At 52.1% G+C, this 69868-nt stretch overlaps 2 protein-coding genes across 9 annotated transcripts in view; one reads left to right on the forward strand and one right to left on the reverse strand.

The window, feature by feature from the left end:
• Positions 1–2070: 2070 nt before the first annotated feature.
• CIC (capicua transcriptional repressor) lies at positions 2071–38468 on the reverse strand. Of its 6 annotated transcripts, none has more exons than XM_044434858.1 (21): positions 38390–38468; positions 32059–34683; positions 19471–19620; positions 19056–19272; positions 17978–18107; positions 17614–17796; positions 16835–16994; positions 16566–16756; positions 15563–15782; positions 13173–13270; positions 11518–12781; positions 10368–10585; positions 8755–8924; positions 8444–8637; positions 8054–8335; positions 7159–7622; positions 6434–6705; positions 5332–5486; positions 4346–4477; positions 3835–3966; positions 2071–3342 (listed from the first exon to the last, which is right to left on the reverse strand). In XM_044434858.1, the coding sequence occupies exons 2-21, from the start codon at positions 34649–34651 to the stop codon at positions 2993–2995; spliced, it is 7575 nt and encodes a 2524-aa protein (XP_044290793.1). In that variant the 5' UTR covers positions 34652–34683; positions 38390–38468; the 3' UTR covers positions 2071–2992. The 6 variants fall into 6 exon arrangements, with proteins under 6 accessions (XP_044290793.1, XP_044290792.1, XP_044290789.1 ...); XM_044434857.1 differs by having other exon boundaries at positions 5332–5483; positions 13173–13273; XM_044434854.1 differs by having other exon boundaries at positions 13173–13273.
• A 5778-nt stretch (positions 38469–44246) lies between these two features.
• Positions 44247–69868, forward strand: part of ERF (ETS2 repressor factor) — a 32336-nt gene continuing 6714 nt past the window's right edge. Inside the window, exons 1-3 of one of the 3 annotated variants that reach the window (XM_044435100.1) lie at positions 44247–44371; positions 44910–45050; positions 49292–49374. In XM_044435100.1, the coding sequence (XP_044291035.1) occupies positions 49314–49374 (61 nt within the window). In that variant the 5' untranslated portion in view covers positions 44247–44371; positions 44910–45050; positions 49292–49313. Of the gene's footprint in view, positions 44372–44730; positions 45051–49291; positions 49375–61561; positions 61649–69868 lie in introns of those variants that run through there. The other 2 variants (XM_044435098.1, XM_044435101.1) reach the window with 2 other exon arrangements.

Genomic DNA, 69868 nt, shown 5'->3' on the forward strand with positions numbered 1-69868 from the left:
CTTTTGCACCCAGTAGTTAAATCATTCTGAAATTGATGGGCCAAAGGGTTTTTCTCCAAACTAACTGGTGGAGTTTGTAGAAGAATGATGTTACATGCTGTCAAGTCATCTCCAGTTTATGACGACCCCCAGACAGTCCTGTCCTTCATAGCTCTGCTCAGCTCTTCTAAACTCAGGCTGTGGCTTCCTTTATGGAACTGATCCATCCCATAGTTGGCCTCCCTCCTCTTCTGCATTCAGCATTCCCTAGCATGGTGTCTTTTCCAGTGAGTTTTGCCATCTCATTATGTATCCAAAGTAAAACAGTCTCAGTTGTTATTTTTGCTTCCAGGGCAAGTTCTGGCTTGATTTGATCTAGAAGAACCCACTTGTTCATCTTTCTGTTCATCCAGAGTATTTGCAAAACACTCCACTAACATGTTTTAAATTCATCAATTTTCTACCTGTCAAGTTTTCTTCACTGTCCAGCTTCTACACCCATGCGTTGTGATTGGGAATACAATAATGAAGATGATCTTGGCCTTGGTCCTCAGACTTCCGTGCACATAAGGAACTTCCCAGTTGCTTCATTGCTGCCTTTCCAAGCTTCAGTCTTTGAATTTCTCGGTTGCAGTTGCTGTTTGCATTGATGACTGAGCCAAGCATGCAACGTCTTTCACAATTTGTTTCTTCAGTGTCAACATTAAAGTTGTACAATTCTTCAAACGTGATTGTTCTCTTGGTGTTCAGCTGCCATTCTGCTTTTGCACTTCCTTCTTTCATCAGGAATCGTTTCCATTCATTATTGCTTTCTGCCAGTAATACAGTATTATCTGCATAGCTTAAATTATGAATGTATCTCCTACCAGTTTTCTCTCTTCCTTCCTGTTACCTAATCCAGCTTTTCCTTGTGGGCACAGAATGAACATATAGGTAGATCTCACATCCCTGTTTGATGCTTTTGCTGACAGGAAAGCATTCTGTTTCTCCATATTCTGTCCGAACAGACGCTGCTCCACAATACACCTTACACATCAGGACAATCATTTCAGAACCATCCATAGCTTCTCATAATCCAAAGTTTTTGCTGTAATCTGTAGAGCATGGACTGAACTTTCTCTGAAATTCTTTGCTGTACTGTAGGAGCCAATTTATATTTTGCAATATGATCTTAAATGCCTCTTCCTTTTTGGAATCCAGCTTGAACATTGGGACATCTTTTGCTCCAAACGGGGTCACCTCCTTTGTTGTAACACCTGGGAAATCGGTGCAATGGTTCTGCAGTTGCTGCGTTGTTTTGCATCTCCTTTGTTATCACAACTGGAACAGATTCTTGTTTCCATGAAGCAATCCAAAATGAATCAGGAGAATGTATGCACAGTTGTGATAATGGGACAAGTCAGAAGTTACAGCCGCCTCCTCCCACAAGACTTAACATTTGTTCCTCATACAGAAGAGCTTGTTCTTTATCATCATGGAGAAAAATATGAAAACACATTCTATCTCTTAAATGCTTATAAACCCAAACAGATTTTAAAGGTGCTTCTATGCTTAAGAATGTACTTCTGTACTGCACAACCTATCCTGCCCTACTATGAAACATTCATAGCCTCAGCATTTTTTCTGCCATGAATGCCATCCGTCTGACCATGAAACAAACAAAAAAACCTCTTTAAGGGAGGGAGGGTTGAATAGGGATTGCAACCTTAAATATACTTAAATCAGGTGCATGAAAGTGCCATTTAAAACACAGTTCTAGGTAAATGCATCCGTATTTTGAAATCTGCAGAAATTTGGATAAAAGCATATACTTGATGGTACCCCAGCAAGTCACAGGGAGGAGCAGGGCAGGGCTCAAATACCAGGCCTTTGCCCACAGGAACTCCTTGCCTTTTGAGACTTCGGCAGACATTTCAAGCATCCCTGCTCACCCCTGAGGGTCAGAAAAGTGCTTTTTCAGAACAGCCATGTAACAATATCAGAGCAAGCTGGATTCACAGCAGCAAACTAGACAGCGCAGTATCTGGCAGACGGATGTTCCTGCCAGAGGATATGGCCTCCATACGAGCAACTTAAACTGCACAAGCAAGCTGATTGTTAAAGAGCTTTAATAGTATGCGAGGTGGGGCCACCCCAATACAGAAGGGGTTACACATGGTCAACATGTGGCTGCGGCCACCAGGGCACTCACACTTGGGGGGGTGGAGTGGAGCCCCCATCCACCAGCACCGGTCTCTTGCGCTTTACCCCATCGGTGCTGGGCCAGCCACCCAACCCCAAGACCCCCTCTCCTCTCCAGCGCACGAGGCCTCTTCCCCCCAGAATGCCCCCTTCCCCGCTCATTGTCAAAGCAGAACCCTGACCTGTCAGCGGAACGGACGTGGTCGCCGAGGCTCCGCCGAGCCCAGCGGCAACCTGGACACGCCGCCTTCCTCCTCCTCCAGTGACTGAGCGACCGAAGCGACGGCCGGCCGGCCGGGCCGGAAGGCAAGGCAAGGCAAGGCAAGGCAAGGCCGTCAACCACCTTCCGCCCCGCCCACCACAGCAGCGGGTGGTAGAGACTCTCCTCTCTGCCCCAGTTACTGACACAGAAGCAATGAGTATGTGGGATGTCAAAATATTTAACATTATTAAAAGGGGAGGGGTTGAAATTAGAAGCGGTCACTTTACAGGTGTGTGTTTCTGGTGGCCCTCGGCACCCCCTCCCCAGCAAGGGCAACGCCTGTGTCCTGGAATGGTTATTTCAGCACCACCACGGAGTTCTTGGGAGGAGGGGGGTGCAGAGGAGCCCCCCAGCCCTGCCCTTTCGGGTTAGGATGGCTGGACAGGAGTGGAAGGAGGGCGCACGGGACGAGTCCACGGCACGGGCAGCCGGCTCCCCTTTCAGTCGCAGTGGCAGAGGAAGAGGTGAGGCTGGCAGGGGAAGGGCACGGGTGGGCGGCGCAGGTGGGGGCCCAAGCTCCAGGAGCCCCCGTCCCAAGGCTATCTGTCTCGCTCAGCTGTTCACAGCCATTCATCTGCTGCTGGTGCTGCCGCTGCCCCCGCCTCCCGGAGACAGTTGCTGGTTACAGTCCCAACCAGCCGCTGTTGTCGACGGTGTGCTGGCGGCGGGGGCGGCGCTGGCGGCGGGGGCGTCCGCTCCTTGTGCTGAGTCCTGCGGCGGGAGGGCCACCTCCAACGGCTGTCCCTCCGGGGTGCTGCCTGGGCCGGCGGGGCCTCCGGGCTCCGGGGTGCTTGGGGCCTGCTCTGTCGGGGTAGCTGCTTGCATGATCTTCTGCCTCACTTCCCGGATCTTGAGCTGCAGACAGACCTTGGTCGGGAAGATATCGGAGTAGCGGGCTTGAAAAGCTGCAGTGGCTTGGGCTGCAAAAGCGGGGAAAAGATGCCCGTCAGGATCACGGCAAATGCCGGAGGGAGCAGGGGGAGAGCCAAGAGCTGCTCGCCCGGGCAACCCTTCTTTGCACACGGATGCCGCTGCCTGTTCATGGGACAGAGGCCCTCCTTTCCTGAGGCAACCACCCAGAAACACGCAGGGCCCGGTGCGTTTCTCTCTGCTGTTTCCACAGCAGCCTCACACACCCTGGCCAAGCCAAAGAGTCACAGGAAAGAAGTGTGCAAACACAGGCAGGCCCCACTTCCTGTTGCAGAGCGGAAGCTGCCATTTGGCAACAGGTCACCGCAAGGGGCAATTCTGGGAAGCCTGTGATTTGCGGGAACCAGGAGGGCTATTCTCTGGAACCCAGAAGCAGGACACTGCACTGGGACTGCGGCCCCTGGCCTACGGGCCGGCATGGAGTGCTGGCGTCTCTCCGCAGCTGCATCGACGAGCCCGCCAGAGCTCAAGCTCCTCCCTACCTGAAGGGAAGAAGCCGTGATCCTGGAAGAGCTGCATGACCAGAGCCCTCCTCTGGTCCAAGGTACGCCGGAGCGACGAATAGGGTACCTTCTCGTATTCCAGCTCACCAAGTACATCATCTGAGTCTGTGCCTGCAGGGAGACGGGGCTGTTAGCATCCGGAGCCCGTTCGCACCCTGTGGGGCTGGGCTGGGGAAGACTGCAGCATCTTGGGTCCTTCCGCAGCATCCAGTTTTGCCCCTGCCACACCCCACCGTTGAGGCAAGCAGAGGCTGTGAGCGCCCTCAGTCCTGGATTCGCTGTGTGTCTGGAGAGCCACGTGGTGCCGTCCCCTGGCAACCACCTTTGCTTGTGGCTGGGCGAGACACAGAAGCAGCAGCCACGGATGAGAGAGATAAACGGAGCCGGGGAGCTGCAGAAGGCCCACCAGGTGCGCCTGAAGTAGAGAAGGGCAAGCTTTCTGCACTATCCTTGTCCTCCCGCTCCCGCCCTTTGCCCACCCCTCACCTACCTGTTTTGTCAAAGGTAAAGATGTCTCCTTCACACTTGGCACTCTTGGGAGTGTTGGGCTCTGAACTGCAGCTGGAGCGCCGCCGCATCTTCCTCTTGGGGGAGATGGGGTCCTCGGTGGACGAGTCCAGGTCTGCAAAGAAGCCCCAGCCCATGTCGCTTAGCCAGAGAAAGGCACCCGACAGACAAGCCCAGGTACAACTTTGCTAACTCGCCACCCAAGCAGCTTTGTGCATTAAGGGGCTGGAAACAAAGCACACATTTATGCTTCATTTGCACATTTCCAGACGTGTGAGAGGGGAGAGAGCTAACGAGACGCCTTCACAAACCCCCTTACATATCCCTGTGCTCCTGAGCTGCCATAAACATGCAAAAGCTGTCTTGCTACCCTGGCTTTTGAACCTTCAAGCGGAGAATTGTGCTTCACTTCTGTAAAGACACAATAATATCATCTCTGCTTACGTATAGTTCTGATCAACAGGACTCCTTGTAAAGTTCACAGCAGTTCTATCAAATCATGAATATTTTTCACGCTTTCACTTAAATCTGCTAAAAGTGTTGTTTAAAAGGTGATAATTCTATTTTAATAACTTTTAACTTCAGCTTATAGGTTTTAATCTGCAGTCAGGGTGGATCTGGATTTTATTTGTATTATGTTTTATGTTATTTTATGTAAGCTGTCCTGAGGCTATGCGATAGGACGGCATACAAATACCATCTATCCATCCATCCATCCATCCATCCATAATTCTGAGGAAATCCCAGAGTATTTGAGGCAGGTCACCCTCTTCAGTTCCGTGGCCCCCTCTCTAGCCATGCTGGAGAATCTCCACAGTGTAAACTACCTTTCACCCAGCTCCCCCCTCTTCCTGCCCCGCGACCCCACGTCCTAGCTTGTCCTCGCAGCAGGGGCCGAACGCCGTTCATCTTCCACACACAGCGACTGCCACCCCGGACCAGCTTCCTCCTCGCCCACCCAACCCTTACCGGTGGAGTTCTTGCGCTTCTTACGGTAGCTGCCCAGAATGGCACGGGGCGAAGTGGCGAGTGACTGCAAGGTGGGCGATGGCAGGACTTCCTCGGGCTTGAATTCGGGCAGCTCGGCAAAGCGCTCCTCAAAGTCCACCTCTGACAGAACCCTGCTGGGGAGCGAAGGGTACGGGTCACGCGGTGCAGCCAAGCGCCCCCTCCCTGGAGCAGACCCACCCTGCCCCTTTCCTAGCGCTTCGCGCCTCAAGACGGCAGTGTGCCCGGTCCACCTGCCGTCCGTGTCCGTTGCTCCAGGTCACCTTGAGGGGTCTAGGTACGCACAGTGGCTTCGCTTGTGCCGTCCGCCCCTTCATGCATGCGACTCGGCCCATCCCGAGCGCACGATGCCACATGGAACGGGCAAGACGTGCGAGTGGCCATGGCGCTTTCACTGCCATAAAGCAAGCAGGGCTTCCTGGCCCAGAGAGAAGCAGACACGAGCTCCCATGCCTATTACAGAGACGCATATTTTGCCAGGCACTGAGCGTTAGCTGGGCGCTATCAGCCTTAACATTCAGCCCAAGCAAACACCCCTTCGGTCCCTCCAGCAAAGCGGATGTGATTCCTGTCTAAGCTGGATTCATCCAGGACTACGGCTTTCACATCTTCCAGTGCAGGGGACACTTTGCACACTTAAATGCTTGTTCAGGAGCCTCTTCGTGGGGCAGTGAATTCTGGGAAGTGTGGCAGGACGCACGCCACTCATGCAGAGCACCGTCTAAGCAGGGGTGTTTTGGCTCACAACCCCCATAATTCCTGGCCATGCTGACTGAGGCTATCACGAGCATGAATCCAAAGCCCCAAGAGGGAATCAGGCTTCCTCTCTGTTCTAGGGCTCACCAACTAGAAGGCAACCACCCCGGCCATCGGACGAGAAGATGGGCGGCGACAGGCAAGGTGTCTTTTGAGGATGCCTGCCCAGCCCTGTCTATCATCTCCTTGAGGAATCGCCTACTGCATTTCCCCCGAATGCAGCCGGCAAGCCACAAGACCTGAGAGGCCTTGACAACACCACGCCCCCCCCCCCCGCCCCCAGTTCATTACCTCCCAACTCACTCACTTGTCAACGGAGTCAAAGGTTTTCTTCAGAGGCGGAGGCCGAACCTTCACCTTCTTCCCTGGAGTGCCCTCCTTCGGCTCGAGCCCTTCGGAGGTTGAGGCCGAGGCTGAGGCGAGCACGGGCGCTCCGCTTCTGCAGCCCTCGCTGGAGTTTGTAGGGCCGGGGCTGAGCGAGGAGGAGGAGGAGGACGGGCATGTGGATGGTGCTGCAGCTTCAGAGCGGCTCTCGGGGCAGGCTGTCCTCCAGTCAGGCGAAGTTGGGAATTTCAGGGCCTGAAGTGAGCAGGAGGGAAGGGAGAGGACATGCCAGTGAACAGCTGGAAGAGGCGTGGAGAAGGGCGGTGGTGGGTGCAGAAATACTTTGCCAAGACTCGGGTGGGAACTACAATGGCAAAGCCTCTTTGTTCTTTACAAGGCAGGATGACGGCTGGGAGGAGTCTGAAGCCTCCAGGCAGTTTTTACTCAAATAAAACCCAACCCCCGTAACTTTCGTGAGCTCACACCTGGCTATCTAAAGCCGGAACAGTCTTCCAAAACCCCAGAAAGATGCTCAGGCCACAACCTTGGAAAACCTCCAGAGAGAGGATTCCGGGGATGATGGGCCACCAAGACTGCCTGTGTGCTTTCCATAGAGGTGGTTCATGGTCCACCTCAAAGCATGGTATGGAAACAACAACGAAGGCTGGTGGGAACGGGAGGTGCAGCAGGGGCTGAGGGCCTTCTCACCGTCTCGGGCCCCTTACTGCCCAGCGGAGGGGCAGGCTGGGGGTCACGGATGGCCCTCTCTTCGCTGGGACCCGCCGCTGTTTCCCGCTGACTCCAGACTTCTGTGGACGCTGCCTCAGTCACCTGCGGCTGCTGGGGTGACGGGGGTGACATCGGCTCCCAAGAATCCCTCTTCAACTCCTGGGCTTTAGCTGGACTCTGTTCGGTGCCCCGACACGCAGGGGAGGACGGTGGCTCTTGGGGCCCCGTCTCCCGTGAAGCCCGCTCCAGGGTTTCAGCCTCCCGGAGGTATCGTGCGCCCCCTGATTCCTGCTGCTGGCCCACTGGGGGACGAACGGAGCCCGGGGAGGGGGCTGACTCGTAAGAGCCAACAGGGATGCTGGCAACGGTAGCCTTGACTTTCTGAGGGGGCTTGAGTGGTGGACGCTGAGGTCGGGCCGTTGCTGAAGGAATCGCCTGTGTGGCTGAAAGGAACAGGGTGGAGGGACAGAGGTGGTTACAGACAATCGTGGCCAGTAACAGTTTCCCGGTTCACCCACCTCCTGCTCCTGATGCCCTTCCTCAGCTGGGCAGCATCGATTCTGGGATTACATAAAAGAGCAAAGCGCCCACATAGTTCAGGACCAAGTGCCGCTTTTTGAGAGCACAACCATTTTATCATGTTTGCTGGAAAACGCACGGGCTGCTTCTGCTGAAATGTTCAGGGCCAGCACAGGCTCAGCAACCTCACAGCAGTTTTCCTGCGTCAGTGGCAAAAGTGACACGATTCTCTTCGTGCCAGTCCAGCGTCATCGGCTGGCCTGCCTGCCTGCCTGCCTGCCTGGACACCCTCCTCTGCTCCCCCTCCACTGCAATGGCTCCCCCCCCGCCCCGCTGCCCTCTGCCCACTCCATACCTGTGGAAATCAACCCCTGGCTGGAGCCCCCAGGGCTCTGAGTGCTGCCGCCACCAGCGCTCCCCTTAGGCAGGATGGCGGCAGGAGAGGAGACCGCCACCGTGCCCGTGGCGGCCACCGTGTAGACCACACTGTGGCCGGCTGTCTGTGCGGGGCTGGTCCCTGTGGGGCTGGGGTAGATGGCCGTGATGACCTGTCCTTGCCCAGCACAGGCGGCCGGGAGCTGGGGGCTCTGGAGAGGAGACACCCCCACTTGCCCGGGAGCCAGCAGAGGGTTCTGACCTGAGGAAGCAGAACAGGAAGGGGCCTCAGGCACCTCAAGGCAAGAGCACGTCCAGCCGGCTGGGCACCGGGCCGGCCGCCCCCGCCCAGCCGCGCCCCCAGCCTTACCCGAGAGCAGCGGCTGCACGATGGCCTGCCCGTTTGGCCCGATGGCTGTAAATCCCAGTGCCATGGGGGCAGGACCCACGGGGGACTGGACGTAGGTGGTGGCAGAGGTGGCTGGGGGGCCGCTGGGCTGCGAGTGGGTGGCCGAGCTGCCCAGGGAAAGCGGGTGCCCGGCTGCCGACTGCACATAGGTGATCCTGGAGGAGGAGAGAGGGTGCGGGTGAAGAGGGTGCACGGCGGCTGCTGGGGAGGCTGGAGAATCCCGCCTGCGCCCGCGGGAGCTGGCGCTGCAAAGGGGCACAGCACGTCCGTACCTGGTAGAAGAGGAGGGCAGGAAGACTTTCGGGGTTTGGCTAGGGGAGCCCACGACCGCTGTGGCTACCGTGCCCTGGAGAGCTGCCGGGCTCAAGGGGGGGACCAGAGTGGCACTGCTTTGTGAAGATGGCTGGGGCTGGACCACCGGCACCGGCGTGAGCTGGATGATCTGGAAGAGCAGGGACACGCAAGAGGAGGGGTCAGGCGCCAAGCCCCAGCCTCGAGGGCGGATGCGCACACACCCACACACACACACACACAGGCCTGAGAAGAGCGGCTCCCGCTGCAGAAAATGAACGCTGCCAAACACAATTCAAAATATATGCCATTCCTATTTAACTGGATGTACTCTCAGCTCCATGTTTGCTACAGCAGAAAGCCTAACCCGCTGTTTAGGTACTAACTGCAACAGAGGGTGGGGGAGTAAGAAGAGTTGCTGTTTTAGTGGGGGGAGGCCAGTGCAAACCTGCCCGTGGCTGAGATGAACACGCACCTGTGCAACCAAAAGCATCCGTCTCACTGTCTAGTCTTCATTACTCTTGGCAGATTCTGCCTTCATTATTAATACTTTTCTCCCTTCCCCAGGTATAAAACATGGAGTCACGTGTACGTAAGTAGCAGGGGGTGCAGCTCTCTCCCTCCTGCCTCAGATGGGCTGCACTCAAACATTTCTGGCCTTAACTGAGATACTTCTGCTTTGGTGCAGCAATTCTGTGGGATCAAACCCCACTAAACAGGGTGGGTTGGATCCAGACAAAGTCACACTTAGGAGAAAAACCAACTCAATCGATGGGACAAACCGTCCATGGCCAACCTATTGGTTTCCAAGGGTCTTAAGACCAGATCCAACCTAGGGAGCCTTTCGAATAAACATGCTTAGGACTGATCTGTGAGCTTGACAAATATGCTAGATAAGTCTGTCTTAGATTAGAATTCTTACGTTGCTGAAACGGTAAAATAAGTTTAGGCTTGATCGGTATTGCAAGTATTGCAGCCTCTTCAGTCTCTTCCTCCCAAAAATTCCAGAAAAAGTTTGTTTTCATGACTTCACTCCCCATAGTAAACGACAGACATGTTGTAATCACAAAGATATGTGTATATTAATTGGAGGTGTGGGGAGAATACTAGTGTTGGAAAGATTAAAAATGCCTGAAATGTTCCTTTGCAGATTGTGAAATTTAACTTTTTGAAACGGTCAGCAAAAGTTGCTCCCATGCTCTGTGACTCAAGGGAAGTCTCTGGAGCAGCATGCAGAATTTCTGGTAGTCTTCAAACCCAAAGGGAGCCCAGAATGGGATATAAAGTGAATATAAAGTGGTCGAGGGATGGGAAAATTCTCACTCACTGAGAACATTCCAAGCCCTGAACATTCCAAGGCTTATCTATGACCCCCATGACATCCAACCTGCCTCTTTGCTAAGCAATAAAAACTGGAAGCTGTACATCCAAAATGAAGCACAGATGCCAGGTCTGCACCATTTATGCCCATTACGTATTTACATTTAACAGCACAGATGTCTTAAAATGCTGCAACACACATAATCAATAATAATAATAAACATACGAAAGACCCAGCTCATGTCATCCCCTCCCTACCTCTACCGACACTAACCTTGCTGGCTGCCTGGCTTCCATTCTGCACTGGAACGGGAAAAGGCTGCGTGACCAGAGGAAGCTGGGGGGCTGTGGTGGTCCGCACAGTCACCTGGGGCGCTGCCATGGGCACCAGGACTTTGCCTTGCACCAGCCCCGCAGAAGGCACCACCTGCCCAGACACGAGGTGGGCTGAACTGCCGGGAGAAGGTGCCTGGACTGGAGACACCGACTGCACTGTGGGAGCAGACAGAAAGCGCACACAGTAAGAGCGGATGGGTCAGCGTCAAACCTATGCCTGAGTCAAGGGAACCATCTTCCGCATCTCAAGAAGGATGAGGTAGAGCTGGAAAGGGTGTAGAACAGGGAAACTAAGCTGGTTGGGACACTAAAGCACCACTCCTGCAAGGAAATATTTGAGGGTTTTTACTTTAGATAAAAGATACGCTAAAAGGAATATGATCCAAGTTGTTCTGTTATGCATGGATGATTCCGGACAGGTATCAGGGAAGACTTCTTCAAAAAGAACCTATTTAAGGCAAAATCCTTGGCCACCAGGTGCGGTGATGGCCGATGCACCTGGCGTCCTGTTGACACAATTGTCAACATGCGAGGAAGTGTGGCTGAGCCTCCAGACTCATCCAGGACGAAGGCATCTAGCGCCAGCTTTGCAATTATGAAAGCACATGTGCCCAGAGAAACGTGCTTATTTATTCTAGCCCTTCTGCTACATGCAAAAAAAAATCCACGAGAGATGAGATTGAAGAATGGAGCTTCTCAATTTCTCACAACTTGAAAAACTTATTGCTTTCTCTCACGTATAAAACTGCAAGCAAACTTTCTATCAAGGCTGCCAGGGCCCAAATACCAATCTTTGGTGCTAGATCTGACCCATAGACAACCAAGGCATTGTAGGTTAGCTTACAGAGCGGTACCTCCTGGCCCACCTGCACCAACAAACCACTTGCTCCACCTGCCTGCTGCTCTTCCAGTCTACATATAAGGCCATGGACAGAAAGCACCGGCAGCCTCCGAAATAAGGGATAACAAGCAAGGCGGGACTGGGAGACCAGGATGGGGAAAGTGCTGCTTTTGTGCGCTTGCTCCTACCAGGAGATACATTTCCGTGCAGAAAAAGCTCGAGCGGCCGGGCACACCTACTTCCTTACCTTTGGGTGCTGAGGACATGACGGTGACGCTGCTGTTGCTGCTTCCGGGTGCAGGCTGGATGATGGGGATGGCTTGCGGCGTGGTGATCACCTTCCCGTTGGCTGGTGGCAGAGTGAAATGAATGCTGGTGGCTCCAGGTGTGCCTGCTCCGGCCGGCACCTTCCCCCCCGTTACCTGCAGCTGCTGAGGCAACGTGGGGAGGATGTACTGCACCTGAGTGATGCCCCCAGCCTTGCCTGTGGGTCCCGACAGGATGCCTTGAGGCTGAAGGATGCTGAGCGGCACGGGACCATTCTGCCCAGGTGGGTTCTGAGTGATGAACTGCACGGAGGGCTGCTGGGTAATGGCTCCAGGTGGCAGCACAGTCACTGGGACGCCGGCCCCTCCTGCACCACCCGCTTGCCCATACCCTTGAGTTCCTACAAGCAGGTTGGTCACGACGCCGCCCTGGCTGGGGGACGCCTTCCCCACAGCAGCCAGGCCTTGCCCGAGCAGCGGCCCAGCCACCAAATGTGGAGGCGTGGCCTGAATTCCGGGCATGGCAGAAGCCTGGGGAGTCTTCTTATCGGCATAGAGGAGGCCGATGCGCCCCATGGAAACTCCATCGGGCTTGGGGTTCCCTTCGGAGGGAGGGGGGCTGAGCAGCGGCAGCCCCTCCCCGGATCCACGCAGCAGGGGCTTGCTGGCAATCGGCACGGGAGTGCTGCTGACCGGCTTGACGACGTTGGTGACGACGGTGGAGGCCGTGCGAACCAAGCTGGGAGCCCCACTGTAGCCGATCACCCCCACGCTCTGAGTGCTCATGGACGGGGCCGTCACCAGGACCGTACCGGAGGACAAGCGGGCCGAGTCCGGGAGCACCACCGCCTGCACCATGCCCCCCGGCGGGGAGATGACCGAATGCGCGGGGGGGACGGCGAGGGGAGCCCCGCTGGACTCCGCGGCCGCCTGGGAGCCTCCCACGCCGTCAGCCTGTTTCCGCCGGTAGGGGGCAGCGGCTGAGTCGAACCGTGGCTCCAGGCGCTTGGCTGGGGCGTTGTGGGGGCGCAGCCCTCCGCGGGAGTCCTGGGGCTTGAAGGTGCTGGGCGCCATCTGGAAGGAGCCGTACGACTTGGAGGGGGGCTGCTGGTCGTGACCGTGAGTGGGTGGCGGGGGCGGCTCCAAGTCCAGGGGAGGCAGTGGGCGACAGGGGGCGAAGGCACCGGAGGAAGGGGGCAGTGCTGCCGTGCGGATCACTGGGGAAAACAGCTTCCGCCCAAAGTCCTGCAAGCAAATGAGGACCTTGTTAAAGAGACGGGCACGCCCCACAAAGCCGCCACCGCACCGTCCACTCGGGCGGCCCCTGGTGCCCCCACCCTGGCGCATCCCCTGCAGCGACAGAACTCCAAGAGGGAGGCTGAGCTCCAAAGCGGACCAATGCCCGATCCGTGGACAAGCCGCTCTTCTCAGGGGCGTCGGTCCCTCCACAATGAAAGTAATACGAATCTTGCTGACGGGGTCACAGCAGAATTGCCAAGTATGCGGTGCTCTGAACATCCCAAAGCGTCACTCACATGCACAGGGATACTAAATAGCCTCCCCTCGTTGCAAGGCTGCAACGTCCTGGAATTTACCTACTGCTTCTTTTCCAACCAGATTCTGGCATCATACTCGCCTTGCTCTCAGATTCATCCCCCAAGGACCCCTCACTGTCACTGTCCGTCACTCGCTCCTTGCATTTTAGGTCAACGTCAGCTGGATTGAATCCATCTTCTGCTGCAGGAAGAGAGGAAAGTGCGTCAGTGAGATACCTGACCACCATCTTCCCCCACTAAAACCCTCCAGGAGAGGGAGGGAGGGAGGGACGGAGGGAATATGAGCGCGAGAGAGGTTATTATCCAAGAGATAGGATTACGGCAGACTGCAGATGCGCTTGCTGCAAATGCGAGCACAATGCAGCACAGAGTTTGGGGAAGGGCTAAGAGCTGCTGCCCACAGGAAGAGTTTTCCATCGGGAGAGATTGGATGCAGAAGGGAGCTGAGTAATCGAGGGAACAGAAGGCGGTGGTGGGCGAATCGTCAGGATGCAAGGCAATCTCGTGTTGGAGTGGGGACAAGCGAGGCAAGAATGCCCAGGCAATTAGGGGAATGGCTTTGAATCAAGGGGCTTTGACTTCCAGTACATTCAGAGAACCTTTCCCAATACTCAAAATTATTTAAATATAGGGCAGCTACACATTACCCACACTGCCAAGCCTATGATAGAAACTAGAATAACACATTTTGTGGTCTTCCTCACAATAGCAGAGCATCCGTCTTAGCCAAAGGTCGGATTAGCAAATTAGACAACTGGTCCATTTAGCTCAGAATTTACAGAACAACTATTTCCCAGATGACCTGGAGATGCCAGAGATTAAACCTAGTAACCTTCTACAGGTAAAGCAGCTGTGCTGGCACTGAGCCTCCTTTAAAAAGGAGGCGAACAAAGGAAGCTGCTTTATACTAATTTTATTTTCCGTACATCAGGATGCAAGTATTTTGTATGAATGAACTACTATGAGGTACAGCAACCTCACATGGATCCAAAAACACTTGAAAATCCCAGCTGTTGTTGTTGTAAGGCAACATTTCTGAGACACTGTGGGCAGGAAATAAGCTTAGGTGAATGTTAAATGCTCTCAGGTGGAAAGGCACCTGGAAGTTGCCCAGGTAGGAGCATTTGCTTTCTATCGAAAGACTATTCTGTTAGAGCAGAAAACTAGGCTTAAAGTAGTTTAGCGTTCTGATACTCAGTTTCACTTCGCACTCCATTTCTTCTGCAACTTTCTGCTCCTTTAGTCTCACCTTTTACCTTCAGTGATAGACGATGCCGCAGCCACCATGGCAGCCATTTTGGGAAACGGCGAGCTACTCAGGGTGGCCATTTTGTTATGGCACCTACAACACTTCTCAACGTTGCAAATATGCCCGCAGGCCCCAAAGTTGGGGGCCGCTAATCTGAACAACCCTGAGTACAGCATATCAGAACGACTGAAGCAGTGTATCTATAAAGTAGACAATGGCTCAGATGCCTCACAGTGAGCCACACACCCCATAAAACCCCCACACAAGGGGAAATAATTATACTCTGCATAGTTGCTGCCTCCTCTCAGGAGTCCCTGACAGGCCAAAGAAAGGAGAAAATGGAAATAGACCCATGGTAATTGAGGACATAAAACTTTCTGACCCTAGTTGTCCGTGATCTGTGCAGAAAATCACAGGGCGCTTGCTAAACGTATTTCTGTCTTGAGTCCAGTAATGTATCTGGGACATCTAAGCTGCAGCCTCTCCAGCCCTGCCTGACCAACCTAAAAGTGTAGGAATGAGGCTCAGGCAAAGAACTTCTCCCTGCTCCTCAAGTTCCTGAAAAGCTCAGACAATCTTGCTTCTTTGGTTTCACAGAGTTTGACTAGACTTAACCAAACTGGCTTGGGTTGTGGAATGTGCATAATTTGTTGTACCACACAGTGAATTTGAAAGAATTTGGCTTTGCAGTCCAAGAAGTCAAGATGACAAACTGGGGTATTGCAGCTGGTCCCAGAAGCCCTGGTGTGGCTTTAGCATGGCCTTCCTACTCCCAGAAGGTGGGATCTCATGTAGACTGGATTACCTTCTGTCTACAGGGAGCGAACAGAAGGGTTTTAACAGCAGTTGGGTACTTAAGTAGGTAAGTATATCGAATCAGATTATGACACAGCAGCAGCGAGACCTCCGTGTGTGACACAGGGGTCTTGTTGCAAATGTGGCAGGGACTGCTGGAAGACTGGCAACAGCATTCCAGAACGAACTATCTGTGTCCTTTTGTGAGAAAACAGTCCTCCAATTCCCATCTTCAATTTGTTGATGCCAAGCTATTTCTTAAATATTTTGCAAAGTGCTCTTAACGTTAGCATCTTCAAGGGAGGGGTAGATGGAGAGCTGCAGTTCACAACTTGGAGATACAATAGAAACGGGCACAAGCTTAGTGTGGCTGAGAGACACGGAAAGGCCGTGCTGTGCGAGCACTTTTGGCAGGGGTCGCCTCACCAATGACATCGTCATCGCCCTCCTCTTCACAAATGACCATTCGTTCTTCATCGCTGGTCATGTCTTCGCTGGTTGTGCGCTGAGAGCGGGAGGCACGGGAGGGGTGTGGATGCAAGGAGTGGCGGGGACCCTCGCCAGGAGTCGCAAACGGGGATCCCGAGGGTCCCAGTCCCCCGTACTGCCCCTTTCCACTGACGTACGTAGACTGTACTGAGCACATCTGGAACAGAACAGAGTGAAGCGTTAGAGCCCCACAGAGCGTCCGAGCGCCCCAAAGCCGGGATTGAAAGTGCATTTCTTGGGCTGGGCACGCTGTGGCTGAAGGAAGGAAGGAAGGAAGGAAGGAAGGAAGGAAGGAAGGAAGGAAGGAAGGGCAAGGAAACCAACCAAGTAAGTTCCGGAAATGCAACAGGCCAGAGTGAGTTATGTGGTGCTGCCTCATCTTTTAGGAACTTTCAAGTCGGCCTTGAGTACATGACTAAGTCATATTCTCTTTACTGCCCCCAGGCCATGGAGAGAGGGAGAGATTGCAGACAGAGATGTAAAAGCCGGGCCTGGGGGGGTGGAGGGGAGCAGATGGATGTGCAAAAGAGCACACAAAAATAAAAACCTGAGATTTCTGGAAAAGATTTTTAAAGGACAGTTTTCCCTGGAAAGCTTCCATTTTTCCCCGTGCCGCCACATCTCTTCTCTATATCTAATAAACACACTGCATGTATATTAATATTGTGAACTTATTCTTGTCTTTGCAAGCTACCCAGAGATGGCATGTTCATGGGTGGCCGTATAAACATGGCAGATGGATAAAAGACACCCCGTTTGCCATTAACCGCCATGTCTGCTCACTGGAAGGCCAACAATCCGCATAGGGGTTTGGGGAGATCACAGCCTCATTACCCCACAAGCCTCTCCAGTTTCCTTTGCCACTACAAATTATTATTATTATTATTATTATTATTATTATTATTATTATTATAACATTCTAATCCACTGTGTGACGTACCTGAGTGAGCTCTTGCAGCACCTGGCTGTCCCGGTCACTCTCCAGCCCATGCACACCACTGTGGGAGAAAGCTCGAGGACGCTGTGCCCCAGGCCCCACGGCGGCCAGGATGCGTTCCCCATGGCCGTGCCCGGATCCCACAACACCTGCCTTGCCCTCTGGCCCCAGCAGCACCTGCATCTCAGAAGGACCTGGTGGGGAAGGAAAGAGGAGTCAGACGGACATGGAGGAGCCTTTCTGGGGTACGGGGAGACATGGAGGCGGCTCACCTCCTGGCACGCCAGCTGTGCCCGTCTCTGACATGCTGCGCTCTCGTGTCTCCTTGGTGCATCCCCCTGGTCCAGAGGGCTTCACGTCTGAGCTGGACTTCTTCCGATCTTTGTTACACCACTTCCAGTCGGGGTGTGCTTTGAAATGGGCTTCCTTCACCTGCAGGGGGTGGGCAGCGAGATGGAGAGGAGGACAGAGAGAAGTAATTCCAGAGGAGTGTTAACAGGTGCAAGGTGGGAATGCCCATCACTATGCTCCATCCCGCAAGAGCTTAAAATTCTGAACCACAGGAAACAAGAAAATACAGCTTGCCTAAATTTAGTAGAGCTGTGCAATGCCCTTGTATCTGCTAATTGATTCTGCCATTGCTAGTTATGTGAAGAGACATGAATGGTGAGCAGCACTGAAGCCCTCCCCCCCACAAACAAGAAACTTTTTCTATCCAAGATTCTGTGTTTTGAATTTTCACCAGGGTTTCACCCGAACCCTTTACAAGCACACTTTCAGGCATACATTAGCAGCCTTAAATGCTAGAAAATTCAATGGGCAATTCAGTTCTGCAGCCAGTGCTACTTTAGGTGCCTTTTCCACATTACCCACAGCCCCAGCCGTCTCCCGTGCCTCCTTCATGCAAGGACGTCCTCCACTCTTCAAAATGAGATGCACCACTAATCAGAAGGCGCCATGCCAGCTACTCCACCGGTGGCAATGACTTTCCCAGGCAGAGCTCTGACTCACAGCACCATGCTTTGGTTCCACCCATTCTAGAAAACTGTACCTGGAAGGCCAGGTCATGGTACTTCTGCTTCTCCTTGGGCCCCAGTGCGTACCACCATTCGCCTAGGATCTTGCTGACAGTCCGGTTGTCTTGGTTGGGGTGCCGCTGGTGCACCAGGGCCCGGTGCCGTTTGCTGAAGATCATGAATGCGTTCATAGGCCGCCGGATGTGGTCTTTTTCCCTCTGCCAAAGAAACGAGGAAGGTGCTTATGCAAAGGAGGCCAGAGGCGCAACCACCGTTATTCTTTTCCCAGCAAAAACTCTGAATTTTAGCAAGGGGAGCAAGGGGAGGCAGAGGATTTTCTTGGAACGCTCCATGCACAGCATGTAAAGGAGACAACGGGGAAAGGGAGAGCCATCGCACCTTGTTTGGGCTGCGCCCGTCCTTTTCGGAGGAAGAGTCCCGCTCTTTGGGGAGAGCACTCAACGACTGGGTGCGACGCTTGCCAGGAGGCAGTGGGAGCTGCATCTCGGAAGGTACGACAGACAAGAATCTGCGCAAGTAGACAGGGCGGAAGGATCAGATCTAATTGCAGCAGCCTTCCCCCGGTGCCCTCCCAGAATTCTCCTCCAGTTCCTCCCATGACATCATTTCCTTCTTCCCTCGTTATATGCAGGTAGTCTCCAAACTATTACTGTATTACACTCCTTCAGTTCAGCACCTCCAGTTGTACATTTTCCATCTTTGCTCCACATCAAGACCAGCTGTTCTGTTGCAATCATAGAATCACAGAGTAGTAGAGTTGGACGGGGCCAGAGGGCCATCAGCCCAACCCCCTGCCCAGCTGCATCTTGAATGCCTCCAGTGTGGGAGAGCCCTCCACCTCCCAAGGACTTTGATTCCATTACCATTCTGCTCTAAAGGTGCTTCTTGATGTTCAGCTGGAACTTGGCTTCTTAAAACTTGAGCCCGTTATTCTGTGTCCTGCACTCCTGCCCTTCCGCTTTGTGACAACCCTTCAAGGGCTTGAACGGTCCATCATATCTCCCCTCCATCTTCTCAAGGCTAAACACGCCTGTTCTTTCCATCTCTCCTCATAGGGCTTTGTCCCCAGATCATCCCTGTGGCCTTCCTCTGAATGCTTTTACTGCAGACAAGCGGTTCCAACGCTGCCACAGATTCCCCTGTGCAAGGCATGAATTGCTAGAAAATCTGATAAACAGGAGGAAAGGCGACCGCACAAGCTCCTCGTTGGGGCAAGCATGCAAGTGTCAGTGGCGGGGCACATCTCCTGCGTGGTGAAAAGCCTAGGCTCTATCTCTGGCTTCTCCAGGTGAACAGATCAGGTAACAGTTCATAGTACATTACTGCCTGAAACACTGGAGAATCGCTGCCAGTCAGTGCTGCCAGTACTGGGCTAGACAGACCAACAATCCAATCGTATAGGGCCGCTTCCTATGATCCTCAAGTGCACAGCAACAACAAAATCAGAAGCACTCACGCATCATCATGGTCGCTCTCTGTCTCACTGTCCAGGCGTGGGTGTCCCGAGACGTCATCGTCATGCTGGGATGGACCCCCACCCCCTCCTGGAGTCACCGATGATGGCTGGGGAACTGGAACTGGGCTGTCGGGGTGAGAGGTGTTGGGTCTCCCTGTCTCAGCCCCTGAAGACCCGCCAGGTGGCTCATGTGCCACGGCAGCCGATTCTGGAAGTTCTGAGAAGACAACGGTTAAAGGAAGGATGAATGGCAATGAGCTATGGGGGGGGGGCAAGAGATGCAACCTCTATCGTTGCTGGCGAAGACTCTCATATATTCCCACAGCGCCCGACTCAACTGCCAGTCTCCTAACAAACAATTCCGGTGGGAAACCTGCTGTGATCCCTTCTCCCTGCCCTCCCCTTATCCACTTACCTTTGTTCTGATTGGACGTGGAGGGATGACTGACAGGCTGCTGGCCTTCACTGGGCTGCACGGAGGAATCCGGCTGGCTGGGAGCCAGGAAGGGCACAAGGGAGTGCCATGGGAATACTGCCACAGACCGCGGTTCCACATTTGTCCACACTGGAGCGAGGAGGAGAAAACACAAAGCATGAAAACAGGCCAGTGAGCCGAAGAAGGGGTGCGAGAGTCAGTGCAGCCGGGGAGACTGGAAGTCAGGAGTCCACCATGGAGTCAGTTCCAGTTTCTCTCATCAATACACCTCTCTCCCAGCCCCCCTCCTCCCTCCAACAAACTCATCCTTTTCCTGAGAAACATGCTCTGTTTCTGGCTATAGCGCTCCGTCCCAGCAGTCACAATCTGTGCCATGCCTTATCGGTAATCGCTGCTGTCCCAGGGGAGGGGGCAGGGGGAGATTTTCTCCTCGGTCTGCCAGGAAGCAACCCTGGGTCCTCCGCCCTTCCCAGCTGGAAGCCAGGCAAAGGAATTTTACAGCTGCAGGAGGGGAAGGGGAGGGAGGGGGCGAGGGGCCCAGCTCAGACTCCCACGCTTACTAGGGCAGCCAAGCTGCTTGGCTTCATCCCAGCCAGAGGGCTTGGGAGCATCTTCAGGAGCTCAGGCTGCACAGAGCAAAGAAAGCCAAACAATAGTCCAGGCTGCCTGGCATGGTCCTTCTCAAGGGGCTGCAGGGCCTCCCAGCGACAAAGAGGTGCCCCCGGCTGCAGAACCTGTTTGCAAGCCATTCACTGCTAAAACCAAAAATATTATGGCCTTCCTGTCATTTCCTGCTGCCCCCATATCAGGCTAAGCAATACTTCCTTTTTGGGGTGTCCAGGAAAAGGCCAGTACAGAGAAATGAGACAGACACACAGCTTGACTCACACACGTTTTGCAACACCTGTACCCCACAAACCGCAATTCATCTACACTGCTCAGCTTTCAGCAAGCCAAATGCTGACACAAGATGGTCAGCCCTACAGCTTGTCAACCTCAAAAAACTTAACACAGCGACATGTGTGAATAAAGCAGAGGCTCCCCCCATCTCAATTGGCCACAAGCATAAAGGGCTTTCAGAAATCAACAACCAAGCAACCAACAACACACTACAGGCCATATAAATCTCAATAAGCCATATAAATTTCAGCATGGACTCCATTTAAGTCCCTCATCCCATCACAGATGACAAACACAACTAAAATATAAGCAGCTCATCCCAAAAACAGCTTCCAGATCAGAGAGGTATGGAAAAGATTCCAAAGTGGGACCTAAAGTTATAGTACAACTTAAGATACCTTACAGGATCCTTCATCTTTACAAAGTAGCCGCCCAGGAATACTAGTTTCTTACATAGTTCTACAAGTATAATAGATGCCCAGAAACCAATTCATGACTTCTCTGGGCAGGGACCACCATACAGAAACAGTACAAAGGCTTTGCAGACCAACAGTCCCAGATTTAATCCTTGCATCTCCAGTCAAAAGAGTCAGGTAACAGGTGATGGGAAATACCTCTGCTGGAGGTCCTGAAAAGCTGCTACAAATCAGGGTAAGCATTACTGAGCCAGTTGGAAAAATAGCCTGACCTCATATAAGTCAGATTCTGAGGTTCCTACATTGTTCATCATTCCAAAAGAGAAGATTGTGAATGCCTCTTTTATTGTATTTGGAGTTTAACTCCGATATATGCTTTGGGGATTGGGGGTTATAAGTCATCTCCAAATATTTTCATTAAAGGGTGTTACAACTGCATCACATGTAAGAGGGTTCCCTTGCTTTTTTCCCAGGAAGTAACAAGGCCTATTGCCACTGGACGCTGGCGATATGCTCCTTTCCCATCATTCCTCTTCCACCCCTCTCCGTTCCTGATGGATCATCCACATCCCCCACCCCACACTTGCATGTAAAGTTAACTCAATTATTAAAAGCACTGAGTGCGCCGTGGTTGGGCTCTGCCGGGAAGCGCTGGCTCAGTGGCTTCCTGTCCTCCGGCTGGTGACCACATCCCTATGTGGGAGGGGGAAGGATTTGAGGAGGAGGATGGGAAGGAAGGGGACAGGAGAAGCAAGGGCACGGCACTAAATTAGAGACCCCTTCCCTGTTCGATGCAGTTAAGCAGCAAGAATCTTAAAACATCAAAACTGGAGTCCACAGGCGGCACCCCAGCACTTACCCCAAGGAAAAGTTAGACTCAGCTTCTGAGATGGACGGTACCTCCGCGAGGAAAAGCTGGAAGACGCATACCTGCACTTTGTGTGTCACATGCGACAAGGAGCTAGTCTGAAGTCACACAACAAGCTGAACACAGGACTCGGGAGTTCTGCCATCTGCCCTACCCTGACAAGCAACGGTCTCGTCGCCATTCAACATGCCGAAGGACAGAGAAAAAGCCAGTGCAACTCCTTGCCTGGGTTCCATACCCCACTTTTCCAATTATCTATGTGGCCATGAATCTATCATGACCTCTCAGCCTCAGTTTCTCTACTATAAAGGTGGGAAACAAAGTGACCACATCATGGAGTCATTGTGAATGCAAAACACAGCAAATATATCCATTTACAAAGTAAAAATACTATGTACTTTTAAAACGAGGACACCTTTGTGCTGGCTTTCTTCAGCCACCTCTTGGATCTATAGAGGATGTCAACAAAGAGCTGGGGATGTTTATATTTCCTACATCTAGTATATGTCATATTTTGTATAAGGTCCCTTGATAACTATTTCTTCTCTCTTCATTTCTTTCTCTTTTTTCCCCTTTATCTATAAAAAAACCTATAAATTAAGAAAAACAAAGGGTCGGGGATAATGTTCACAGGGAGGAGCTTCTAACCAAATGAGCTATCCAGGTACATTCTCAGTCAGGGCTGTCCCTTGACGACTGACACTGCTACTGTGTCTTTAAACGCATCCTGGCACACCAACATTTAGGAACTGTTCCATCATTTAGCACTCTTCCATTTGGGGAAAAGCTTCACCTACTAAGTTTCCATGCAGGACAGAGCACCAGGGACCAGCAAAAACACCTCATGGTCAACCTTTTTTCTCATCTTGAGACATTGAAGCTTGCAGGTGGCCTTGAGACCCATTTCATAACACAGCCAACCAGCCTCCTGAACCTAAAACAAGGACCAGCAGACCTCTTCATAAGAGTGAATATTCCAAAAATACAGCCACATACCGTCCAACACCCATCCTTTAGAACTTAAGCTCTGGTAGTTAGCGAAATATTAATCAGCAGGCACCCTCAACCCAGAAGAGGTTAAAGGTCAACCAACGGCAGCATCAGGTCACCCACACCCACCAACATACCCTCTTTCAAGCAAGATCAAGAGTGGGATACACAACACTATCGCGCTGTGCCTCGCACGTCTCCATACGCACGTGTAACATCTTTCAGAATTACTATCATCACAATCCACAATCCACTGACCGAACATGCCCAGCCCTCTGTGTGGCAGAGGGGGCAGTGCTGCCGGGGGTCTTTCCGTGGAGAACATCCCAAGGCGTGACAAGCCGTAAGGTCAGGTGCGCAGGTCTCTCAGCAGCCCTGCCTGGACAGCATTCTGCCCCTTCTCCTCCTCCCTCCCCCAGGGATGGGAGGGAGGTGTGGGGAGGGCCTCTGAGCAGGCCCTGTGACGTCTGCCGCTTTGGTGTGAGTGTTCTGTGGGTCAGCAAGCCGGTGCTCCTCTGGGGCAGGGGAACGCCTGAGCCGATCCCATGCGGGACGAAGGCCAGCTGGATGTCAACAGTCTGGAGGGCCCTCTGCGGCCGCCAGCGCCACATGCAAGGACGGCGGCAGGGGCAGCACCCGTCCCTTATGACCTGTTCTGCTCCTCTTTACAGACACAGCATCTCTCAGAGTCACCCAGACAGCCAGCATGGGGTAAGTTAGAAAATATCTTAGGATGGGGGATGGAGAGAGAGGAGGTAGGTGTGCGATTATACGCGCGTGTGAGAGAGAGAGATGGGGAGAGGAGGGGGGGCCATAATTTAGCAGCCCAGTTCACCCTGCCAGAGCGTAGAGGGGTGTGCACAAGTGGTGCGAGGGAGGAGGACGGACGGACGGACGGGTGGACGGAGGCGCGGGGTGCAGGCGTGCTTCCTGAGGTAGGTGTGTGCGAGTGAGAGAGACTGTCCAGCGCCCCCTCCTCCTGCTGTTAGTAAAGGGGAGGGGGCAGGGCAGGTAGGTACGTAGGTAGGGAGAGGAGCAAGGGATGGAAGGCGGAGCAGCCTATGCTGCCCTCTCCCCCATCGGCGAAGATAGCCTGGCAGGATTACAGTGTGCGCGCATGGAAAGCGAGGGAAGGGGGGGAGCAGCGGGGGGAGAGGGGGGGAGAGAGAGAAGGAGAAAGAGGTCGCAAGTTGTCCGGCTGCCCGCCGCCCCTTCCCTTCCCTTCCCTTCCTCCTCGCTGGGCTCTCGCTGCTGTCGGCGACAGGCGGGCGGGCGGGCGGTTGCTTGTCGCGGCGCCTCTTGACGGAGGAGCCGCGGAGGGGGGGAGAAGGTTGCCGCGGATGAGGCGGCTGCTGCCGCTGCTCCGCCTGTCGCGCCGTCCCCTCCGGTTGTAACGTTGTAACCAAACACCATTCACTGCCTCCCGCCTTCCTCCGCCTCCTCCTCTTCTTCCTCCTCCTCCTCCTCCCTTTCCCAGCCGCTCTGGGCTACGAACAAGGGCGGCCCCCTCGCCCAAGCCTCCCTCGCTCACCCCCCCGTCCCCCGCCTCACACACGCATTCTCCCTCACAGAGCGCCGTCACGCATGCCCAATTAGCCCGCGCCACGCCATTGGCTGCGGCCGCACCGGGTCATTCACATGCAAATGAGCCCCCCTCACAGTCATACACACCGCGGCCTCCCATTGGCCGTCCCTGGAATGTCAGTCATATGCAAATGAAATACCCGCCAAGAGAGGGGGGGGAACGGATCACGGGGCCACAGGGATTCCCATTGGCTGTGGTTTACTCCAGCCTTCTCCCCCCCCACCCCCGTCTACTCTGCCTCCACCGAGCCAAGGGAGAGGGAGAGACCACGCCCGGGGCGCGGGAGAGACCGGGAGGGGGGAGAGGAGAGAGGAGCAGAAGGGGAGGTGGAGGTGAGAGGAAGAGGAGCCCGGAGGGGGGAGGTGAGGGGCCACCGCCAGGCAGGAGGGGCGCGGAAGCGATGACAGGCGACGTGGGGGCAAGACGAGAGCGTGGCGGGCGCGAAGCGGGCAGGTGGGGGGGGTGGGAGGGATGCAGAGGAAAGGCGGCGAGGAACAGGCCTTGTGCGGGGGAGCGGGACACGGAGGAGACAGATGCGGGGAGCAGAAAGGCGGCGCGGGCAGGTACGCGTGAAGCTGGGGGAAAGGGGAGGCACGCGAAGGCACGAGTGCCGGGGGGGGGGCTGGGGAGGCGGAGTATGGAGGAGCAAGCCAGGAGGAGTAACGAAAGGGCAAGAAAGTGCAAACCGCAAGGCAGGATCGTGCGTGAAGGCAGAGACTACGTGAGGGAGGGGAGGGAGGCAGGCCAAGATGAGAGAGAGATGGAGGAGACACAAAAGGGAGATAGGCAAATGTGCAGGAAGGCAGAGGTGGCGAGCAGGTGGCGTGCAGGCTGAGGCTGAGGCAGAGGGGCGAGCGAGGAGCCGTGGAAGAGCATCTGGGACCAGAGCTTGGGGGTCACTCGCTGGAACAAGCTGGACGCAACTTGTTGATCCAACATTCCTCTCTCCGCTTATACTTCTTTGTGAACCTCCCAGAGCCTGTGGGAAAGGGGCAGTATCTAAAAAGCTAAATAAATAAATAAATGTCTTGACACAATCACCTAGACTCTTGCAAAGAAGCACTTCTGAATCCGGATTGGGGTTGCTCAGTGTTATGCGCACATACTGTAGCCACTCATTTCTGGGCACCGTATCAATTAGGCTAATACAAAAATATGCAGACACCCATGCATTTACTTGCTAAACTGCACAGCCAACTAGCTGTACACGTGCATAAACCCACGTGTGAATTCGCTGCATCCTTCCAGTACACCTAGTCCGAGTGTGCGTATGCAAACCCGGAACGGAACATGCAACCTGATAAAGACATGTTGAGAAGGGTACATTTATCATGTGCTTGCATACATGCATGCCTCTGAATCAAAGTCACTCCTCTCACTCTGACACACACACACACACACACACACACACACACACACACACATGAACTGAAGGCCTTCAACTGGCAGGCAGCCCAGCCAGGCTAGGGATTAAGGGGTTGCAGCACAGAGCATTCCTCGGATAATCTGTCTTCCCTGGGGCAGGGTGGCGGGAAAGAGATCTGTGTGCAGGGGGAGAGAGAGTGAACAGTGAGCGTTCAACTCCAGGCAACTCCCTGCTTCCTTCCCCAAAAAGTGGCCCTCGCCTGGCTCCCTGTGACTCAGTCGCACTCCGTGCGCGCTCAGAGCCCCTTCCCCCGCACAACTGACTCAACGCTCCCCTCTGCTCGCAGCTGGGGGTGGGTGGGATGCAGCCAACCTCCTTCCCCCAGCAGGCAGCCAATAAGCTGTGAGGTGAAGTGAGGAGACACAACAGGAACACCCCCACACAGAGACACGCACTGCACTCCGAATCTGGGCACCAGGCCAGGCCTCGGAGAGGATCCCATTGTTGAGGGAATGGGGCGGGGGGGGGGGGAACGGAAAGGACACAAACACGCCACTCCCAGCACGCACTGCACCACGCCAAGGGCGGGGTGAGATGAGATGACCATAACGTTGTGGGAGGGGAAAACACAACAATCGCACACCAACTGCGCTGCCCACACTCCACTCATAGGCGCCTGCTCCCATGCAGGTAGCTCGTACCGCGCAGGTCTAACCTTCCTCAGGTCATGCACACGCAGCCACAACACAAACAGCTTATCTGCACACCCTGCAGTGTATGGCGACAAACACCACATACGTTAGTTCATTCAACATTTGCCATCCTTCAGGCCCACTGAGAGCAAAAGAAAAGAGAAATGAGGAAGAAACACATCCTTTCCAAACGCAGGAAACTCTCAGAACAAGAGGCACACACAGAAGAAAACAGCAGATGCACTCACAACTCAAACCCAAATGCATTTCTCAGAGAGAATGGAGGAAAGACGTTTTATTTTCACTGTCAAGTTTTACACTTCACATGTGGTTAAGCAGGGACAACCAATTATGCCATCCTTACTGTCTCAGTGAAAAAGCAAGATCTCAGGCTGAGATGGCATCCTGCTGGTTGCATCTATCTATCGATCTGTCTATCTCCCACCTTCGTCCCATTGTGGAACATAAGGCAGCGTGCATTTCCCAGGTGGTCTCCCCTCCAAGATCAGGCCAGCCCTGGACCTGCTTAGCTTCAACATGTGGATGTCTCATGTGCCTTCAGACCTTACTCTGCTCCCTGCATTTCTGAGATTAGATTAATGCAAACAGATGAAATGGATGCCACAAATCACCCTGAGCTGGGGGAAAGGACATCACGTAGTTGACATTGGCTAGAGCCAACAGAAATTACAAGGGATTCAGGTAAACAGTTGAAGTGCGAAAGCCAACAAGTGAAGACCAGCTGTGTGAAAGTCTTATAGCCAAGAGGTGACTTCCCAAAATCTCACCTCCTGCTTCACTTCTCATTTCGAAATCTGGACAACACAAATGGTTGGATACAATGGCCAGCTACAATTTCTCCTCTCATTATTTCAATATTAGGTATTTACATAACTCATCTTACTTCCAAAGAGTTACAGGCAGCCTAACAGCCGGAGCACTCTTCTGAGTTCCATTCTCATGGATACATCCAAACATTAGGTGTTTCAGAGTTATGTCTTGCTTCAGCGCTGTTCACACACACTGTGAGCAGAAATGCATTCTCTCTGACCCTCTATCACATCTGCCAGACTTATACACAACAACAGCATGGACTACTTCCTAGAAATGAAGCCTTCCTCTTCATAGAGGGCATGGAGATCCTAGAAAGATTACTGGCAGAAGCCTACTCTAGTTACATCTCACGAAGTGCAAAAGTAGGGGGCATCCGTGCTTCTCCTCCCTTAATTCCTCTTTTGCCCACACTGTGATGGTCAAAAAATAACTCAGCAAAACCACTTCAGCATAAGTCGGGCTTCATGTGACTGAACGTTTCTTCGTGCAAACAGAAATCCACAGAGCAAAGGAGGTGTCTGGAAAAGGCAAGGCATGGTTCCATACTCAGTGGAACAAATTCACCATGAAGATGATGAAGAAGACATGAAGGAGTATTTAATGATGCCTATAAATTGTCCTTTCCTGTTAAACTGAAGTGGGATGGCCCAGCCAGAGGGTGCCCACCTCAGATGACCACAGCCCGGAGTTGTGTGTGAATGAAGCATCCGTTGAACGAAAATGTTAGTACAAGCTTGGTCTTAGTGACTGTAGGGAAAACAACAGAGTCCTCATACACAACGTGGGCAGCTGCTTGTGCTGCTCCCATCTGTGCCCACCTGGACTTCAACAAAGCAGTTGGCTTTTTATTCTCTGTGGCTCCTGCATGGAAATGTTGCATCTATGGTACATCATGAAATTCAAGGGTCTCAGGTGTTCACCTGGAGACAGTATGGATTGAGTCTGGGAGCTTCTGCATGCGAAGCTTGGGCTCTGCTGGTAAGCTTTGGTCCCTTTTCTAAACAGGCCGCAAGGCTGCAACTTAGCTATGACTCCCTGGCACACGTCTACTCCGTGTCTGACCACACACTTCTGTGGCAAACACTGGTGGCCCCAAGCTGGTAAATTCAGTCTGGAAAATCTGTCTGGCTTCGGTAAAAGTAGGTGACAACTTTTAGCAACAACCCTGTTATTGCAACCAAACAAAAAGGCGTATAGCATCATCAACATCAACGAAAAATCATGCCATAGTAAATTGCATTGTTTTTAAAGGGGCTGCAAGTCTATCTGTTGTTTCAGCCTCATGTGTAAGCACGGCATGCAAGCACACTTTCAGTGCAATGGTGCAGAGTATTAAAGAAAAAGGTGCGGGGCTTCAGGCTGCCACTACGACATTAGAACATTCAGCTTGTGGAATGGGAGGGAACCTAAGGCACGCCTGAGTTGTACCAGAAACTGCAGAACACATGTGCCCCTGCAAGGGATCTGTGCACACTCACAACAAGATGGAGCACACCACAGGAGTGCAAGAGCTGGCGCCGCTGCCGTGCCATCCAAATCAAATACATACTGAACCCCGAGCCGTATGCACTGATGTGCAACCCTCCCCCCGTAAAAAAAATCTGGATCTAGTCCCTCCTGTTGGCGATAAAAATAGAGTCAGGGCTCAAGCGAGCAGCAGGGAGACGGTAGTCTTGGTTACCAGTTGCTGAGACACAGCAAACTGCATTTGTGATGCTGGAGGGAGCCAGAGCTTGGGAACCGAAGCAGCACATGCTTTCACATGTTTGGGTCTTCTCCTTTGCCCTAGCCTTCCCCTTCCCCACATATACCCTGGCCCCCCAAAAACGGCCAAGCATGGATCTGAGCAAGAAAAAATGTGCACACCCCCGACACACAGTCTTTCATCACCTGCTCAACACCCTGTCCGTGTAAGTGGCCAGCAAGTGCAAAGCCTGAACCAGAATTCCTGAAAAGTTTGTCCAGGCAAAAGCCACACACAGTTATATCTACCCCAACAAGTTCCACTGTAGGAGTGGAAGACATTATGCACAGGGGTACCCAATGGTGGATACCAGGGCCCCACATTATGGTTTCGTGGCCATACCAGAATGTTTGTGAAAGCATTCACTAGGCTAGGGGAGAGCAAGGAAATGATAGGTCTTCCAGGTCCCGTTTCTTGCACTACTAATTTACACATTCTCATATAATGATCCTGATGCCTTGCATTCAGATGGAGTAAATCATGCGCAAAGAGGTATCTAGGCTGCTGTCCACCTGGGTGCTCACATGGATACCTACAATGATGCTGACAGATATTCAATTGTTATCTATTTTCCACACTCGGAACTTATTCCCATATCCGCATGCTCAGTTTGCAAAATGTCTTGCAAAACTTGAACCCACGCGCCACCATGACATGCACTTGCCCGCATGTGGAGGCATGGGAATGGCCCTGATGTCTAATAAGAAGTAACCGCTGAAATAATCTGCTGGTCACGGCTTTGTGATAGTTGGTTCAACCCAGATTTTTCAAAGCAAAGGGCTGGAGGATGAAAGAGTTAAGATCTATGAGGGAAATTGAGGGAAGGTCCTGGGAGTGGTCTCTCCAAAACACCCACCCACTGTATGCACGCGTGCCCACTCTGCACATGAACATACGAAGTCCATAGCTTTTCACTATGCAGCAAAATCATGATCTAAAATGGCAATCTTTCCAAATATTTGTGTGGAGGAGAATTTACCTGGCGGGTCTGCACTGGACACAACAAAGCAGGATCGGAAACGAGACAACAGACATTCCTAGGCTAACCCCAAACATACCTCAGTAGTGGCACACAGATGGTAGCACAAAGAAAGAAAACTAAACCACCTCCCTTCCAGCATACAAATGCTTCACACCCTGGAAAATTCACCACAGATGAGTAGCTACTTACAAACCATCGAAATGACCCTGTCATGCTCACAGCCATTCATCTATCAAAGGGCTGCTGGAATCGCCTAAACAGAATTTTGAAAAATAATCTCAAGCTGACCAAAACACGTGCTTAAGAACAAATGGATTCAAGGTCCTGGTTCCATCCTACATTGACACCTTGGCTCCACAGCTTCAGACAGGAGAACCTACTTCCTTCAGTGGCAACTAGTATTTTTATTTTTTTTATGAATTTGCAAATCTACACTGGGTTTGCCCAGATGACCCAAGCAACCTGAATACAGCCTACAATGGAAATATGAACACACACACAGGATACCTAGTCTATTTCTCCTGGGTTCATTGCCTTTTGGGACCACCAGCTTGTCTGGAGGGCTACATTCTGCTTGATCGGCTCGTGTGTTGCACAGGCCTGTTCTCTGACTTTGGAACCAAGTGGCTGTACATGAGAAGCCTAATGGGGGAAACCAAACAGAGCATCCCCTGCTAGTTGGAATTATAACGTGCATGTTTTGTATGCTTCCATTTTCAAAAGGAGCAAGGGGAGCGAGTCCCTCTAGTCCTCTTTTCAGCCATGACCCAGAACAGCAAAACTAAAATCCCAAACTCAACCCTAGGAAAACACGGTAGCCTTGGGCCCTTTCCTCTGTTTCTCTCTCCCAACCTCAGATTCTATACTAGAAGCTATAAAAATGGATTATTAAAAACGTGGGCATGTTCCAGCTCAAGTCAAGCTGGATTTCAATAGGAGGCTTAAGCGTGTCCTTAAATTTCTCACACTGAATTGGCAGAGAGAACTTTGTGGTTAGATGATGTGAATGCAAGAGACAAATTCAGTGAGAAAAAGACTATGGGGGGGCTATTTGCCGCATTAACAGGATGGAACCTCCAGCTGCTAGAGCGGCAGGCCGCAGTAAGGCCTTCCAGCTGCATCTGGCTTGCGGCTGCAGTCAACCGGACGTGAGATCAGAGGGATCTTTGGCCTGATGCAGTAGGGCTGTGAAGAGAACAGTGTTACTACCTTAAGTTTAAGTTGTGCTGCAAGCCTAAAATGGGACATAAATACTTAAACCTCCCCTTTTGGGCGTATATACATCCCAGCCTCGCCTGTACCTGCTATCCCATCTCCTATGCTGGTTGCCCAGGGCTGGAGGTGGCCGGGGGGGGGGGGGGGCGGAATCACAACCCCCAAATCAACAGCACTGGCACTGGCACTGCCTCCCGGGAGTGGCAGCACAGAGCCCCTGCTTCTAACCTTTTGGAGAGACATTCCAGGCTCTGATACAAGCCTTTACCATCCTGAATGTGTTTGCCTTCACAACTGCTCTGCACGGCAGCCCACTTTACAAAAGGAGGAAAATGGATTCACCAGGATTTGCCCAAGATAGCATAGATGCCCAAGACCGGAAAACCTGTTGAAAATCAGGTCTCCCGGCTCTGAACCAAACTCTTCAAACAACTAGGCCGTAATGCAAGTGAGACTCACTCTGTCCACAAAACCGGCTGTGTAACTAAGCCAACAAAGTTACGAGCCTACAAGGAAATTGACTGGCCCATTTTGAGTTGCCAGACGAGGGACAAACACTATGCTGGGCACCGAGAAGGGATCTTCACCACTGGCAGGCGGACTGATTTCTTCATGGAACGAAGAGCAGGGATGGAGCGTTCCATCCTTCGCAAGTACACTCCGTTGCCTCCATTCCCCTCAGGTGACTAGGCAAATGCTTAAATATGTAGCTGCACGGGAGACAGGCTTGGCTTCTTTCAACACAACACAGCCCAAGGAGAAGCCTGATATTACAAAGCCAGAACTGCTCAGAGGACTGGAAACACAGCAGATGCTTGCATCACCACTATTTCCCAGAAAGAAGCAGGCTGCTTGTGCCCTAGGCAGTTGTTTTGTGATACTGAATCAGTATCTTTATTTGGGTTGGGGAGATAAAGGAAATAAGCGCAGACAGGTCAGAAATGTAGCAGAAAGGCAAAACTGAGCCACTCTTACCTGTGCCAGGCCTTCCCATGATGATCTCCTTCTTCGGAGCAGGGTGACTGGTGTACTCGCCGGGGACAATCACAGGCAGGAGGGCGGCTGGAGAGGGGTGAAAGGCGACTGGCTGGAAGGGAGAGGAGACGCTGAAGACGGGAGGGGCCTGCTCGGGGACGGAGACCACGCCGGGCTGGCTGGAAGGCAGAGTCCGGCCCACGTTAATGGGCACCGGCACTTGCAGCTGCGCCTTGCCAGACAGGGGGTGCTCCTTGGAGCCGGCCTTCCCCATCCTGGGGCTGCCCACCCGGCCCTCCAGCGGTTTCTCGGTGAACTTGGAGGGCAGCGGCACGTCTGGATTGCGCACGATGACAGGCGATTCCCTCTGCACGGCCGGCACCCGGCGCACGGTGGGGCTGGGGTCAGAGGTCAGCCCGGCCGGTGGGGGCACCAGCAGGAGCGGGGAGGCCTGCTGGGAGCGCGAGGAGAAGGGCCCAGCTCCCGCGGGGGACACCGCCCGGAAGCCGGCCGGCGTGGATGGGGTAGGCGTGTGGGAGACGGATTCGACTCCGGAGTCAAGGCTGTCGTTCTTGTGGAAGTCGGCTGCCGAGCTCGTGCTGCTGTGGTGGGAGTCCGCTTTCCGCTTGCTGGGGCTCATTGGCACCGTGAAGGTGAGGTTGGTCTGGAAGGTGATGCCCGAGTGGTGGCGTTCCCGGGAGGCGGCGTGGTGCAACATCTCGGGGCTCAGCACGGTGCCCCCGACTCCCTTCGGGGTGCTGGCACTCACATGGCGGCTGCGTGCGGCGGCGGCCCGCTGGATGACCGGCGAGGCGATGGGGCTGAAATTTGCTGGACGGAAGCCAAAGAGCGGCGACGGAGAGGGGGAAGGAGCAGGGGAGAAGGGAGACTGGTTGGACACGGGCGAGAAAGACGGGGTGCCGGAGCGAGAGCTACCCAGGGACACCAGCATGACGGCCGCTTCGCACTCGTCGAACTCGAAGCGCGACAGGTCGGCTGGGGCCATGAGGCGAGGGCGGGAATCGCCCCGAGCGCTGCTGGCCTCGCTGTCCCGCGAGGTGTCGTCCCAGTCGAACTCGGCGCTGCCCTCCCGCAGGCCGCTGGCCCGGCCCTCCGAGAGGCTCTCCATCTCCTTGGTGCGCATGGAGAGGTGGCGTGAGCAGTAGCCCCGCCGCTGGGACTCCTTCATGCAGCCCTCCCGGGAGCAGAGCCGCCTCCACTGCTTCCCATTGAATTTCTTGCGGATGCCATTCGGAGTGCACACCACGTCCCCCTTCTTGTACTTCTGCTGGGCAGCCGTGAGGGGCGTCCGGGAGCGCGAGGAGCCCGGCGTGCTGCATTTCTCCACGGACACGACGCTGCTGCTGCGGCTCCCAGTGGCTTCTGGGCTGAGCAGAGGCGACGGTTGCTCAGGAAGGCGGGGGAAGGCCGGCGACTTGGGCGGCGAGAGGATCTGGGCCGGTACCACGACAGACTTCTCCTCGGCCCGCACGCCGGCGCTGATCTTGGAGACCTCCGCGTCCTCTGGCTGCTTTGGCTCCGGGCACGGCAGGGCCGTGGGTGCCACCTCCTGTTCCGACAGAGGCGGCGGCTTCTCGAGCAGCTTGCCGTCCTCGGGAGGAGCGTCACAGCTCCAGGGAGGGCGCAGGAGGCGCAGGGACGAGCGGGGCACCCAGGCGGAGTCCTTCTGCGCGGCCGCGCCAGGGAGGGGCACGGGGTGGGCGAAGCGCACTTTGTAGGAGCCTGGCTTGGCGCCGAGCTCCACCACGGTGCCTCGGCGGTACGCCGTCTCCGCGGGGTCCAGGCAAGCGCAGACGGGCGTGCCCACGGTCAAGGCGCCCGTTGGGGGCGTGGCGTCCAGGACCACGTCCACAGCCCCCGGGCCGAGCGCCCCTTCGTAGTACTCCGTGACGCGGTCCCCCACAAACTGCACCCCCAAACCCTGTCCTCGGCGGACCTGCTTCACGATGGCGGGCTGAAAGAGCCCCTCGCGCTGGGCCAGGACCCGCTGCGAGCGCAGCTGCCGCAGATCGTACTCGCTGGGGGACGCCCCCCACATCGCCCCCACCCCCTTGTCGTTCTCGTCAGAGGAGTGCTCGCTGGCTGTGTCCGTACTGGAGGAGGGGCAGCGCCGGGATTCCCCTTCGGGGGGCGCTGGGGGGCCCTCGCTGCCATGGGATTCTTCGCCCCCGGGACACTTCCTGCACGGTGTCCGCGACTTAAAAGTGGCTGTCTTGCGGTTCAGTGAGGCTTCTGCCCCACACGGCTCACCCCCTTCGTCCCCCTCACCCTCAGGCAGTTTGTAGGGGTCGTCCTGTGCTCCCGGCAATTCCCGCAGGCCGGGGTCCATCTGTACTTGCATGCGCCGGGCACCCACGAAGGCTTGGCCCTGATCTGCGGCCTCCTCCCCTGCTCCCTCTTTGGCTCTGGGCCCCTCCTCAATGGTGGTCTTGCGCTTCTGAGCTTTGGCCCTGGTGGAAGGTGGGGATCGGCTGCTGCTGCTGCTGCTGCTGCTGCTACTGTTGCTGCTGCTGCTCAGAGAGGAGGAGGAGGAGGAGGCAGCAGCACTGGCAGCCTTCCTCACCTGTTTCATCTTCCCCCCAGGCTGGGCTTGGACTCAGGGAGCTAGAAGACAAAGGCAGAAAGGAGAGTCATGGGCCAAGCTTGGGCTCCTTCTGGCAAACGGGAGCGATGAACCTCAGCCCTGCCCTGACATTTTCCCTCTCCCTTTAGCCGAGATTTCTTTTGTTTTAAGCAGAAGGATGGGGTGTCACAAGGGCATGGGACTGGGACTCAGGGATCTGGGTTCCCTTCCCCGATCAGCCAGGGAGCCCACTCAGGCCCTTCACAGACTCTCAGCCCAACCTACCTCACAGGGCTGTTGTTGTGGGATTAAGAGTGAGAGCAGCAGGAGGAGAGTGATGTAAGCCACTCTGAGTGCTTTGTAGGAAAAAAGCAAGATATATATCCAATAAATAAATAAAGGTCTAGGATCAGCTTTCCATGGGCTACGGGAAGAAGTATCTGTGCACTAGCGAAGAATCGACAAGGGAAAGGTCATTGGAGTATAAATCGCCCATCAGGGCAGTCAGAGTAACACCCGGCCTTGCTGGAACCAACAAAGGGGTCCCTTTCACTCGAACCTAGCCAAGCTGGGAATGCCGGGAGCTGCATTCCCACACAGCCGCAGGTCGTCCAGTTTGGAAACAGGGATTCAGACGACAGGCTCAGAAAGTGGCAAGCAAAGCACCGTGTGTAGCTGAAAGACTGTGCCCCCAGGATTCTAAACATTAGACCCCTGCCTCATATTAATATGGGGAGGGGGAGTCACAGGCCTTTTCCCCTAACCTGAGGCCAGGGGCAGGTATCCCTGATACTGGGTGTTATACTGAAAGCCGAAAGAGCGAGCAGCCAATTGCCTATTTCAACATTAGGTGGCCCAATAAAAGGCATGCCCATACTTGTTTAACCAAACATCTTCTCAAGACTTTGGTCACATGATCCTGTGGGATGGGGCAGACCCTACCGAACCTCTCATCTGCTGCAGTTAACCAGCATTTGGGGGGAGTTACCTCCTTGGGCATGACCGCTCTCTCCCCCGCCCCTCCAGAGTAGGGGAAGGATGAAGAACCAAGGACTGCCGGGATGCCTCCCGAGGAATCCTCCCAAGTTCCCATCTCACGGCTGCCTGAAGATGGGAGGAGGGTGCAAAGGAATGTTGATACGGATCTAACCCATCTGCTAACTTAGCCAAGCAGGGACTGCAGCCAAATTTTCTCCTCTTCCCCCCACCCCACCAGAAAGGGAAGGACAACAAGCTTCCTGGAAAAACAGACCAGAACTAAGCCATCTCAAGGACTGACTCTACAACCGACTTAGTGTTATTACTCTGAATTTCCTGCTCCACTTCCATATGTCAACTTTCTTAGCAGAGATTGCTGCAGGATCTTTGCAGCTGCATCGCTTGCTTTTTATTCCAACCCTCTATCGTTTTCAGCATCTCCCACCTTTCCCTAGATCCCCGTGCCTCGTGTCCAAAATGAACTGCCCTTCGAAGTACTTCCCCCAAAGATGTGAATAGCTGATTATCCAGTGATGCAAGAATGGCACTCTGCATGTACTTAGAGGCATTCTCTCCTATCCATCAGCTGATGTATCCTTGACCTGACCCTGTGTATCCAGAGCATATCCATGCACTCTACCCGATGAGGCCAGGTCCCTTCCCTTCTCGACAGAGCCCTCCTGCCATTCCCCCGCCCCTCCTGCCATAGCAAATGCCTGGGAGGAGTCTTTCTTCAGTCCCTGTCCCTGTTGCACACACACGGATGTGCCAACCTTCCTTGTTCCCCTCCATCTCCACAGCCAATATGATGCTGCCCATAACCGTATTTTCAAAAGGCAGCCCCCTGCACTTGCCATCAGATGACCTTGCTCACCCCAAGTGCTTTCAGAGGCTGCAAAACGGGCCTCTGCTCCCACCAAGTTCTCCCCTCCCCCCCCCAGTTCCCAAAGACCTTCCCATATTATGCAACTCCTGCACTCACCAGCTCAGCCCCCACACACACACACACACCTCCTGTCCCGCCACCCGCACAGTGGCCAGGCCTGCCTGCCAATCCCGCGATCCTATAAAGACTGGCACTGGGTCTCAGCCGGGAACCCTGCCTGCTCTCAGCCTCCTGTAAGAGACCACTGCTCTCTCTTGCCCCGACCCTCTGCACTCCTAAGGGAGATGGGGGAAGTTGATCTTTCTCCTTGATCTCCTTTCCAGAGACAGCAAAGGGGGGGCACTGCACTCTTTGCAGAAGGGACCACCAAAAGTTGTGGCCAGTAAGAAGAAGGCAGGAGAGGTGCTGCTTCCCTCCTGCTGTGCAGCCCTCAGGGGCCCATTTTGTGATAGGACGTTTGGCACCTCCTCGGACATTTGCAGTAAAGTAAAGTTGGTTTACCTACTCCTTCCTCCTTCTCCTTTTAAAGGATATGGTGAAGATGTTACCCTTCGAAGATCCTCCTCTTCCCCGCTCCTTGGGGGGGCACTAGAGTTGGTACCTCCCACCCCCTTACCTGAATGACCCCCCTCTTTCCAGGGAGTTTTGTAATGCCGGAAATCTTTCTCCAGGGAATCTTAGTACAGTCCAGCTCCCCCCACCTATCCTCGATGGTCCAGCCCGAGCCCCTCACGGCCCCTCCGAGCCCCTTTTACTCCAACAGACAAAATGGTGAATGAATCTGGACCAGCTGGAACCGCTGTCCAATCAGCACCCACAACTTAGTGACAGATTTTCATAACAGCCAATAGCTTGTCACCAGAAGCTGCACTTTCCCCACCTCCTGAGACAGGCATTGGGCATCGCCTATCAGCATACAAACGGGGCGGCGAGACTAGTGAAAGAATTCCTGCTCCTCCCTGGAGAGGAGCATATACAGTAGCCTGTAAAAAGGTGCATTAGGGAAGAAGTGGGAGAAGCTCAACATACAGTAACCAATAGGGGCGAAGAGGTGGAGCAAGAACACAGACTTGTTTACCTGCCGCTGGACGAACAGGAAGAGCGAGGCTACTCTGAGCCTCATGGGATATGTAGTCCTTCGGAATCCGCTGTCAGTTTATTAATCTGATCAACCCTTACAGAAAAACTTTAATTCCCATGACGCCTCGCGCCACAGAACTGAGACAGGAAGGGAGACAATACTTTACGGGACTTGTAGTTCTTCTTACTATGCTCTTTCTGCGGATGGTCAAACCATGGAAGGGAAAGACACCAACTCCCATCCTGCCTTGTGGGAATTGCCTTAATGTCTTAAAAATGTTGAGCGCGCAAGGTCTGATGGCCGTCGTAGTCTTGACTTCTACAAAGTGTTATTTCAAAAAACCCAGGAAGTTCTAATGGAAAGATCCACAACTCCCAGAATCCACTGCGACCATTTCTCAGGGCGGTGGGGGATGCCGGATACCTCTTGCCAGCGATAGTCTATAGGATCGACACTCGCCATAGGAAAAGCTGAAGAAGGCGACGGTAAAAGACTAGGGCACCCATCATGCTTTGGGGCAACTGAGCGTTCTAAGAAGGAAAGCTCAACGCACGGAGTCATGGGATTTGTAGTCTATAGAAGCGACCCGCCTTCTGGGAGATCCTCGGGAGTTCGCCGGGAAAGACTACAACTCCCATCAAGCTCCACTAGTTGCTTCTAGTCCATCCCCTCCCCCGCAAAGGGCTGCAAAGTACAACTCCTGAGGTGAGGAGGGGGTGGACTTCGTTCCCATCCCAAGTCTCCTCACCAGAAGGTCTATTTGAATGTAATTTGCATGTCATTAGCATAATCATTAACTCACCCGTGGTCCGTTCTTGGCCTCCTCTCGCCCCGGCCGGGCCCCTCGCGCTTCCCCTCAGCAACAGCGGAGCCGCCGCCGACAGCGCCGCGGCCAATCAGCGTCTTGACCGGGATCCCCTTCCCCACGTGGGGCTGCAGAGGCGGGACCGACAACAGCCAATCTAGGCCTGGGGTGGCCGAGGAATGAGGTCACCATGGTGAGTTTGCATTGGCCGGTGCCGCCAGAGTTCAGAACCAATCAGAAGGCGCTTTCCGCCGGACAGGAACAGGCGAGAAGTGGAGTTGTGTCTTTGGGAACGTGGAGAGGCGACTTCCCGCGCAGACACGCAGTCCGTTCCCCGCACCCACGCTCCGCCCTTGGGCTCTCAGTCGCGAACAGTGCCGCGTCCCGTCTTTTGCACCAGCATCAACTTGCGCAGACAGTGCAATGTAGGTTCGCGCCAGCAGGAGGGTAGGCGATGCAACTTGGCCATGTTACCGTGCCCTTCGCCCCCACCCGCCTTGGCGTTCCTCTCCGAACAGTTACCCGGAGCGTGATGCGGACAAATGAGCCGCGTGTGCAGAGAGATTGCACGTAGGCCTTCGATGTATGTAAGACAATCCCAGCCAATTGGGGTTTGCAGCGTAATTCCTGACAGAACGATGATACACGCCTGTAAATTACCCCACGGACGCCTTGGCTGCGTGGTATTTAACTTGCATAACATGTCTGGGCGTGCGTAACTGCCGATTAGTGGCCTGCGATTGCAGGTAGAATAGGACAGTTAGTCCCGCGTGTGTAAAATTGCTTTCTTTACAGCCTAAAACCCCGCTTGATGTGGGCAAAGCAGTGGTCTTGTTTTTTCCACGTAAATATAACAATGAGTGAAGCCCCATCCACCCTCGCTGACCCAGAATTTAGAAGGGTGTTCCCCAAATGCAGCCATGGCACCCCAAAAGTGCAGAGGGGTGCGGGGATGTCATCTGCACATAGCCGTTTTCGAAAAAGCACTTTCAGATGTTGGGATTGAGGCCTCTCTCCCAGTGCCTATCTCTAAATAGCCAATGGCCTTGTTGCTGGGGAATTATGGGGGCTGTAGTCCAACTGACTGGTGGACCCCAGATTGAGAAAGGCTGTGTAGTTAAAACATGGGTGATGCTTTCTGGTGCCACTTCCTTTCTTTAAAGATACAACGTTTTGGATATGTGCATTCTGCCCTCAGTGCCATGTGTGGTCCTTTGCTCAGGAAGCATCCCAAGCACCCAAAAGCTTGAACATGTACAAACATATTTTGCTCTGTTTCGATTTGCTTTGGCTCCAAACACCCTTTGGAGCAACCAAAAGTTTTATAAGGTGGGGGGAGGAACCAAAAGTTTTATAAGGTTGGAAAGTCTGCAGCTTTTTCAAAGAAGCAGTGAAAAAGAGCACATAGTATCCCCTTTGGTCTGGCATGTTTGTATGACAGTTTAGCCCCACCCACTTCTGGAATCCCCTCCACCACTCAGAGCATCTCCAAAACTGAATTGTATGCTTGGGTTCAAAGAGGCTTCACAGCTCTCCACAATGAACCGTAATTTGTAGCCTTCTCATCACATCCATAACATGCAAACCAGCCAACAGCCTTAAGTTTAAGGAGCTCCCTGCTCTGGATTGAAATGAACCACTTTTGGGGAAACGGTAAAGAGCATACCTGCACTGCAAGTGTATCAGCCATGGCATCCCACAAAGGATCTTAAGAATTGGAGATCAGCAAGGACAAGGCTAATCCAGTCTGAGATCCTGCACCACCATCTCCCTGTTCACAACTACAAACCTGTTCACAAGTGCTGGTGTTTGCCCTTTCACTGCAATCCATTGGGCTTGCAAGCAGATGAATTTGAGCGTCGATTCTCATTTGGCTGAAAAGTCACCCTCAGCTGACTGCAAAGCCACATTTATTTATTATTTATTTACTTTCCGATTTCTATCCTGCCTTTTTCCTACAAAGGGCTCAAGGCAGCTTACATCTCCTCCTCCATCTTATCCCCACAACAACAACCCTGTGAGGTAGGTTGGGCTGAGAGTCTGTGACTGGCCCAAAGCCACCCACTTGGCTCCATGGCTGAACAGGGACTAGAACCCAGGTCATCTGAGTCCCAGTCCCACGCTCTTAACCACTATACCACACTGGCTCTCTAGGAGCTTCCGCAGCCTAAACAACCTAATCTTCATAGCAACCTGGTTTGAACACCTTGGTACGGCCGTGGTGGAAGACGTCTTGATTGCCCTGGGCAGAATGCATTCACACAGCAGAATGCCCCCATTCTGGAAGTCAGTATTTAACTAGCTGTTCTTCTATTGAAGGGTTGGGCTATGCTTTTCTAGAAGAACTGACTGTTTGGGAGATGATAACATCTCAGTGCAGAAAGACATCGGATGTCGCTTTATGCTGAGTGAGATCAGAGTTCCATTCATCTCAGTATTGTCTACACTGGAGTAGGAAATCAGTGAATGGTGTTTAATGCAGCTAGTATTGAAATGTTTCAGGAGCGTAGTGAGCTGGGTTTTCTTGCTACGTATGGTACCCCAGCTCCAAAAGTCCAGTGATCTGTCTGGTGATGTGTGGAATGCATCACATGAAAACATCCGTAAAAACATGCAAGAGAAGGTGAGAGAAACAACATGACTTCAGCACAGCTTCTTCACAGCTGACAAAAGTCAGATCTGAACATTTTTATGTAGTAATTGGTTTACTAATACAATTCCAACCCGTCCTTCTAGTAAACAACAAACACATGCTGGCTTATAAGAAATAAATCTTATAAACAGGTGCTAGTCAACATGGCATAAAATAATATCAACAGATTCAGCTTGCAGAGATGATGCACAGTACACCTCCTGATTGATCCATGTGGAGAGTTAGTAACTTTGCGAGCAGAAGGAATTAATCCAGGCAGCCAAAAAGAGGCGGCTTCGGCATCAATGCACCACACCTGAACTGATGCTGACCTTGATAGTTTCCTGGGAAATCTGATTGGGAAGGTTGATTCCATGCCAGGGTTGGCCAGCAACATTCTGGGGAAATGCCCATGCAGGGCCATGGCATAGGCCTTACTCCCTCACCCCGATGCATCCAAACATAAAAAGTCTACTTGCCTGAGGCCTACCTGCCCCAACATAGCACCCTCCAGATGTTTTGGTCGACCACTTTCCTAATTTCCAGCCAAAATGGTGATTATGAGTACAGAGTACTGGTTAGACCAGGCACCAGAGGCCTGGAATCTTGTTGCTCGAAAACTCACTCACTGACTTTGGATCAGTCTTTGGTTCTCAGGTTAATGTACTCACAGGCTTCTTGTGAGGATCAAACGGAAGGAGGAAGGCTTTGTAACTTGCCTTGATGCTTGCAAGATGAAAAAATGGGATATAAATACGAGAATATATTAAACAAATGTTAAACACACATCTAGAGGGCCATGGTTGACTTCCAGAGCATTTCAGGGGTGAGCGGAAATAGCTGCTTCCTAGAACTGCTGGTACCACAATATAAATTTCCTGGGATTTTCTTTGAGCCTCACAAGGTTAGTAGGCATCAGAAAGCATGTTGCTTGCAGCTCGTGATACTGCCATCACACCTCGGCCCTCATTTACTGATTTATTAGATTTCTATCTTGCATTTTCCCAATGAACTCAAAATGGCTTACATCATTCGTGTCATTTTGCTTTCAGTCTTATTGCCACAACAACCCTTTGAGGTAGGCTGGGCTGATAGTGACTGGCTTCCAGTATGAGGATGCTGAATGTCCTAACACTGGGTATTTAAATAAAAATATAATAATCCAGAGATACTCCAACCTATCCCCCCACTCGAGCACCAAATGGTGCTGGAACCCAGGGTGGGGAACGGGTTCAGCACTTGGGTTTGTTGCTGTAAGATTTGGGGGAACCTAAACAAGGAAGCAGTGCAACAGGCAAGTGCAGAGTTTTCTTAGGTTGCACCCTGATCTTGGATACTCCGTGCAAGGTGGGGTCTTTGCTTCTCTTGGAGCCCTTTCAAACACCCAACCCTACGATTCCTTGCCGTCAGTCCCACGGCCCCCGCAAGCACCGTTCCCAAAGGAACAGTTGTGACATGCCGAATATAACCTCTCTCATAGAAGTTAGTCCCCATAATACCACTTAGGGTAATAAAACAATGTTCTGCTGGAAAAGAATGTGCCTGAACATGTGAAAAGTATATTTTCCCTTCTCTTTGCATAATTATAGTCTGACTTCCATGTAACGATCTGTGGTTAGGGACTGAACTTCAAGATAGGTGAGAGTTCCTGCATTAACAAACTAAACATTATGTGTTGCTCCAGAATATTGGAGCCTGGAATCTTTTTCCACCTAGCTGATGGTGATACTTGGTAGTGAAGCATTCTGTTGGGAATATTGCAGGGATTCTAGTAAACAAGGGGAAAGAAATTGCGAGTTATTTGGCGGCTTTGAGAAATACAAGGCAGGTAAAGCAAGATGCCTTTCTAGTAGTGTTAGAATATACAAGCTTCTGACTTGCACAGACCTTTTAATTGAGCAGAACACACCTAATTCTCAACTATGTAACAAGCCAAGTGCATTACCAAAGCAAATATTTGTCACCTCAAAGACAGACCTGATCACAGCTTGTTTTTTTCCATTTCATAAACTGTTGTAATGACCCCACAAGCCCTGGTCTCTAGGACTGAATTCCATTCGGTATGATAAAAAGATTCTTGTGAAGCTCAAAAGCACGTGTATTTCCACATGCACAAAACTGGCCCAAGTTACATGAGGGAAAGGGTACTCTGCACACGCTCAGAGAGAAAGAGTCCTGATGCTGAAAATAAGAGCAGGGAGAGTCCCTAAACCATAATGGCCTTCGAGTCAAATCGAGTGTTTCTTTCAAGGGACACTGTGGAAAGACTGTACATGTGAAGTCTGGATTATTTATCTATTTGTTTAATTTAATTTAGGACCCAACTCACCCCAAACAGCACTTCTGGCTGGAGGGACGGCCAGGAGCTGTAGGATATTTTTCTATCTAAACGTGTGTAGGGGTGGCAAGACAAGGGATTTCAAGCATCCTTCCCAAGTTCTGTATGTCAACATTAGAAGCCGATGCCCTTTAAATGAAGGGGACCTCTCTCATTTTCTTAAAAAAAATAGAAGGAATTCACCATGATACTTTAGTGGAGTTATTCATAGTACTGCATGTATATCCCACCCTTTTCTCTGCAAGGTACCCAGGCAGGCTCCCATCCTCCTTGCTTCTCTCCATTTTACCCTCACAGCAAGCAGGACAGGCTGATCCTGAAGTTGCCCATGTTGCTTCAAGGCTGATGGAAAGTAAAACCTGAGTCCCAGCCCCAGGAATTATCTTTCGCCAAAGTGCCCTAGAAGCGTAAATAATAATAAAGGGGTACATGAAGTGTGCCTCTGAGCAGGCACAGAAGGTATTTAGTCTAACCACTACTAAACTCCGCAGTTGAATTCCTCCTCGGAGGTGCAGAGACACCAACCTGTTAACTCGGGGATGTAGTGTTGTTTTTATTTTGCATTGTAGTTAAGGACACTTCCATACCTGTTCCTTCTGGGATTGATTTTTGCCAGCCCTCAAGGGCCTCTTCTCTGCGTTTCTTTGTTCTGGGCATGCCTTCGGACTGTGTGAGATCCCAGCAGCAAGGACTCACAGAGAGACACGACGGACAGCCTCCTTTTGAGGACGCGTCCCTGTTTGGCTCTTCGTCTCAGGAGTGACTGAACCACTGCCAACGTCGGGAAGGGGCACCTTCCCAATGAATGAGGGGCTGCTTAACACAGCAGGCAGCAGCGGCAGCCACGGAGCGTCATCCAGAGACGCGGCGAAAGGCCTCTTCGCCCAGCCAGCTTGCCTTCCCGGGTGGACTGCGTGATCGCAGCCGGCGGCCGCCGCAGAGCCGCGCCACGTGGGGAAGCGCGACCCGTGGCCAGCGAGAGCGGCTCGCCGTGCCCCGCGGCGGCCCGGTGAGTTTGCAACGGCCAGCAGGGGGCGCTGCAGAGCAAGGGCGCCGGCCCGGCGCGCGTCCGCGCCCGCGCTCGGGCCGAGGGAAGGGGAAGGCGGCGGCGGCGGCGGCGGCGCGGCGGGGCGGCCTGGAGCCGTGTGTGGTTGTGCGTGCGTGCGTGCGAATGGCCGTGCGGGCCCGTGCTTGCGTCTCCCGCGCCTCTCGCCCCGGGCAGGGCAGGGCAGGGCAGGGCAAGAGGGCGATGCCAGCTGGCAGGCACCTCGGGGCGGGGAGGCGGCGGCGGCGGCGGCGGCGGCGGCGGCAGGAACAGCAGCAAAGACTTCACAGCAGCTGTTTTTAGTGCCTGCTGCTAATTCAGCCGCAGGAACAAACTTTTCCTTTTGCCTGCCGCTGCTATTTCGGCAATGGGGCAGTCACAAGGCGCCCGGCCTTCCCTGCTAAGTTTAATCCTCCTTTACTCCTTCTTTTCCTCCTTCTCTTCTTCCTAAGTCGACCCCGCCCTGAAGCTAAATATATACTCGCTTCTCTCGCTCTCCCAGGCTCCGGACCCTTCCCTTCGGCCGGCTCCCTGAGTTGACTTCTGGAGCTCGCCGAAAGTAGCGGGGACGAGATTTCCGATCTATGGGGTCGCCCTGAAAAAGCGAGCCCTCCTTTGCTCACGACCCCTGTCTCTTTGCTCTGTAAGTGCCTTTATTCTCTCTTTTCTCTCCCCACAACCGCCTCTCCCTCCCCTCCGTGCCTGGAGTGTGTATGTATGTGTCAGAATATTTCGCATATCCGACAACACCGCATGCCCCCGTTCTTGGCTTTTTTCCCTTTAGTGGCACTTAGTTGGGAGTAGTTGGAAAGGTAGGGAACGGCGGGCCTGGGAACAGGTAGAAATCTCTCCGGCTTGGTGTGCTTCTTGCGGGGAGCTGTGCGCCTGCTCCCCGTTCCCGAAGTGGCGTGAAATCTAAGGACGTTTCAGTAAACGATGCTAAGAGAGGATTAAAAGGAAAAGCCTGGAATCTTGTAAAAACTGCAGCTTGAAACTGGAAGGGTGACATTAAAATTGCATTCTAATCGGTGTCACTTTTTCATGTGTTTTGTTTTTTCCTTTTTCACATAGGGTCCTGAAAAGTATATATAAACCTCTTCCTGTCTCAATCCCTCTTTGGGCCATAGGAGGATGTAGGACAGAAAATGTAAGGGAGCCATTTTAAACCTGGGTATAGGTTGCCGGCTAATAGTAGTTTTACAGTGTGCTTAGCAAACCGGTTTTAGTCTAAACTAAACCTCTTAAGTAGTAACCCTGGGGGGGAAAGCGGGTGTGGGGGTGAATAATGCTTATATAGCTGCCCTTTTAAAGGTGAGAGCCTGGAATCCTGGCCCCTGCTTAATGTGGCTGAATGGGAGCGAGGTTTATTTAGCTAGGCACTATGGCTGGACCACACACCCACATTAGCCTTCCGACAAGCATTAAGGTAGGATGGATTGAGTAATGATAACTTAACAGAGGGCCACTCTGCCTGAGCCCTGTTAGATGGAATCCACTAACCTCAATGAGATTCCCTTCCGACAACATACAGAGTCTCTGTCCCCAGTTTGTTGGTCTGCCTCAGTTTCCCCAACCAAACTAGCAGGGCATTATTGCTATGTTAGGACCTTGGGACTCGTGAGCATCTGGGGGAACGTTAGGGTGTGTGCAGTGATATTTCCTAAACATCTGAAAAGGTGCTGAAAGACAGACTATGACAGTCCTGATGGTTTGTGTGTTAAAAAGAGACACTGGAGTGGATATGTGGGAAAAGCGGAAGTATCGTGAGAGTGATTGTAAGCTCCTTGGTGCGGAGAACTGACGTGGTGTGCCCTACACCACACTGGCCAAGTGACCAAACGGGAAGCCGGTGTGGTGTAGCATTTAGCGTATTGGGCAAGGACTCAGGAGATCTGGACTCTAAACTGGAAGACTTTGGGCCATTTGCTGACCCAGCCTGACCTACTTCACAGGGTTATTGTGTGGATAAAATAAAATGGGGGAAGACTGTACGTTGCTTTGGGTTCCTTGCAAGAGGGAAAAATTAGGCTATAAATGTAATCCTCACAATGGTAATAACTGTACTGATGGATTTTTGGGCCGTGGGAGGAGATCTTAATCTTTACTATCGTTCAGTTCCAAACCCTGAGAATCCATTCTGGAATATCTCAAGAGTGCTTCTGAGCATAAGTGGTTTGCTTTGCTCTGAAAATGAAGTTACCATGGGCAACCCAAACACATCTGGGATTAGGGGGCAAGGCTACTGGGTCAGGGGGGCAGTCTTAAAGCTCGGATTGACATACCTCTCTTTAAAAATTAACCTCTGGCAACCAGGACCTACGATTGTGCAAGCTTTCCCTCTCCCCGCTTCTTTTTCCCTCCCTGCAGTGGGATATAGTTCAGCTCCATTATTTCCCATAGAGTTTAAACAAAAAGGATGCGGTTTGTGCTGCGAAACTTGGACTGGGGGACCGAGGTAATAGAGGGATCCGGTGCCTGGGTTTGCCAACCTATTTGTCAGTCTGGCAGAGGGACAGCCAATAAGTTGGAGAGGAAGGGGTGTAAATTAGGAAGCCCGGCTTAAGGGGGGCGGGGGTGCTGGCCTTCAGTCCTGTAATACTCCAGCCCAGCCACAAACTTCCCACCCGATAATTATAGAGAGAATAATGCTGCATTATTTATAACGCTGACTATTTATAACCAGGGCCCAGAAAATGTGGCACCAGACCTGCGCCGCCGCCGCCGCCGCCGCCGCCGGGCTTGTGACCCGCTCCACCCACCCTTCGCACAGGCCCAAGGACAGTGCTGGGCGAAAAACGTGAGGGACCGGGCCAGAACTGGGGCTGCAGAGGGGATCCCTGTGCCCGGCACTCATGCTCTGAGCGGAGGATTTGTGCTGGGGGCGGAGGTGGAGCTGGGAGTCGCTAGGGGCTTCCGACCTCCCCCTCCCATCTCCGGTCCTGGTGCAGCCTCCCCCTTCCCCACCCCTTTTCATTCCATTCCCCCCGAGCTGTCACTTTTCATGCCTGGGGAGATTGTTCCCATATTTTGGCCTGGTTCCCCCAGTAGCCTGGTCGCCAGGGGTCAGCGGCAGGGGTCAGGACCGGAAAATTCCCACATGTCTCTTTAAACAGGTGCCAAATCTCAAGCTTAGGTTAACCCTTTGCATCCTGGGGCATAGTGGGAGCATTCCTCCTTCCACTAGCCTTTCTCTGGATCCGCACGCTCTGTGAATCCTGCTAGCAGAGGTACCGTTTCATTTTCTTTGTCTGTATTAAACTGCAAGCACACTTGACTCCTGCAGCCCAAATTATTTACTTACATTTATTGGCCATATGCCGCTTAGTATTGTACTCTTGCTAAATGGTTCATCCTAAAATGCAGATAGATGAAGACGATAAAATGAAAATAATGAAAAAATTAGAGCAAAGAGAACAGAGCTGTCTCATGAGCTGTTATAGGTGAGGAAAACTCTTGAGCAGATACATTTTCAAGAGGCATTTGAAGCTTCCCACAGTTTGTGCCTTTCAAACCACCGATGGGAGATTATTCCAGGGTGGGGGTGCCGCTACCAAGAAGGCCTGGCTACCCCATGGCAGTGTGTAAACATTGGACCTCCCGATACAGCCTTCTTGGAAGCTCTCTGAAATTGTCAAGGTGTGTGAATAAGGGGAGGCAGGCCACTACTCTGTGTATCCAGGTCCTAAGTGAGGTGGGTTTTGCCTGTCAGTGACAGAACCTTCAGCACGGCTTGGTGGCTGCTTTTTAGAGTGTATACGGATAGAAATTTCCCATCATCTGATGGACTCTTCCCCTTTCGATCATTTGATTACGCTATTTCCCCTGGACACACCGCTTTGGGAAATGAAGGAAATGGAATGAGTCCTCAGCCGAGCCTCCCTCCCTCACTCCCTGCTTGGAAATTGTGTCAGGCCTTCTACAGATCGCCTGCTCTGCATGTCACAATGAGATCCAGGCAGTGTGTTGTCTGCCAGTAATACTTCTCAGCTGTTGATGTTTTCCTCTTTCTAATAATAATACTTAGCATTTGTGTAGCATTTCAGAGTGCCGTGCATGCATTCACTCAGTCATTACAACAGCCTTGTAAGGTTGGCCATGATCACTTCTTTAGAAACTTTACTCATCCCTATATTGTAGATTAGGGCATGCTGAGAAATAATGGCTGGCCTAGTGAATTGGGATTTAAGCCAGGGATGTCGGGATTCCATGCCGACCTCTTTAATCTAGTCCAGTGTGAAGCAGAAGAGGGTCCAAGACCGTCCTCCCGAGGTGGGCAGAGGGAACAAGGCTCTGGGTGGGATTGCAGTGCTGAGCCGTCCAGATCGGCCGTCACCAAGCAAAGGAGCAGCCTGCAGGTTTAATGTGTTGGGCAAACGCCTCTTGCGACAGGAATAAATACGGGACATGGCAGCTGTGTCCTGAGCTCCCAGATGTGGAAAACATGTAAAAGATGCTTATTGTATGTAATTATCAGACGGCAGAGGCTGCTGCTGCTGCTGCTGTTTATTAAATGAGGATGCTAAGACAGAAGCAGTTGGTTTGGTGTTTTACTGTGCGACCCCCTTGGCACTAGATTAGAAAGAGTCAGTGAGAAAACATAACTCAGAAGGGGTTCAAAGCCCCCTTCCTTGACACATAATCCATGTGCATCTTTAGTGGAACTTCATCTTTTTCTCCGCTCTGGAGCAGGAACCTGGCAGATAGCTCTTCTCATAATATAGAAATGTGTTCCAGGCCACTAAAGGTTCTTAAACGAGTGGGCTTTTTGTTGGGCTTGTGGTGGGGAGGTATCCTCTTCAGACCTGAAACATAACCTGGATTTTTTCTGGTAAAAGGTTCCCCCTTTCTGTGCCCGCATTGTAACCCTCTGTTCTGTTTGCATAGGCGTAGCCTCCGCACCTGTGGAATGTACTGCAGATTTCGGTCTCCAACCAGCAAACGGGATGGCGCGGCGGACTGGGGACAAGGTGTGGTAAGACGCTTGGCTCTCCTCTCATGCCTGTCCAGAAGGCCCCGTTTCCTCTGGTCTGAGCATTCACAGCTCAACTGCCTCTGGGACAGGCTGCCTCTGGTGTTACTAACACCATCATGAATAAAATTAGGAATAATTTGGGCCTGCCTCTGGGCACAAAGGCCTCCCTCGCTTCCACCCATGGTTACGAATCTTCTGATTTCAGTTCCATCCCTAGGGAGTGGCCAGGCCTGAGTTTGACCAGGTCAGGAGGTCCAAGGTTTGGGAGTGGGGGGTGAAGATACACACCTAGACGGAGCACCTCCAAAAGTCAAAAGATCCCCTTCCCCATTCTGAGCTTTCCTCCTTCAGGAGTAAACAGTGGAGGAATAGCTCTCCCGGTTAAAGAGGGGAGAGGGCTGCATCCTTGCCTCAGAGATGGAGTGTTGCATCAGAATACATGTGTGTGTGGTATATATATATATATATAGGTATATATATGCATGCGTGTACACGTGCAAGGCAGACCCAGTGCTGAACTGAAGTCACTTGTGTCTAAATGAGGCAATCGAAAACAAACACCTGTATAATTAGTCCCTTGAGCACTGGCATGTAGCCCAGAGACTTAGAGAAGGCAGAGGGGTCCCTGTGGGGATGGGTTGTGTGAGACACTCCTGTCTGTGTACACACAGTATAGGCACAAGCTTAGTGTACCAATAAAGGCGTTCTATTTTGTTCTGGGAGAACAGAGTTCAAATCCCACCGTTGCCATGGCAGGTCCCGGGGTGCCCGTTGGCTGCTTAAAGGCTGCCTGCACACAGGATAACAAGTTGGGAATCTGTAGAATCTGGGAATGCCATGAATGAGCTTTGTGCTGACACATTCACTCCAACTTGGCCCGTCCTTCTGCATCCAGCAAAAGAAATGAACCTGGCTTGCTTAGCTGGTAGGTTGAACCAATGTTTTTGCTTTGTTGTTTCCAAACAAGCCAGGATCTGTAAGCCAGGAATAAACCCTGAATTAGAATCATGGCTTATACATGGAGCAACAAGTCAGGATGCCAGGTGTCACCTGCAGTATGTTCACAGTAAGCCAGTATTCATCAGAATCTTGGCTTACTGTTCTTTGCAAATGCAGCCATGTTTTTCATACATAACTAACTCATGGAATTCACTGCTACCAAGTTGTGTCAATGGCTGCTAGTGTAGAGGGCTTTTAAAAAAAAACACTCAGATTCCGTGGGTGAGTATCTATGTGAGTAATTGCCAATGAAAATTGCATGGGATGGAAGTTGCTTTTGTGCTATGGGTGTGAGGCTCCTGGCCAGTGTTGGAAAAAGGATGCTGAGATATTTTTTGATGGGTTTTAGGTTCAAGATAGCTGTATACATAAATGCAATAGTATTGTATGTATCAGTAATGTGGACTAGAATAACTAGAGGCCCGTTTGTTTGTATATATGTATGTATGTTTGGAGGGAGGCCTTCTTGGTGGTAGCCCGCAAGGATCGAATGCTCTCCCCAACAAGGCCTGTCTGGTGCTAATATAGTTCTCTTTTTGGTGTCAGACCAAGACATTCCTTTTCTTTAAGGCATTTAGCAACCTATGGTGTGGTTTTAATCAGGTCATGAATTCTTCTTGTTAGCAGTTGTTTAGAAATGGTGTTGGAGGTTCATGTGCATCTGTGTTGTCTCTTTATACATTTGTATGTATATTTTATAATGTATTTTAAGACTCTAATTTTTATTAACTGCCCAGAGAACTTCAGTGATCAAGTAGCATAAAAATGGAATGCGATACAGGGGCCACTGTGCTGTATATGCAGCACATGTATTGTACACTAAACATGCATTTCAGCATCCAGAAAAATCTTGGTTAGTGTGGATGCGTAATACAATGTGTTTAGTATAGATCGGGGTGAGGAGGAGGAGCTGGGACAAGCATAAAAGTTAGTTTTAAAAAGCCACTATAGAACAGTGGATAAAAATGGAAGATTACAATAAATCCCCCAAAAGATGCTTTAGCCCAGCAGTTGTGATACCCTGCTTCAGCCATGAGTTGACCATGTTGCATGTCTTGCTACAAGAAAGTAAAGCAGAAAGGAGCACCGAAAAGAAGAAAAGCAGACCATATGGTCCAGCATCCTCTTTTATGCTCAGACTATGGTTTCACTCTTGTACACACGTTCCTGAGAGCAAGCCCAACTGAATTGAGTGGAATTTATTTACGAGGAGACGTGCATAAGGTTGTGGGTTACCCTCAAATTAATTGGGGTGCTGCCTTTAAGAAAAGCACTTTACAGGAATATTTTGAAGACATTTCCTGTAAAAAAAAGGAAAATGGGACAAATCTGTACAAGAAGATGGAGGAGGAGCATGATGTAAGCTGCCTTGAGCCCTTTGTAGGAAAAAGGCAGGATATAAACCAAGAAATAAATAAATAAACCTGGTTCTCGCATAACAGCAAGCCACATTGGGTGAATTTGGATGAATTTCCCAATGAAGATTTCCATCTTGTATTTTAATAATTCAAGCCACGACGTGGGTGCACTGAACCTGCAGTTATATCCCAACTTGGCCAGTGTGGGTTGTTGGGATGGATCTGAAGGCACTCAGGAGCCATGGCCTCTTTTAGGGTTGTGGTTGACCTGCTTACCGTCCCAACAACCCACCCAAACCAGGTTTGCACATAAAGATAAGCTGCAGCTTGTCCTTGCCAAGTTTTGAATTTTCAAAATGGCAGCTGGCCCAACAGTAAGAAGCCCCGTGGGGGAAAACTCCCAAGGTGGCTTCTTATTAAATGGGAACCAGTTCAAAGAGATGCAAACCTTGCTTATAATAATACTGCAGTAAATAACTATTTAGTTATAAATTACCATGGCTCAGTGATCAGATTTGCATCAGAATTCAAGAAATACATGAAAAGGTTTCTGAGATAAACTTGTTTTGAATTGTTTTGATTTAAATCAATCTACATGGATGGGAACTCATCAAGAAGCTGGAAGATTTAAGTGGCATAGTCTGATGATAGTTTTTCTGCTTTTATATTTTTTATATACATACATAAAGGTGCATCTATCCACAGTGTTGAATACATGGGGGATTTTTGAAAATACAACTTTCTAGCAGTTTTCTATAGGCTTGAACAAAATCAGACCAAATAACTATCCATTTGAAGGTGATTTCTGTATGCCACCTATTTAAATGATGAAAATGTTACAACATTGTTGATCCATTGCATTAGAGGAGTTGTGTATTCAGCCTTCCGGTGTTGCAGAATCAGTCTTTTAGCTGTCAAGAAGGCATGGATCCAAAGTGAATTAAAAGAGAGGGAGAGCACAATCTGGCCATGTCTGCCATAAAGAAATTTCCTTACCACAATTTAGATCTGTTGTTGTTGTTAGCCGCAAAGTTGTGCCCAACCCATCGCAACCCCATGGACAACATTCATAAAGTCAATTTAGCAGTTGAAAATAGATTGAAGGGTAATTGAATTGGATACAGATAGGAAAGAGTGAAATTCAGTACAGGAATTTTTGTTAGAGCAAGCTGCTAAGCCCAAAGCAAGATCCAGAAAAACCAAATCCAGCTTCTTTACTTAGAAGTTGAGTCCTGTTCAGTAATAATCTTTGTGGAAGGGAGCCCCCTCCAAATGTATGAAGCCACACATTGATTTTCTGAAAGTATTTCCCAAGTACAGATCAGGAAACCCATGTATAACAGAAATAGTCCAAGCTACAGTATGCATCTCAAGTGTATTTACCTTAACCCACAAACTCAACTTAAAGATGCCTCTCTATCTTATTCCCAATAAATTTAATTAATCATTCTATTCAAATTAAGTTTAATATTTGAGATCGATACTCTGCAAATAGGTATTCCAAGATGAGTTCTTTGAGCACCATTGAAATTGTCAAACTACTAATACACAAGGAGAGATATATTCAGTATCCGTTTGGATTGGAAACAATTAATTGAATAACCGGACAGATTACCAAACATATGAATCAGGCAGAAACAATGAAGGTTCAAAAATACCCAATGAAAGGTCATTCCATAAAAAATACAATTTTAAATTTGAAAGATTATGCACAAATCTAGGAATGCCACTTTTCTGTCTCACAGCACAAGTCAAGGATTCCAGACGTAAATAAAATATCAAAGAACAAAGTGGATATCCCAAGCTGTTTTTTTTCACATGGGACTAAAAGCTGCCCCCCATTAGTCTGGTGACAAAACCCAAGAGAAAACTATTTTGTGTCAGACTAAACAGTGCAGAATTTTAAGTGTGACTATCCCATTGGCTAACAAAAACATCAGCATTTTCTCTGTAAACATCCTAATTCCATCTGGGATGATCAGTTCTCAAACTATGGCTCACTCGCTCACACAAATGCATTTCTGTGCATGCAACTTGTTTAAATAAATAAAAAAATGTGACTTAAAACGGCAGCTAAAATAAATATTGGAGGCCTTGGCCTGCAATTGTCAGGCAGGTTAAGAACCTGCTAGATTGCACTCTTAATCCCATCCGCCGAACCTCTTGTTTAAACAGAGTGATACGCACATACTTTAGGCACACGGAGACATGTGGCATCTCTCTCCCTTTCATACTGAACTGGAGTGATTGAGTCACGACAGAACTGGAGCCAAAATGGAGCCTCTGGGAATCAAGAGGGAGGTATTTGCCTCTGCAGGTGAGCTCTGCGGTATGCAGAAATGCAATCAATCAATATTTCCAAAAGGGGCATCTCCGTGCAAAACTGTCCGAGGAGAACTAAACATGCTTGGTGTTTTCTCGGAGCTACGGAATGCCGAGTTTCGGTTGGAAGGGAATAGGAAGCTGGGGAATGGGGAGAGTGGATTGGCCCATGTGAGCCTGTCATGTCTGGGGCCGGTGACACAGTTCAGGCTGGAACACAGAGCCAAGATCGGGGCCCCACAGTCCAGGGGCCTCTCGGGAGCACCCAGGGAGCCGAAGCACAAGCCCGTCAACTTTCTCCATCTGTTAAAAGCGGGCCGCCAGCCAGTCCTGTCAATTAGTCCAGGACTCATAATCTTATTTTTACCTTCAAAACATCTCACCCTTTAAAAAAACCCGTGCATTTACCTGCAAAGTCAGTTTTAACTCCATTGCCACCATGATCTGATTAGCTTTAAAATGCAAAAAAGCTTCACATGCTCCAAGTTACTAGGGTTGGTCTGCAGGGATTTAATTAATGACTCCAGTGTATCAAATGTAGAACAGTCGTGAAGCAGGAATGTTGGGATGCAGGGTGAATGAGAGCCGACCGGACAGGGTGCACCTGCGTGCATATTTAAGCACAAGGTCCTGCGACTCCCAGCAAGACCCGGTCAGCATGTTGTTCTTATCCAAGCATGTGCAGAGCTGTGTGCTGCATTGTATGTTTGCTCTATAGCAGTATAACGTGTGGCGGTCAAAAGCCCCTCACCCCGTGAGACCAAGATGATTTGATGTTGTCCGTAATGCGTATATTCTGCTTAATATAATCAAAGTTTAAGCGGCTTGTTAAATCCATTGTCTGAAATTACCACACTGCATCCTGCCACAGCATTGCACTTTAGAGGCTGGCAATGTTGATGATCGACAGAGCTCTGGCTGTGGGTGCAGAGCAGTCTGTGGCGTGAATTGGAGGCTCCGGCAGAGGTCTGTCCAGCCTGGCCCTGCTTCCAGCCGCAATTAGGCTGGCATCCCCAGAAACTCACAAGCCAGTCGCAAGAGTGATGGCCGAGCCTACTGGTTTTCCCCTGGGGGCGTACCCACGACAGCCATAGGAAATGCAGGGCTGTGTCTGGGCAGAGCCAGCCCCACAGCTGAGCGTGGCCCACCCAAGTTGAATGCAGCCCACTGGCTGTGTAGGGCAGCCCACGAAGGATTAGCTATGCTCTGTGTGTGTGTGTGTGTGTGTGTGGTTTTTTTTTTTTTTTCCTTTACTGCCTGCCAAGATCTGGCGCACTTAGCCGACTGCAGTGCCTGGCTGATGGACTCCGTGTGCCTTGGCGGTGACAAGTTGGACAGAATACTGCACTGCTCGGGTTCTCGACGGCGTCCAAATCCCAATAATCTAGATCACAATGATACTGTCAACAAAAGCATTGCAAGAATGAATGCTGATGTATATAACTGCAGGATGCTGGTTGAAATCTGTTTCTGTACATCGACGTGGTCACATCCATGCCTCTGGACAGACGCATGGCCGAGGAGGCTGCCTGCGACTAGCTGCCTTCAGAGCTGTGGGCGACCTCCTCGGCCATGTGGCTGAGGAGCTGGGCAGGAGGGGGTCTGGCACCCCTCCTGCTGGAGGGATCCTGTGGGCAGCTGGCTTGCCAACGTGCGTACAGAATGCTGGACTGGCTGGACCTTCGGTCTGATCTGGCAGGCCTTTTCTGATGTTTAGGTCTTATATACGCAGAATCTTAGGAAACAGTCTTTTCCAGCCTGCTTCAAATGGACTACACCTTTCCGTTCTTCTTACGGTGAAAACAAATCCTTGTATGTATAGGCCTGTTCAGCAAACGTGGGTCCATCCCATAGGTGCAACTCACAGAATAATCACTGCCTACCTTGCAAGACTGTTGTGAGGGTGAAAATTGGCTGGGCTCTGTGCGCGCTACTCTGAACCAACTTTGATGAAATGTATAGTAAAACTAATAATGGTGTAAACAGACATCCCAAGCTTGGGAGAAAGAAGCATACCAACAACAACAACGTACCCCACCGAAAATAGCTGACATGGTTAAGTCAACAGCAGAAATGGAAAAGATAACATATTTTTTGAGCCAGCTCTTGTTTTTTGGAGCAAGCCCTGTATGAAACTGGGAAAAATGTTTCAAATCTCAAGGCACCTGGATGAGCAAGTGCTGCGGATTTCTCCAGGCCTAAGACAGTACTGAGGTTTAAAAGATATCTTTGAAACAAAGCTGTGGATCACAGCTTCTGCAGAATGAGAGAGGCCTGTAGTCATATAAAGTACATTAAACTGTACATGTTAAATATTCCTTTTTAAATTTTGGACTTTCAAGGAACCCTTGCAACTTGTTGACTTTGTGGTTAGGAATCCCTGCAGATGTTTGCCATGGAAAATTCAGTGAGCTACAAAAGATTCTGGGGGTGTATCCCAGGTAAAGAAGAAAGGCACCGTGTACTACGAAAATCCACTCGAGCCCTACAGCATCTTGGGTGTTCCCATGCGGATGTATGTTGTTGAAGGATGGGCAAGCAACCCGTCTTTCAATGAAGTCTTTCCTCTTGGATAAATCTAGGCGTTTGGCTGAATTCGGCTTAAAACCAATCGGACTGGGATATAAAAGGTAGCAGATGAAAAATTGAGCTTTTCATGGCATGTGTAATTTAGTTCTGGGATTCACTGCTACAAGATGGGGAGATGGCCCTGGACTTAGATTACTTTATTTTCTTTATTTAAAAAATGGTATACCGTTCACTCAGCCGTGCTGGTTCTCTGAATGGTTTACACACAATCAAATGCAGCCAAATCCACTTTGAAAGTGGATTAGGCAAATTGGTGGTGGATAACTCTTCAGACTGGCTACTAGCCGTGATGGCTCTGCCCTGCCTCCAGGTTTAGGGTCAGTGTATGCCCCTCAAAGCCGTTTTTTTTTTCAGAGGCAACGGCAGGGCTAGGTGTTTGTGTATTTTGTGATCTTCCTCCTCTTTGCTTTATCCTTATAACGCCCCGTGAGGTAGATCAGGCAGAGAGTCTGTGACTGGCCCAAATTCACCCTAAGAGCTTCATGGCCAGGTGAGGCTTAAGTCCAAGTCTCCCCAGTCCAACATCGCCCTGGCTTTTCTATACCTGAGCTTCCCAGGAGCATTTGGCAAGATGCTGAACTAGTTTGGCCTTCCCCAACCCTGTGTGCCTCAACTGTTTTGGATTTCTGCTTCATCAGCTCCAGCCAGGATGACCAACCCGTGATCGTGAAACGCTGGGAGATGGTAGTCCAACAGCAGTATTTAAATGGAGCCGTGAGTGTCGTTTTAGTCAATCACTTGCAGGTTAAGACAACATAAATACGGACTAATCTATGTACCTGGAGCATTTAGGATCTTCCCCAGTGTCCCTTTTTTCTTTTCGGTGGGGTTCATGTGCACCTTCATTTCTCCAAATCATTCATGCCAGCTTTGCAGACCCAACTTATTCTGATTGATTATTACATTTTTTCACTGCCCATCAGCTCAGAGTCTCCCTGGGTGGGTTACAAATCAAAAATACCATATAAAACACACGTTTTATATAAAAAGCACGTATGATAAAAACAAATCGATCCAATTAATAAATACCATCATGCAGTAAAGCAGCATACGTCTGAGAGAGGGGCAGCGATTGGCGGTGAACCCCCTTGTTTTACCTGGCTGGAAAGCAATCCTGCCTGTTGGTATTCCGGGACTTCCCAGCCAGTGCCTTTCCCCCAGCCCTGCTCTGTGTCTCTTCCCATCTGAGCTTGTCTGCGTGAAGGATGGATGGAATCTTCCGCGCTTCCCGGCGTGTCTGGACAGGGATCCCTCCCTGCTTACATTCCTGCAGATCGGCGGCTGTTCTGTTGCTGCCCCAGGAGCAAAACTGCAGCTGCTCCCTCCTGGATCCTCATTCTACTCACCTGTAGCTGAACCCTCTCCCGGAGCATTGCTGGCGCTCTGGTGTTCCACCAGGTCCCCCCCTCAGTCTCAGAAGAGCCCTAACCAGTAAGATCGTGAATACTCCTGCTTTGCAGATGGAAGGAAGACAGAGTGTGACATCCAGAACTTCAGCCATTCAGGACTGAGCCAGGAATGGAAAGACGTTGTTCAGTTCCCCACCCAGGTTAAAGTTAACCCTGATTCTTCCCATGGTTTTAATTAGGCCTTTCCACAATCTGATCCCCTCCACATTTTGTGGACTTCAGTTTCCATCAGCCACAGGCAGCATGGCTTATGGTCAGGAACCTTGGGGTTGTAGTGCAAAGCATCTGGAAGTACACCAGCTTGGGAAAGGGTGTCTTAATACATACTTATGTCTTGTATAGCTTGAGGATTTTTTAATGAGCCTAGGCAGGGCCTATGAACGTGAAGGTGTTAAGGTGTTCAGATGAAGCATTTGAAATGATATTTATGCCTGCGTCCCACTTTTCTTTCAGGGCATTCGTGTACCCTCAGTTCACCTGCCATGTTGCAGCCAACCTGGCAGGTACAACCTGTTCTGGGAAACAAGAGCCGGGGTGGCGAACATGTCGGGCTGAGGATCCAGGAGGTCTCGGTCCTAGTCCCAGCTTGGCCCTGAAGCTCTTTGCATGGCCCTGAGCCAGTCACTCACTCTCAGCCTAGCCTGCCTGAGCTACGTCGCAGGGCTGTTGTGAAGATAAAACGGAGCGTTGGCACTGCTGTGGGTTCCTTGCCAGGGGAAAAAAGGCAGGATGTATATTCTGGGGAATAATAATAATGGCACCACTACACTGGAGAAGTAGTATTGCATCTAGTGAATTCCCTCTGAAGTGAGTCGCCTTTGGCCATTTCTGAACCAACCCTGCTTTGGTCCTCTCCCTCTAAGCTCCCACTGGGCTTGAGACATGCTTAGCTTTAACAAATATAATAGCATCATGTGCCTTGAGACCATTGTCTGGACACTCTTCCCCACCCTCCCATCTTATCTGCATCCTTTCCTGGTTCCTCCAGGCTATTCACAGAATGTTTTTAGTTCTTTCCTCTTCCCCTAATTCACTCTTGCTTTGTTTTTGATCCTGTGCCTGTCTGTTTGTTTTGCTCTAAATACACCCCTGGGTACCTGTAATAAGCCTTTTCCTTCAAGGCCTTCACCCTACTCTTCTCTCATGGAATGGCTGCAGTTTGCCTGCTTTATGCTTCTGCTTTACAGATATGGATTCTTTGTTCATGGCGGACTGGGATGTTGGAAGCCCATTTTGAGGGGCTCCCTGGCCATGTGGTTCATTGGATGGAGTCCTGGGGAGTTTGCATTCTGCCAGGCTAATCCAACGCCCAACTCTGGAACTTGCTACAGGAGGAAGCAGAGTTGTTCTGAATTCTACAGTGTTGCCTTGCAAGGGTAGAAATACACTTTGTGTGCAAAATTCAACAACCAAAGGTTCTTAGCTGTCATTTTTGAAATAAAGCAGATGTCTGGCCTTCAGGAAGGTCAAGTGAGTTCGAAAGTGTGTGGGTGAAATTTCAGGCGTTCGGTGAAGGTCAGCATGAGCAGTTGTGGTTGCTGATGCTTCGTGGCTCTCACAGCTGTTTTCCATGGTTGGCAGAAGTAGTGCAGAATTCATTTTGTGTTCCTCATTCCCCCAAAGCCATTGAGGGAAGTTGTATACCAGGAAGCATTTATAGGGTCTCAAGGGCAGGTTAAGTCTTCTCAGTGGTGGCACCACAATTTCAGAATGGTTTTTACGTAGTGCCATCTTTATATAGACTTCACCTCCCCCAGCTTCTCCATTTATTGATCTGGACACATTAGACTATCCTCCTGAAATTACCCCCCTTTCTCCTGCTCCTTAAATTGGGAATTACCTTGTAGAAAATCCTCCCTAACTTTTCTTTCAAATATCTCCTCATACCCTGCACAGGAATGTAGAGAACTCCCATACACATAGTCAGATTGTCCATCGGTTTAATTCAGTATTAAACTAACTGCTCTCCAGGGCTTCCAACAGGGTTCTTTCCCAGTGCTACCTGAAAAAATGGAGACTAAACCTGGGCCCTTTTTTATGCAAAACACATTCAACTACCACGGTCCACCCATTTCCCTTTTGCTCCTTCCATAGTCCTCATCTCCTTCTAAACATAAGTGAACTGAAATAAGTCATATTTGTACACTCCTCTACATCTTTTCCCCTCCCTCTAGCTCTGCACTGAATTTTGGACTGCAAGCTCCTTGGGACAGGGACCTGATGCTCTGTAAAGTGTGGGTGGCATTGTAGTTTAAGAAAAATAGAACCAGAGGTTATATTACCCAGTTAAAACTTTGATAATCTCTTCCTCATTTAATTTTCAATTGATATTTCTGGTATAACAGAGGCAGAATGTTTTAGTCTTTATGGTTTTCGTGTCAGAGTTTAATATCTGTTTTTATTTTAAGAGGTTTTTAAGCAAAAGAAAGGGTATTCAGTAATTGTATAATCAAGGGTGCAGTGCCTTATACACTTTAAAAAGCACTTTTAAATACTCAGAACTTTCTGGGATCAGGCTAAAAGTTGGCTTAGGCTGAGAGAGGGAACCCTCTAGCCCACTGACCTAACGCAGCTCACAGAGGTTCCCCATCTAGTTCTCCGAGCATTCCTGGATTCCTCCAAGGGGCAGTAATTGGGCCACTCAGCCCCACTCCAGAGAGGAATCCAGTGGGAAGAACCAGTGGCTCATGGCCCACATTCTGCATTAGGGTTGAATGTGGATTGTTATTGTTGAAATGTGGATTATCATGTTGATTTCAGTGCAGCCAAGGCAACAAACCATAACAACCCACAGTTCACAACCCAACGAACAACCCTGGGTTCTCTTCCTGGGTGGTTTGTAGTTAACAAGCCATGGCTAGGTTGAGACAATGCAGTAACCTTTGCTGTTGTTGCCTTCAGAAAATGCCGTTCAGAGGTATACTCTCTCCTGCCTTGGAGGCTTGACTGCAGTATGTGCTGAGGGTCACATTCAGGGAAGAGAGGTCTACTCCCTCTTTGAAATCATGTAAGCCCTTGCTGCCGATGTGTCTTGTGGCAGTGAGTTCCACAAGTTAATTAGGATGGCATAATACAATTGTGGAAAATATATGTGCATTTGCGTAAGTTTTCCAGACAGTATGTGGGTTACAAAATCCACTTTTAATTGCTGCAGTATTGAATTGTCTGTGAAATCTGCTTGACTGTTTTTTTTAAACTCCAAGGGTGTACGTAGCCCGTGCCTAAGTCTCCTGCGTATTCTGTGGGCATCCTTTCTCCGCCCCCAACTCGTCTCATCTGCGAGCCATTTCGCCAGCGCTGCGGCTTCCCCCGCCCGCTCTCCTCGTGTCCCCCGCGCCGTCCCTGCTCTCTGTGTGGCCCCTTTAACCGCCCCTCCCGTCCCGGCTTCTGTGGGCGGAGCCGAGAGCGGCAGGGGCGGAGGGGCGGGCTCAACGTGTCCATGGCGACGCGGCGGTGACGTGCGACAGGGGGCGTGGGCGTCCCGGCTCCATATGAGGCAGAGGGGGGGAAAGTGAGGGGGGCCAGAGCCCGAGACCGACCCGGCGGCTGGAGGCTGCGGCGCGACGAGCCATGAAGACCCCGGCGGACGCAGGTGGGGACCGCTGGAGGGTCCCGACGAGGGGCGGGGGGATCCGGAGATGAGTGGGGGGCCGGACGCGGACTGCGACCACGGCACGTGGGCTGGAAAGTTGCAGGGGATGCGGGCAACTTCGCTTCCCCACCGGCACGGGGCTTGCTCGCGTGGGGCGAGTTTGGCTCCCGGGGAGCGGGGGCTGCCCGGCGGAATGAAAGCGGGGCGGGAGGTTCCGGGCAGAGCGCGGAGCGACCGATCCTCCCCTGCGGGCCCACGGGCAGGCGAAGGACGAGGGGCAAATCTGTAGGGGCTCGGGAAGGCGCGGGAGCGGCCGCTAGTGGTTCCCAGTGCGGGGAAGATCCGCAGCGGGCTCCGGCTCCCGGAGCTGAAGTCTTGCTCGTGGGTGAAACTGTAATGGAGGTTCCTGCAGGGAAGGGGTGGGGAATGGTGTGCGGGCAAGTTCTCCCTCCTCGCTGCGCTTTCTCGAGTCCATCTCTGGCAGCGAATGGAAGCCGCTCAACTCTTACGCTTTGCCCGTAAAATGGGGGCGGCGGGGGGGGGGCGGGATGCAGCCCCCTGCCTTCCCTCGGCTTCGCTGGAGTTTGCCCAGCAGGAGCGGCGGCTGCGGAACCTGTTGCATATCCCTGCCCGGAGTTGTCTTTCCCTTCGTCTTGCATGCGGGCGCCTGTCTGCCTGGTCTTAGGACGGAGGCGCCGCGCTTTGAAGCCCGGAGTGTTTGTGTAGGGGAGAAGCTAAGTTAAGGGGATGGCTTTTCGAAGTGGGGGGGCTGCATCAGGAGGGTCCGCCCTGAATCCTACAAAGGAATGGGGGCTTTCCTTCCCCCGCAGCCCCCATCCCCGCTCCGTCCGTTTGTTTGTTCTGCAGTGGGTGCTGTTGGCAGATTGAGGGGGCAGGCGAATGAATGGGGGCTGACGGAGGCTTGTGTGGGCCCTGATTTGTGGCGTGCCTGTGTGTGGTAACTGTGGGGAAGGCCTTGGACCGGGTGCCTGCTCCTTTTCTCGCGCACGGAACACCCCCGGGGAATGGGATAAATCTTTCCTGAAAACAGACCCGCTGTCGGGTGTTCAGATTCGGCTCGCGGGATCCCAGATTTGGCGGGGGGGGGGGGGAGTTAGAAAGGCGTTGCAGGGTTACTAGGCGCCACGTTGCTGCTGCCGCACGCAACAAGGATAGGCATTCCTGGAGAAGTGTGTGGGGGCTCTCTTTGGGGGAAGGGCGCGACCGCCCCCCCCCCGTGGAACTGTGCAAACGGGACACCTTACTTTCCACTCCTGTTTTATTGGATTTTAATCTTGCAAGCTTTGAAGAGCAGAGTGATAACACCAAGCACAAATAAGATGTGTGTGCGTTTTGGTTTTTTTTTTACTTCCCCTAGTTACGGGGGGATACGTTCTCTCTCCCCCCCCCCCCAGCATCTTGTTTGCGAGTGGGTGGAAACGGTGGATCGTGCTGCATCTGCGCGCGTGCTTTAGGGCCCGGGGGGAGTAATGGAGAGAAAAGTTGCAAAGCGTTCCGAACTGGAAATTCGGCGTTCGAAAAGGGAACTTTTGTTTCCGACAAACAACGTGGTGTTAAGGTGGCCCTGGCGGGTGCGGGCGGTGGAAACGCTGGGGGTGGCTGCCATCCGTCGTGTCTTGGCGGGGGAAGTCTCGTCTCTTCCCCCAACGATCTGCGACCTCTTGGAGATACGGAGGCATGTGGAGTTAGCCAGGAATTTTAAAACTTGGGCGGCGGGGAGCAAACGAGCGCCACGCTGCTTTTTTCTACCTTGGTTAGTTAATGCTACCTTAAATCTAGCTCCAATCTTGCCTTGAAGGGTTGTTGGGAGGGATGGAGGTTAATCTCCAACCTTAAACTCTGGACTTTAACCCCCTTTAAAAGGAAGAGGGGTGTCTTTGCAGAAGAATTCTTTCCTCTCCTCCGCCCCCTCCTCGAAATCAAAGACATACTAGATGCAAATCCTGCCTTAGCTCAGTTTAGTAGACTGAGAGAAAGGGGGAGTAACTGAGCTGTCTTTCATTGGGGAGGGCTTTACTTACGTGTGTAGTGGGGGGGCTGGCTCACTTTTCCTAAGCTGGACTCGGGAGGGGGGGGGCAGTGTATGAAATGGCTTCTGAGTAGCTTCTTGGGGAGGGGGGGTGTTCTGGGTCCTGGTGGACTTTACTCCTAAAAAGGGGGAGCGGGCAAGGAAGGGACAAAGCTGAGTTTGCATTAGAAGGTGGAGAGAGGGCTTACTTTGAAGATGACTCGGCAAGGCAATCTGGAGTTAGGGGGCTAGGCTGTGGTTTCTTTTCAAATACATATTTTGCAAAGGCTCTGGGGAGGGGTAGTTCCTTGCCTTGCCTCGAACACCCCCTTCTCCCTCCCCCCTCCCTCCCTCCCTCCCTCCCTGGTTTTGTTCAGAGCTTCCACACCATCCCCCTGGCGCCACCCTCCCCCCTCCTTCCGAGCCCGATTGTCTGTCTCCTGGAATCTTGTGTCTTTTTTTTTTTTTTAAGTGCTTCTTGCTTCTGTTCAGACTTGTCTTTCCTCTCACACCTCCTCTTTGCCCTGATCGAGGCCATGGCAAACTCCCCCCTTCCCTTAAACTCTGGGAAAGTTCTTTTCTTTGGGCGTCTGTGTGTGTGTGTTTTAACCAAAACCTAGACTCCTGGGCCTCACCCAAACCGCTAACAAAACTTTGCAGCGCGAGCGAGCCCCCGGTGCTGGAATCTCCCCCTGCACACCCAGGGTGCTCCTGCAGATCCCAGCAACTAGCCTTCATCTTTTTCCTGGAGGCTGAAACCCATTTTCTTCTTGCAAATGTCTGGTTTTTCAGCCGTAGCTCCTGCGTGGGGGGTGGAGGGAGGGGAAAGAGTAAACAGGCCCGTTCTTCTTTTGCTCCCCCCTCACTACCAAACTGCAGGCAAACAGTCTCTGATGTGGCTTGCAGAGCACGAGTGCCCCCTTCTCCCTCACCCCACTTGCTTGCTAAAAGTGGAGAATGGTGTGCTTGTGCATGCGGCTTTAAGAAGCTGTTGGCATTGGGGAGTGATGTAATATTAAGGGGGTTTTTTTCTGAAGCTGGGATTGAATTCCAGCCCTTTTAGCTTCTGGCTCCGGGGATTAGTCACAGGGGTGGTGTGGTTTGGAGTGTGTAAAGGGGGGGCGATTTAAAGAGATACCAACTTAATTTCAGTTTTCTTTTATCCCCCACCTTTTTCTCTATCTTCCAGGAAATCCCTCAGCAAACAAACATAGAGCACCTTCTCCAAAATAGACCATAGTTCCTTGAAGGAGGGGGAGGGGAAGGGCTTTCAGAGATAGCCTGGAGTTAGTAAACCAGACAAAAGGAGGTAAAGTGTTAAGATGGAGTTCCCTTTGAGCTGAGCTTTGAAATTAGAAAAAAATACTAAACTCTGGCAAGTAGGACCACTTTTAGCCCCCAGACATACACGCACTCCCTCCCTCCCCCCACTCCTCTCTTAGGAAGCAGTGGAAAATGCAAAGGGGGGCATGGGGGGCCGGGCTTGGCTGGAGGAACCTCCTGCAAAAAGTTGGAAGCCAGAGCTGGGTTGCAAACACTCCATGCATTGTACGCGTACTCGGCCTCTCACCAAGCAAGGCCCCTTATTACTCCCAGACCCTCAGCTGGGGCATGCGGTGAGGGTGGGAGGTGATTCCTCCCCACCTAGCATGGAACCCAAGCTGCTGGGCCCCCTCCCGTGGTGGAGGTGTGTGATGGGTAGTCTTCAGTCTTGTCAGGAAGGCTCTGGCAATGCATTGGGGGGGTGGGGGGTGGAGGAAAGCAGCGTTGGGCTGGCGAGGCATCTGTGGCCCATAAAAGACTGGTGTGGAGGCTGGATCACACACATGCTCCTGATGGGGCCTGGAAGAGGATATGGCTTGGGGCGCGTGGGTGGTACAGACCTGTCATGATTTGTGTGGTAGGGACTGTCGGTGTCTGGTCTTCCCCTCCCTCTCCACCCTTTGGCGCTGGGCTGCTGCTGGTTCATGCCAAACTGGGGGCAGCGCCAGCCAACAGACGGTGGTTTTTCTGCCTCCCTCTCTGGGCTGGCACACAAGCTGCCTGAGTCGGTGGAGACAGGGTGGCAGCGGTCCTGGGGGGGGGGGGGCGCTCGAAGTTCTTGTTGAACTCTGCTGCTGCCTCCTTGGATGAAGGGGTGTGATTCTTGTGGCGGCAGGAGGAATCCTGCACCAGAGACTTTGCGTGCCCCTTGAAGTCATGGTGGCACAGTGGGTTTTAGATGATAAGGCCGGTGGATTGCGAAGTTCCTAGTTTGCGTTGTCGAGAACTTTTCCAGCCAAAAAGGGGCTGAGATAGTGTGTGTACGTAATTTTTTCATGGAGGGGGGTGAGCTGCATCAGACCCTTTCCCGGAAGATTAAATCGCTGCAGCCAGATCAGTGTGGAGAAGCCGAGATGAGTGGGTGGACGGATAAGAGGATCTTTTCTTTGAGGAGTGGGGCAGTGAAGTGCCATCTTTCCTTTCTCTTCTCCTCCACCCAGTTTCCCCGGCTTGCCTGGACAGAAATGTGTCTGAGGTCTTCATAGGAGGGTGTTACTTGGCGACAATCTAAACATTGGGAGATGGAACAGGTGAGGGGGGAATTCCAAGAGCTCGCCCTCTCACAAGCTCATTCTCTTCCCTGTTCTGTAGCAATAACCCCTTGGGGCAGTGGGTTTGCCCTCCTCAGTCCCTACATTTTGTTAGGAATAGAACGGGTTTGTACCTTTCACTGAATGCTTGCAATATTCCCACCCGCTTCATGTTCCAAGATAAGCCCTACCAACTTGAGGTCTCATCCGCTTTCTTACACAGTTGCCCTGTACAGAGGGGCTGATGGACAACCCTAATTTTCTCCTCACCTCTGAACTGTAAGCTACCTATGGAGTCTGAAGTGCAAAGGTGAGGTGAGGGCCTTGCACGGGTATTTCTTTGGCAGATCTATTCTGCGGAGAGACTTTTAAGCAGCGCCTAGTGTTTTGTCGAGCATCACTGGGGACTGGTCCACGCCTTACGAAGTGCAAGCACTTTATGTCATAACACACATCATTTTAGTCTTGGAATCCCATGTATACACATCTGGAGTGGACGCATGTCCTTAAAAAGCAGGTGGGGCCTTCGCACTGAGACTCGGAGCATCTGTGACATTTCCCATATCTGCTTCTATTTTAATGCATGACACAGTGAGTAGAATAGCAATCCTTTGACTTAAGCGTATGCAAAGAAGTTCTGGGGGCTACACGGGGGGGGGGGAAGGATGCCCCCCGCCCATTTCATAGTCATGTGAGTCTTGGAATCATTTTTTCCTCCCTTGTTTCTGTTATACTCCGGGAGGACTCCATTGGGTGGGGTGGAGGGGGAGAATACACCAGCGTATCTGGTAGCACCAGCCTGAGAACAGTAGCCCATTCAGTGTGCTGTGTTTGGATCTCGGCAGGCGGCTGATGTCACAGCCTCCCCCTCCCCCTCCCGCCTTGCTAATTAGTGAGAACAGGCCTGTGTGTGTGCGTGTGCGCGCACGCATGTGTGAGTGGGGCTGACTCAGATCAGATGCTGCAGCCGGGGGAAGAGTGGGGAGCAGGGCTTGCTTGTTTTCCTTTCTGTGCCCCCCCGCCACAAGCTTGCAGGAACTGGGAGATGGGATGTGTCCACCCACTCGGGTACAGATGGGGAAAATCTGGAACAGGGATGGGTTAAAACAAGTGATCGAGGCATGGGGTGTGTGGAACATGGGCGAGGGAAGAAAGTTCTCCCCCGGCCCAAATTTGCCCTTCCTCAAGGCCGCAGCTGCCCTGCAGTCCTTCACAGGCGCTGTGCTTTGGTACTCTGTGCAATGCAGGATGGGCCCCGATGCACAGCCTCCTCGTTTCCAGGAAGACGGCTCCAGAAAGCCGAAAACTCCCCCCCCCCAGACTTCACATGCCCCCCTCTTGCAGCACAGAGGGGTGGCCCGCTGTGGTTGGAGCGGGAGCACGGCCGTCATTTCTGTGCGTGTGCCTTCGCTGGGCACCATGTGTGTGGCCAGCCTTGTGCCAAGCGGCGGGGGTGCCTCCCAGCGGCCTGGGCTGCCGCTGGACCTCCATGCGGGGTGCTGCTGGCTGCGCCTCCTTGGGGTGCTGCCCGGTTCACGCTGTCTCTTCGCTCTTCCTCCTGTTTATTTTTAGCCTCTGTCTCCCTTGCTGTTGCCTGTTGCTTGGAGACTGGTACTTTGGGGGGGGTTCTGCTTGTGAAGGCCCTGTTGTGCCACGGAGCAAGGCAGCGGGAAGGATGCTCAGTTCCTTTTGTGTGGCAGTGCGCACCTCTTCACCGGCTGGGGTGCACTTTGGCCCTGCGCGGCCGCCTTGGGTGGATGATTGGCGTGGGGAGGGGCGTGCGGTCAAGGGCTGCAGGCACCTGGAAGGTTGGCGTGTGTGGGGCCATTTTTGAGCCCTCCCGCCCCCTCTGCGGATGACATCACCATCCTAATGGCTCGGTCTCCGCCGATGCCCTTGAGCCGGCGCCCGCGTCCCCGGCCTCCATTACAGGGCCCTGAATTATTGATGGGCTTAGAGCGCCTGGGGTTTGGGAAATGGGAAACCACAACCCCTTCCCCCCCCCCAACAAAGCTCAGACACCCCCTCCCCCAAGGCGTTGGGCATAAGCTCAGCAATTTCAGCTCAGGAGATGGGAGAGTGGGGGGGCTGGCGAGGGGGCAAGTCCATAGGGGGTGCCCCTTTGCCACTTAGATGCTGGGCTCTGCGGGGGCAGTACAGCCTCGGCGTCTGTTTGGGGGTTGCAAAGCTGCTGGCCTGCATGTGAGGGGCAGCCGTGGAAGAGTTGCTGTGGTGGCCCAGGCCTGAAGCCCCCCTTGGTCATGAACATCACAAAGTGGCCCCGGGCCGGTCAGCCTTGGGCTAACCTACCTCGCAGGGCTGTTGTGAGGCTGGAACGGAGCAGCGTCGTAGATGGTGCTTTAATCTTTGCAGTGGGAGGGTGGCATCTACATATAAGTGGATGAAGGGAAGAGTGTTGGGGGAGAGCATTGCCTCTTTGGAAAAGATATATTGGGCCTCCTCTGCCATCCCATCCTGTGCTCTGGAAAGGCCGTTGCATTTACCAGACACTGGGACAGGCCCGTTGCTGCAGGGCATGCTGGGAAGGAGCCCATTGTCTCTCTGCCTGACTTCCTTTTTATGGAGGGGCAGGGGAAGCAGCAGAAACTCTCTCTCTCAAAGGGGGGGGGGTGAACAGGGATTTAGTCCGGGGCGAAGGAAGCAGGATGCAGGAGAACAGGCCTGGGTTGCATGCAAAAGATCACAGGCCTCTGCCTCCCTTGCTCCCCCCCCCCATTTGCCCCATGGTTTGGCTCCTGGGGGGCCAAGGGGGACCTCCCCGTGACCGTCGCAGGCCCAGCTCTCCGAGTCCGAGTGCTGCTAAGGGAAGGAGCGGGTCTGGTGGCCGCTGCATCTCCCCCCCGCACCCTCCCGCCCCAGGAATGCTCGGGCGTTGGGCTAGGCTGCTGGAAAAAAAGGGCCCCTTGTCTGGGACTTGCTGACCTCAGCCGCTAACCATGTCCCCCCGCCTGCCCAGTGAGAACATGGCACAAAGACCCCCCCCCCGCTTTCCAACATATCGATGAGCCATAATGGGGCTGATTTTTTTCCCAGAGTGCTTGCGCCGCGAGGCTCAGATCCTCACTTGCTCTCCTCTTCCCGCCCCCGCCCCCCAGCTCCCTTGCTCATGCGTCTGTGACTCCGGGAATGTTTTGGCACTGGAGAGGCATGAAAGGTGTCCGTCCGTCCAGGTCTGTGTCCCATGGGCAGGGTTCCTGCAAGTCGGGGAGGGAGGCTGCCAGCTCTCGGCTCTTTTCCTCCAGGTAGGGAGGCCAAGATCAAGAGGCAGGCTAGGTTCTTTCCTCCCTCCCTCCCTCCCACCCACGCTCCGAGGAGGATCTGGTTGGGACCCAGCCTGGAAGTCGCAAGGCGGCTTGGCCAGCCTCCCAGCCTCCTGGCTGCACAAGGGGAGAGGCGGCGACGGCGGCAGCAGCCGGTTTCCTGTTTTCCCTCCCTGTGCACGCCGGGAGTGAATGTGTGCATTGGGGAGGGGGAATCCACGCGCCCTCATGCTTGCATCCTGGACGGAGGTGGGGTGAGACGGAGAAAGGAGCTGCGGCGGTCTTGCCGCTGCAGTGCTGCCTTGGTTTAACCACTGAGCCTTTCTGCCAACATGTT

The sequence above is a fragment of the Varanus komodoensis genome, unplaced genomic scaffold, assembly GCF_004798865.1.
Source record: "Varanus komodoensis strain SLA01 unplaced genomic scaffold, ASM479886v1 scaffold29_1, whole genome shotgun sequence".
Classification (NCBI taxonomy): domain Eukaryota; kingdom Metazoa; phylum Chordata; class Lepidosauria; order Squamata; family Varanidae; genus Varanus; species Varanus komodoensis.

What these genes read in the sequence shown, in the direction of transcription:
- CIC (XM_044434854.1), bottom strand. Translation starts at nt 34,651, where the DNA reads ATGAAACAGGTGAGGAAGGCTGCCAGTGCTGCTGCCTCCTCCTCCTCC. An exon ending in ACCATGACCTGGCCTTCCAG is followed by an intron (nt 16,995 to 17,613) that starts GTACAGTTTTCT and finishes CACCCCCTGCAG; the next exon opens with GTGAAGGAAGCCCATTTCAA. An exon ending in GGGATGAATCTGAGAGCAAG is followed by an intron (nt 12,782 to 13,172) that starts GCGAGTATGATG and finishes ATTTGCTTGCAG; the next exon opens with GACTTTGGGCGGAAGCTGTT.